This window comes from Lissotriton vulgaris, unplaced genomic scaffold (genome assembly GCF_964263255.1).
Source record: "Lissotriton vulgaris unplaced genomic scaffold, aLisVul1.2 SCAFFOLD_689, whole genome shotgun sequence".
Lineage (NCBI taxonomy): Eukaryota > Metazoa > Chordata > Amphibia > Caudata > Salamandridae > Lissotriton > Lissotriton vulgaris.
This window is the reverse complement of record NW_028240911.1, coordinates 521,425-593,513: the sequence shown is the minus strand read 5'-3', so window position 1 is coordinate 593,513 and position 72,089 is coordinate 521,425. Positions and strand designations below refer to the sequence as shown.

Here is a 72,089-nt window from a genome sequence, read left to right as displayed (position 1 = left end):
GACTTAAAGTCCACAAAACAGAGGTAGATTGGTTGCTTTTTCTACTTGTGTTTGTCAATGATTACCAAAAGTGCTAGAATATTGGTCGCCGTACTGGCTCCTTGAACAAACCTTGATTGATTTGGAGGGATACTTTGTTTTTTTCCTGTCCAAATTGATAGTTCTGTCAGCAGAAGTCCTGCAAAGAGTTTTGCCTCCATCTCCCCCTTTCAAGATGGGTGTCATTGAAGATCCTTTCCACAAGTCTAGGGTAGCTTCTAGCTGGAGTGCACTATTTATAACTACTGACAAGCATTCTGCCCAAATACAGGTCTTGTGGAATTCCGTTTGTGTCTGGTGCCTCATCTTGCATGCTTAATTTGATAGACTTGCATACTTGCTTCTCTGAGATGCTGAGCACGCTGTCACCTGGGTTTGTCGACTCTGTTGGCATTTTGCTATCCATTACTTGGGTAGGAAGCAGTATGGCCTCCTGGGGCTGGTTAAGGTGTTTTGATGTAAAATCATCCCAGCCTTTTTCTGTCAGAGTGAAAGTTGTAATTGCCATTGGGGCCCTATTGAAGTTCTTGATCATTCTCCAGAAATACCTTGAGGTTTTCTTTTTAGTGAGGTACAGTGCTTTTGCCCAGAGAGTTTGTTAAGTTGTTGTTTTCTCTTCCCATATTAGCCTCCAGTAACATTTGTTCATAGTTTTCAGTTTTGCTTGAAGCTCGAGGTTTTCTGGCTGAATTCTTGCTAGTCTTTAACCCCTTCGATGCTTGTGATGGAACCATTCCGTCATGCTTCACGGTTGAGCTGTGCAGATGACGGAATGGTTCCGTCACGACCACACATAGGAATGGAATGTCCAGCACCGGGGGGAAATCGGCGCCGCACGAAAGGTGTTAAGTCCTATTTTGGTTCCTCTTCAAGGTACGGCATGAGACTGATATTTTAATCCTTTTTAGGTTTTGTAAAAGGTCTTTGTATTGACGAGTATTGCCATTTATTTCTTATGAGTAAAAGTTCAGTATTTTTTCTGTACAGAGGACCCATTGCACCATTGGTGTAAGGGAGTTAACCGAGATTCAGTGTTTTGAAAGGGTAGAAGCAATGGCTCCAATCGACCAATGCAGCTTCCTATAATTTGATGTTTTTAGTTTACCCAGAAAACCTTTGCCATAGGTGATAAGTGCCTTTGCATTAATCTCGATAATGTGTTGCCCGAGTTCACTTTCATTTGTTTTATTGATCTGAAAAGAAGAGATTAGGTGAAATAGGGGTAAGATTGTACTGTAGTTCCTATTTTCCCAATAGGCCCTGCGCATTGGAATAACATAAACAGTAGTATCGACGTAGAAGTGCGGATCTTCCAGGCCTCCACTGACTATGCTAAACTTAATTGGGTTTGTTACCAACTAGCTCAGAGGTCACTGGAAACTTTCTTCTCTGAATAGGAAGTGATCAGCTTCCCTGGTACAGACAAGAAGGGATTCAGTTTTCAAACAACCGTGCTACATGACAACTTTGCTCCTCAGATAAGAGTCAATCTCTATTGTCGTGTGAAACAATAGACAGTTATTTTACTCAGTCAGTGGTTGTGCAGTTTACTTTCACAATATGTAGAGAATAGAGAGACGGGCGTTTTCAATAAAGGGTAACATTTATTGAACAGTCTTTCTTCTCGTACAAGAGAAATGAATTGCCACAATTGCAAGACTTGCTATTATAAAAAGTACGTACAGTAAGATGAGTATTACGAAATAATACTGTAAAAGCATTGTTATGGTTTCTTAGCCCTACAATGGTTTAAAATGAATAAAACATATATACATTCATATATACATTCGGCTAAAATACTCAACTGGTGCTTCTAACTACGCCTACCCCAGTGTACCTGACCTAAGCCTAATACTTAGGAGGGGAGTAAGTAGCTTTAAGTTAAGTTGGTTTTGCCAAGGTTTGCTTCAAGAATTCTCTCTAAGGGTTTAGTCAACACCACACCTCTGGAATAGAATGATGGAGGTCTGGTATCTCCTTCAGGGGGTCGATATCCCAGTCACCCGCAAGGGTAGCCTGGAAACGCCGGAGCTGGATTTCTCTGCAGGAGAAAAGACAGCGTTTCTCTCAGCGCCTCGAGGAGGAGGAGGAGGGGCAGCGTCTGCGGGCAGCTTGCATCTGCTGGGCTCTTTGCAGGGGGATGGCTGTTCAGCTCCTAAGTTCACCACACCATTGTTTGCTCGTTAGCAGGGATAGCAGTAGCAATAGCAGCTATGGTATCATCAGCATAACAGCAGCTTCGTCAGCAGCGATGGCATTGAGGCAGCTAGCGTTTGCTTAAGGCAACGTTGGTAATATTTATACCTGAAAGGTGCCTTGTTTGACGTAAGTTTTTGGACATAAGACGTCAATAAAGATGTCACTAGGAAGTAATCGTCTATCAGTGCTCATTAGAGTTCTATTACTAATCAAAACATAGCAAGTGGGGTTTTCCCAGGTTGCTGATTTTTATCTTGTTGAAGAACTCGGAGTGTTAATCTAGGAATCTTAGATAGTAACTTCTGCTATGTCATTGCACTAATTGGTTGCAAAGGAAGTGGCAGAGAAAACGATTCTGAAATGTGGCTCTGTTCGTGTGAGGCCAGAGACGAGTTTCTGAATATTGCATTTGATCGGTTATGCCAATATAGGGAATAAATGGATTTATAGCCGTATAGGGGCATAAGGTCACAGTATCGATCAGGGTCCTAGATTAGAACGCTACACCCGCTCCACGAATTCATGTCCATCAAATTACTAAAACTAGAGCAATAAGATGCATGTGTAACATTGCCCACCCCAAAATACATATATGCATTTGAAATAGGCGTATTTGTAATACATGAAAATTTAGGTACTGTACGTTTTTGAAGCATAGAAATCATTCAAAAATTATAGCATATGTAATAAATGAACGATTTTGCAAAAAGAATTACACATGAAAATATCTCTGAATACAGAAGAAGTGCGAGATAATTTCATCACATATAAATGCATTGCAGTAAAATGTGCTAGAGGCTGGTGTAAAGTTATTATGTCTCTAGATGTATTTAGAAATAGAAGTAGAAGCTTCTGTTCTCTATGAATAGTTCCACCTTAAGCAAAGAATTTTTGTGCCAAAAAAGTTGAATATTAAAAAGTGTTCAATTCAAAAGAATTATTGCTTGAACGGGGAAAATAGAGTTCCAACGCATTTAGCAGTTTTTGTTGTTCAAAACTGAAGGCCGAATTCAGAGTTCATGGGAACGCTGTGTGTCGGAATGATTCTCTAAAGTTATTGTTTCTGTTCGGGTGAGAACATCATATCAGACAGGCTCTCAAAGAATTGGTCTACAAAATCAGGTGACAGTTCGACCAAATTCGATAGTGCTGTAACTTGGCAGGTGTGAGAATGATTGATGTCATCAAAGTCGGGATCAGCAATGCTCACAGAAGGTCGTACCTGGGTGATGTTGCTTCTGTCACTCGCTCCACTGTTACCACATAGTCGTAGCACAGGAGTCTCAACGAATGCCGTCATCAGGATTGGTAGCCGCTGGGGACAACACAATGCGTGAGCCGTTATCGGACTGAGCAAAGTATCGATATCCATTGGTACTGCTGATGGAAGTGAAAGACAGGTGTCCAACACGCACTCATCTCCGCATAGCATACCTCGTAATACAGGTAAGATGCAGTTTTGCCATATCGGTCTGAATGAAAGGAACCAGGTCATGTTTAGATCTCTCAGCCTGGCCAATCCAAGGACTCTAGTTATTCTGTCCCGGTAGCGGATTGCTAGGATTGTTTCTTCCATTCCTATAGGAGTCATGTCTGAGCTGTGGCTTGCCATATCGAAGCAGGAGGGTCAAAAATAAAATCCCTGCTACAAGTCCCAAAAATAGGGGTATGCCGCCAAAAACAGAGTGGACAAAATTTGGAACGATTCCCAGAATTGCTTGAAATGGTGTTAGCAGTCCCATAAAAATCGTCTTAAATATGCCTGGGATGCCTGTGGCACTAGACATGTTAAGGAGTTGGCTCAACATTTCTACGAAATGCATGGGGCAATTTGTTGATAAAAGGTCATGAACCTCCGTAGCTGTCCTTGCAACTAGGAGATCATACGTCTCTTTTGATGACATTATGGACACTGTTGTCTGCAAAAGCACAGACTTCATTTTGCTTAAAGTATCAATTCGTATAGAAGAGAAATGCAGACGAGGCCAGATGGGAGTCTCTATGTCTCCAGGCCCGCTCTGGAACAATGCTTGCATACAGCATTTGACCATGGAAGTTACGCTTACGAGATACGCTTTTCCTGGCAAAAGGCCACAACATCTGTGATCCGTTCTAAGAATGTAACTCCCATTCGCGAGTTGCATAAAGAAAGGCTCTATCTGCGTTGCAGGTGTGACAAGCTGGTGGCATGAAAGGTTGTTAGAATTACCTTCACAGGCTCCGTGTAAATTAATACCCTGACACAAAAGTATACCTCTTAGTGAACGTTTACAGTTTTCACCACTAAGAAATACATTTTTGTCGCTGTCACTATAGCATGAATGTGTGTATGGTAATTTCCATGCTGACTTAAAATAACCTTTACCTAATCGTTCATACTGGCCAGTAGGTATGTATTCAAGGCACTTATTAAATCGGAATGTTGTTATCGGAATAGTGATAATTCCGTGTATTATCCATTCAATGACAGGACTTTCTGACATTGTCAATGGTAATCTCTCAAGTTTTTCGATGCTCAGGATTGTATAGTCTGCTCCTTTCTGTGCCATGCTGATTTGTTTATCAGTAAGGGTAAAAATGGAAAACAATGACGTTGTGTTGATAAAACGCCAAGGCACATAGCCTGAACAAAGATTTTGCAGCGTCCAACCTAATTGTACAATAGAACGTAATTGTGACTGGCCATGCTGTAACATTAGCAAGTCTCTGTCTATTATATCAAAGGCAGAGGATACAATATTGTCCAACGAATATATTCTGGAGGACAGAGTCATTAACCCATTGTCCACTACAGAAAGTGATTTTTCCAAATTAATACGATCAATTTCTTGTATTTTTTCTGCTGTTTCAATTTGTGTGACTTTCCAAGCCTCGTTGTACGCAGCATAGATGCTGGCCGCTATGAAACGCTTTTGACGCTGTTTGCGTGGTCCACAATAAAATCGCGCAAATCTGCACCCTCTTTAAGTAAAGACAAGTGTTGCTTAATTTCAGCCAGTGTGGATGATCCTAGCCACTCGAGGCAGAGTTTCCCTACACTGTATGTTGTTACTATCCCTGGATGTTGTCTCTGGGAGTATCTAGGGTCTTGTCTGGTCATTTTTAACCCCTGTGTTTTATTCAGGAATCTATCTTGACAGTTGTTTGTGTCAGTAGGCCAGATTAACCACTTTTTCCAATCAGGATGTGTTCTGTTAAAATTTATTTATTTATTTATTTTGAGATTTGTAAAGCGCCTGGTGACCCGAAGGCATCCCCGCGCTATAATTCTGTAAATCCTGAACAGACGGGAACCAGTGACTATTTTGGGAAGAGGAGGGTTTTGAGTCTTTTGCGGAACAACGTGTGGCTGGGTTCCAAACGCAGCAGACGAGGGAGGGTGTTCCATGCGGAGGAGGCCTTGACCGAGAAGCGTCGTCCACCGGTGCGCGACTTCTTGAATCTAGGTACTGTGGCCAGATGTTCGTTGTCAGAGCGGAGGTTTCTGTGGGCTTTGTAAGGTGTGATCATATGTTTGAGGGTGGCAGGTCCAACCCCATTAATGAGTTTGTGCGTAATGCACAAGGCCTTAAACTCCACTCGCTGGCGGACCGGTAGCCATTGCAGCGATTTGAGGGCCGGTGTGGTATGGGCTCTAGGGGGAAGTTTGAGAATAAGTCTCGCCGCGGCATTTTGTACGCGCTGCAATTTGGTCAGGGTGGTTTCAGGAGCACCGAGAAATGTGGCGTTGCCGTAGTCCAGGCGTGATAGTATGAGCCCCTGCACCAGCAATTTCCTGGACAGGGGGGGCAGGAGCGGGAGAATCTTCCGAATGGAGCGGAGAAGCCCGAAGCATGTGCCCGCGGTCTTAACTGCCTGTGTCTTTAAGGAAAGGTCCTGCTCCAACCAGAATCCCAGTGTTTTAATTTCAGTCTTGGGCGTGGGGATGTCACCGAAGGTGGCTGGCCAGGCTGAAGGAGGGACAGAAGACCATTTGTTGCCCAGCAGCATGATTTCTGTTTTTGTCCCGTTCAGTTTCAGCGCGGATTCACACATCCAGGTATGTATGTCTTGCAGACAGTTGAGTAAGATTTCAGGGTTCTTATCCAACTGGGACAGGGAGACGACGAGTTGTGTGTCGTCGGCATAATTGACTATTTTTATCCCATATCGGGTGACCACGTCCTCTAACGGGGCCATGTAAACATTGAACAGGGTGGGACTAAGCGAGGACCCCTGGGGTACACCACTCGGGGGCGGGAGGGGGTCTGATCGAGAGTTGCCGTCCCACACCTGAAATGTGCGTCCCGTGAGGAAGGATTCGATCCACGCATGTGCGGCACCCACAACTCCTGCCTTGGCCAGGCGGTGGAGCAGTACACGGTGATCCACCGTGTCGAATGCGGCGCTGAGGTCCAGGAGGATCACTGCCACTGATCCTCCTGAGTCCAGGATACACCTAGCCTCCTCGATGACGGAGAGGAGGGCGGTGTCTGTGCCGTGGCCTGGCCGGAATCCCGTTTGTGACTGCCTTAGTATGTTATGCGACTCAAGAAATTGGGAGAGTCGCACATTGACCAATTTCTCCGCCAGCTTGCTGAAACAGGGGAGGAGCGAAATGGGTCTATAGTTGGCCAGGTCGTCTGGGTTGAGGTTGGGTTTTTTCAACAGGGCTTTGATGACAGCGCCCTTCCAAGAGGTAGGCACTATGCCTTGGGCAAGAGAGGTGTTTATAAGATCCCTAATAATAGGTGAGGTGCTGAGAGATACAGTTTTTAAAAATCTGTAAAATTTTAGATACGTCTATCTCAATATCTGTTGTTGCATTTTCAGGTATTGGCTTCGGAATAGACGGTTTGTTTAGGTCTTTGATCTTAGCTAGGCCAAGACAGGATGTTTGGTGAATTGTGTCATTTAAAAACATCATTTGTTCTGGTATCATGCAGGTTCTGAATAGTGCTTCTAGGCCTTGTACCTACCAATCTTTCGTACCCCAAATGGTTTTTGTTTCAATGTTATTTTTCCAATAATCAAAACCAAATGTCATCATTTTTTCATACAATGCTTCTGAATATATTAATTTAGTGTTTGTCAGCATTGTTTTCATTCCTGTTTTATCTAACAGTTTGTAATAAAACGTTTCTGCATCACTGGTGTTAAACCCTGAGAAGTACTTGAATTTCTCAAAGAATATTTTAGAACTGCTTTTAGGTGGTGTAGCACAATGTTCCCATTGATTATACTTAAAAACATTTCTAGGTTGTGCAGATTTATGCAAATAATGATCGCCATAATGTGTAAAACAGAACAACTGTTCATAACTAGACGAACCTTGTAAATAATCATGTTCTGTGAATCTAGCTGACATTACTAAATCAGACATCATGTCATTAATACTGTTAAAGTCCCAATCATCTGAGAATGTACTAGGTTTTACAAAGTCACTTAAGGAAACCTTCAGTTGATGAGGATACTTCAGGATCTCGACCGGGCCATATATCTCATAGTCAGTTTTCTCCCATACTACCCCACCGGGTATTGGAATGGCTGTGACATTTACTGTTGGCAGTTCTCTTTTCTTCACGTGGGATGATCTGTGTGGTTTGAGGACTAATTTGATGTTCTGACTTGCTGTGTCCATTCAATTGTAATAAACCTTCCTAAAATTAAAACTAAAATTAGGCATAGTAGGAGTATAAATACCCCTGAAATAATCCAATGCTCAATCAATGGTGCATCCAGATATACTTCTTTGATTTGTTGAAAGAGTTCTGTTGCTTTTTCTTTAAAAGTCTTTTTTATTTCTGGCATCACTTCGGGGTTACTTTGATCCTCAGAAAAGTTGTCGAAGTCGATGAAATAACCAGAGGCAGTTCTTTCAATTGTTGGGATTGTTCTTTTAATCTGTCTTTCGGTAGCACTTTCTGATGCCACATTATTGTAGACTGGTGTTTCTTGACGAACTGTTTCCATCTGTGTCTCAAGAGGCATGAGTTCCATGGCATTATTGCATAGTCCTTCTCTGTGCACTGCAGGCTGATCAAATGTGATTAGTCTTTCAGTTTGAACCTCTTGGATTGTTGCAAGTTTGGGTATTCTGTTGTTTCTTGGGAATCCACTGGGCCTGCTGTTGATTATAGGCCACATGCTTGTGGTTTTACCAGGTCGATTGATACAACTCTGTTCTCCTTTTTACCAGCAAGGGGCGGTAGTACAACTGATCTTGTTACGGTGACTGTCAAGACAGGTACTGCTTTTCTGTAAGAAGGCCTAAATTCCTTCTTCACCACTATTTTTTCTCTGACCAGATCCCCAATCTTTGGAATCCAGACAGGCCTTGCTGGGGCTGTTGCTTGTGGTGCCTTGTCAGTGGTAGCTGGCTGTTGCTTTAACTTTATGTTGCTTAAGGATTTTCTTGTTTCATTCAAGTCCTGTAAAGCAGCCAAACGATCTTTGATGTCAAAGTCTGTTTTCTTATCTTGTACCACTGATACTTGACTATCTAAGTCCTGAACTCTCATTCTAGTTCCGAACAATAGTTCGTATGGGCTGAAACCTTTTAGAGAATTTCTTGGCAAGTTATTAAGACTGATTTGGACACTTCTTAGATGTTTGACCGACCCAGCGCCTGAACCTAATACCTTCGCTGTTATAGATCGCTTTATGTCCCGTTTTTTTCTTTCTACCACACTATTCCCTTCGGGGTGTGACGGACAAGAATACCGCAACCCAACTCCCATGCTGGCCATGGCCTCCTTATAAGCTCGAGAGCTAAAAGCAGGACCCTGGTCAGAATGGAACATGGCAATTGCGTATGTGCCGATAAAGACTCGCAGATCTTTTATAACCGTTCTGGCGTCAGCCGAGCGCTGGAGGCCACATTTTTTAAGTGTGTTTAGCCTTAAGGATGTACAATGGGACGCGTTTCTCTTTTTTGATAGCGCTGATAGATTGCCTAATGCTTTCTATTAGGGCTTCTGACACTACACTGGCCGGTTCTTCACTGTGATCTCTGTTGCAGTCTTCACAGTTTTTTGCAAACTCATGAATACCTTCACTCATTTCCGGCCACCAGTACTCTGATTCTAATTCTCTCAGAGAGTCCCTGATTGTTTGGTGTCTCAGACCCAACCCCATATGTGCTTCCTGTGTGGGGAAGCCCCTCCGGTCCCTGTTTGGAATTACCCTATCCCCCACTCCAGGGATTCGAGCAAAAGGAACGGAGTTTGCATCGATTACGTATGCATAATTGAGTGGATAGCTCACGGGTAGCGCTGCACAGTCAACTTTTACGCTCGTTTTTACTGCCAGCATGGTTTCCCCGTCTATGTATTTTTCTGCACGCTTTTTTGTGGCTACGGAAGCCGGTTTAGTTGCTTCCGCTGTGGCTGTGTTAGCCAATGAATTCCCTGCAACGTGAACGCCATCACGTTGAAGACTCTGGGCGTGTATCACGTGAGTCTTTTGTAGTTCTTTCTGAAAAAGAGATACCTGTTTCCAGAGCAATTTATGCTTTATTGGGGCACCTGTGTCATCTTTGTAATCATTTTCAATCCAGCTCTGCAGCTATTATTGTAAGAGTTGACGCAAAAATGAGAATCGCACACGATTAGTGTCGGGAATTCACGTTCTGCCTTTTCGAGCGCCATCTTTAAAGATCTGATTTCAGCACTCTGAGCCGAACAGTTTCTTACTGATTCAGTTTTTGTTATTTTCGATCTGAATTTACCGCACAGCCAACGACCTTTAACAATCGCACAGGCTGCATCGTAGGATTTGCTCTCTACATTGAAATGCTGTACAAATCTACCTGTATAGATTATACAGGCGTATTGTGGGAGAGGCAGAAGTTCGATTGGCAGAGGATATTCTTCTTCATATTCTAAATCATTCAGTTCTTCGAATTGCAGGGCGAAATAGTATTTCACATCTTCCGCTCCTAGAGAATCTACATACTGTATCCATTTCGGATCCAGTGACACTGTAGGCAGGTTTACTGGGCTGAATAGCGCCTTGAAGGCGGATTCCGCTGTGAGGATATTAATCCTTTTACCATGTGCTAATTCTCGTTCATTTTGCTAATGCTGTTTGCACTGCTTTCACAGTTCTTTCTGTGTGACTGAATGTTTTTTCTACTTGTGTGTACAAGTGAGTTTTAATTGAAATTGGTACCTTTTCTCCTTCATTAGAGGTCAGGTACGTGAATCCGCATCATCCAGGGATGACTCGGATTACAAGATCGCGTGTGTTGTCACGTGTATCTAATTTTGTTTTTGCTAACATGTCTGTTTGCAGTGATCTCAAAATTTCTGTGTGTTTTTGAGTCCAATTGATTTGTTTAAAATCAGGTTTAATTAGTTCGTAGAGAGGTTTAACCCTCTCTGCGTAATTTAGAATGTAAGTTCTTCCGAAATTCAGAAAACCTAGAATCGATTGTAAATTCTTCAGCGTTTTTGGAGCTTGGAGTACAGCGCACTTCTCTAAGAAGTTGTCCGCTAGGCTTTTTCCTTCACTTGATAATTTGTATCCCAAAAATAATACTGTCAGATGGGCAATTCGAGACTTTTTAAAGTTGGATTTGTAACCCTCTGCCGCGAACCCAAGTATAATGGTGTTCACTCTTTTCAAGTGAGTATCCAAGTCGTCGTCTGTGAGGTAGATATCATCTACGTAAGATAATGCCTCATCATCATATATTTGTAGTAACTCTGTTACCCTAGCTGAGAATAGTCCTGGGCTGTTCTTGAACCCCTGTGGGAGCCTACAGAAATTTTTCTGAGACCCCATTACGGAGAAAACGGTCAAATACCTGCTTTCTGGTGCAATGTTTTGACAAAAGAAACCATTAGATATGTCTAATGTCGTTTTATATTTTTTTCCTAACTATGTTGTTCATTAGTGCAGCACTATGCGAGTTTTGTACTGCAAATGTTTTGCAACATGCATTAAGGTGTCTGTAATCCAAAACTAGACGATATGAATTGTCTGGCTTGGAGACAGGAAACAAAGGATTGTTCATTTGAGAGGTGCATGTTTCAATCACCCCCTGGTATTCAAGTTGATCTAAGATCTCCCTGACTTGTTTTTTAGCTTTTTGCTTAATGGAATACTGCCGTTGGGCAGTTGGTTCACTTTTTAACTGGATTTTGTGAGGAGGTGAGTCCTCATCCCATCCTACATGATTTTTATATAATGCTGGTGCCTGGGCTACTGCCCATTTCCTTGCATAAGTATATTTTTTGTGAATCGGAATGTGATTCGAGAAGGCAGGCATAATCATTTCTTCGCCACGAGGGCACTCCCTGACAAACTCTGGGGGCCAATCTTTTTCAGCCAACAGAATATCATAGCCTTTTGAGAGTTTATCCCAAAATAGACCCTTTATTTTCCTAGTCTTATCACCCTCTATATGCAATGTTATTTCGTATATCCTATGGGGCTCGCTAAGTCTGGTGTCGGCAGTTTCAACCTGAATGTATTCATTTGTGTCCACTGTCTCCAGATGACTCATCAAGAACTTGCGGGCAATACTGATTTCTGCTGCACTGTCTAACATTGTCTGTGCCCACTCCCCGTTTTTCAACTGTGTCCTCAGTATCCTCGGCATGGTTGATTACTCTAATACTTGCTACCTTCTTTTTTGGAAATTGAGCTTTTTTACTCTGAGCAGGTTCCTTGTCTTTGGACTTGGTGTGCTCTCCTGGGTCTGACCGTCCTCTTCTTTCCGATTTCTGCGAAAAAGATCGAGAGGGACGTGTATCAATACTTTGATATCTATCAGGTTTTTTCAAATTATCCCTATTTCTAAGGTTGTATCTTTTCTCAGAGGGCTCCCTCTGGGGAGACTGGTGTTCTCGAGTTGGAGTTCTTTCCCTCCGTCGAGGAGACCTTCCTCTGGACTGGAAAACTTTTTCCTTGGGAGTGGATTGTTTATTTCCATCCCAGCTCTTTTTAGGAGTGTTTGAATTATTTTTAATAAATAATTTTTCAGGATTTTCGAGCAGTTGGGGCTTTACTGGTTTCCCACCCAAGCTGTCTCTACCTAATTCTTCATAGCATTTTTCTATGATTCTGGCAAGCTCAATTGGCTGATCTGTTATATCTGTTTCCCTCAACTTCTGGCGGATCGCCACAGATGCTGCTTCTCCTTTTATATTGGCTAATAATATAGCCGAGACCTGCTTGAAGTCTTTCAGTAATTTCATACCCAGAGTTAAAGCAGGTTCTGGACCGTATTCATTTTGAATCTGTCTTAGTACATCTGGTATTACCGCCATAGACGGAACACCATGTGTTTTTGTGTAAATGGAAGCAAAGACTGTACCCCAAGTGTCGCAGTCCTCCACGTGTGGTGCGATTCCCATAGGAAGGCAGATGGTCAAGATTCTGTGTTTCTCGATAGGGGTAGTATCCAGAAATACTGCCTCTATTTGAGTGATTTTTTGCGCTAACCAGAAAGGAATTTGGTCCCGTTTTATGGGTGTGTTACCAAGACATGACTGTATGTTCTGTGGTGTAATTTTATTAGTGTTCCCCTGATGAGGGGGCAGCTGTGGTATATTAACAGCTGGTTGGACTGTTGCAGTCCGCATTACATATTGGACTAATTGCTTATGTATTTTAATTAATGTTTTTAGCTGTACTAACAGCTCTTCTTTTGACATGTTTTCAATGTCCGGATGTGGTGTGTAGCTGGCTAGAACCGGCCACGTTGCTCCTGGTCTACCTAGTGGACCAAGCCTGGTAATATGATCATTATGTTTTAGGGCGCCATTAAACCAGAGCAGGTGCTCTTGGAATTTTAGTGGGATTTCAGTCTCCTCGAAGGGAGCGTACTCATGCGGTGGTTTCTCTATTTTGTAATAGTGGAACTCATGTGTTGCAGCGTTTGCCGCTGGAAATTTTATCCATGAATAGAATACCTCTGTCTGCCGATATTCGTGTGCATCTATCACGAAGACGACTGTGCCAACTTGTGTGGTCAGTCCATTTTCTATAAGTTTTAATGTTATAGACTTTCTTAAATGTGCCGGGATGATTATTGCACCCGGTTCAGTAGACCCGCCGGGACCCTGCTGAGTCGCATCTGCTGCGGCCCCAGTGATTCCGTTTTCTCCAGGCATTGTATAAAAGCAAGGTTTGCAGAGCAGGTCTCCAAGGAGACAAAGATTAGGTGCACAATATTTTGGAACACTGTATCCTTCATCGTTGAATAAACCAGAGCTTTACATAGGAATCTCTTCCTACTGAGTTCGGGCGGATTTTAACCTTTCACCCACTCCAGACGTCTATTGGAGTATTTACGGGAGAAAGGGGTCTGTGTGAAAAATGCACGACTGAGTTACTCTAACGTCTTGCGTTAGTTTATCGCCTTACCAAACGTTTGGGCGCCATGTAGTGTAGTTCCTATTTTCCCAATAGGCCCTGCGCATTGGAATAACATAAACAGTAGTATCGACGTAGAAGTGCGGATCTTCCAGGCCTCCACTGACTATGCTAAACTTAATTGGGTTTGTTACCAACTAGCTCAGAGGTCACTGGAAACTTTCTTCTCTGAATAGGAAGTGATCAGCTTCCCTGGTACAGACAAGAAGGGATTCAGTTTTCCAACAACCGTGCAACATGACAACTTTGCTCCTCAGATAAGAGTCAATCTCTAGGGTCGTGTGAAACAATAGACAGTTATTTTACTCAGTCAGTGGTTGTGCAGTTTACTTTCACAATATGTAGAGAATAGAGAGACGGGCGTTTTCAATAAAGGGTAACATTTATTGAACAGTCTTTCTTCTCGTACAAGAGAAATGAATTGCCACAATTGCAAGAATTGTTATTATAAAAAGTACGTACAGTAAGATGAGTATTACGAAATAATACTGTAAAAGCATTGATATGGTTTCTTAGCCATACAATGGTTTAAAATGAATAAAACATATATACATTCATATATACATTCGGCTAAAATACTCAACTGGTGCTTCTAACTACGCCTACCCCAGTGTACCTGACCTAAGCCTAATACTTAGGAGGGGAGTAAGTAAGTAGCTTTAAGTTAAGTTGGTTTTGCCAAGGTTTGCTTCAAGAATTTAGGGTTTAGTCAACACCATACCTCTGGAATAGAATGATGGAGGTCTGGTATCTCCTTCAGGGGGACGATATCCCAGTCACCCGCAAGGGTAGCCTGGAAACGCCGGAGCTGGATTTCTCTGCAGGAAAAAAGACAGCGTCTCTCTCAGCGCGTCGAGGAGGAGGAGGAGGGGCAGCGTCCGCGGGCAGCTTGCATCTGCTGGGCTCTTTGCAGGGGGACGGCTGTTCAGCTCCTAAGTTCACCACACCATCGTTCGCTCGTTAGCAGCGATAGCAGTAGCGATAGCAGCTATGGTATCATCAGCATAACAGCAGCTTCGTCAGCAGCGATGGCATTGAGGCAGCTAGCGTTTGCTTAAGGCAACGTGGTAATATTTATACCTGAAAGGTCCCTTGTTTGACATAAGTTTTTGGACATAAGACGTCAATAAAGATGTCACTAGGAAGTGATCGTCTATCAGTGCTCATTAGAGTTCTATTACTAATCAAAACATAGCAAGCGGGGTTTTCCCAGGTTGCTGAGTTTTATCTTGTTGAAGAACTCGGAGTGTTAATCAAGGAATCTTAGATAGTAACTTCTGCTATGTCATTGCACTAATTGGTTGCAAAGGAAGTGGCAGAGAAAACGATTCTGAAATGTGGCTCTGTTCGTGTGAGGCCAGAGACGAGTTTCTGAATATTGCATTTGATCGGTTATGCCAATATAGGGAATAAATGGATTTATAGCCGTATAGGGGCATAAGGTCACAGTATCGATCAAGGTCCTAGATTAGAACGCTACAAGATTACTGCTGTGAAGTCAAGCTTGAGTGTGAGCCAATTACTTGATATGTCCATACAGGGGGGGTATCTTGATAATGCCTGCTGTTTACTGTCCTTAGGCCAATAGATTCTAGATCTTTTACTAACGCCACTATCCCTTACATCTCTTGGCCTCTTACCGATGGGCTAACAGACTGATTGTGGATGGCACATAGGTGATCCTGTTGTATGTTTTCCTCTAGGGAAAATGGCCAAAGCAGATTCATTTTAAAGTCACCTGATATTATCATTTACAAGGGTGTTGCACCTTGCAGTATCTCTAGTAGGATGTTTGCTAGTTTAATGGACATTGATATTCTAGTGCTTGAGTCTGGATGAATTTAGTGGTTAATTAAAAAAAGAGAGCTCTTGGGGGTTAACAACGATGACGTTACGGCGGCTTATTTTAATCGCCAAATTTACATGTTGACACAAACACCAGTTAGTAGCATTTTCCCAGCAGTACCTGGTCTCAAAAATTACGCTAACATTCTTGTATAATAGGGGCCTCATTTATGAGTTTTTTGCGGAAAGCAGCACAGCAAGGAATCTTGCTGCCCTGCCCTGTGTCAAAATAAAGGGGCAGAAATGTGCTGTGTCTATAAGATACGATGCATTCCTGCCCTTTTCCCCGGCACTGGCGCACAATGGGCTGCCAAGTTCCAACGCAGGCACCCTGGCACTATGGTGCAAAGGTGACTTTGTGTTGAGCTGATTGATATTGTGCAGTAATCAATCAATCAATCAATCAGAGGTTTATATAGTGTGGCTACTCACTCATGAGGGTCTCAAGGCACTGAGGGGGGACTGCTGATCCATCTGGGTGTGGAGTTTTCAGTCGAAGAGCCAGGTCTTGAGGTCCTTCCTGATTTGGGTAAATGATTCAGATTGCCTAAGGTGGATGGGTAGGGTGTTCCAGGTAGTGGAAGCATGGTAGGAGAAGCATCTTCCTCCGGTTTTTGTCTTGTGGATCCATGAGACGGAGGACAGGGCGAGTTGGGCGGAGCAGAATTGTCTAGCAGGTGTGTGGAAAGCGAGGAGGTGGTTCAGATATAGTGGCTTTGTGCTGTGGAGAGCCTCATAGGCATGTGTGAGGAGCCTGGAGGTGATTCTCTTGTTGATTGGGAGCCAGTGGAGTTATCGAAGGTGTTGTGTAATGTGGCTACAGTGGGGGTTTCCTGAGCTGTTTCTGGGTGTCGCCGGCATAGACTGCATTGCCTTAGTCTAATCTGCTGGGGATGAGTGCATGGGAGACAGTATTTCTGGATTCTGTGGGGATCCATCAGAATTTCTGTTGAAGAAAGCAGAGCGTGTGGAAGCAGGATGAGGCTACTGCGTTTATTTGGCAGTTAATTGTGACCGTGGAGTTCAATATGATGCCAAGCTTGGGTGCGCGGTCCGTAGGGGTGGGAGGACATCCAAGTGCGGCAGGCCACCGGAGTCACCTCAGCTGAGGGGTGGATCCCAGTATGAGTACATTTATCTTGTATGAGTTGAGCTTGAGGCACCTATCTTTCCTCCAGGTAGCGATGGCCTGGCTGTGGACTCGATGGCGAAAGAGATGATCAGTTGGTGTCGACTGCGTAGGAGATGATGTTGAGTCTCTGGCTTATGACGATGGCTGCAACAGGGGCCATGTAGTCATTGGAGAGGATTGGGCTTAGGCAGGAGCCCTGGGGAACTCCGCAGCTGATCTCTGTAGGTTCTGAGAGGAACGGGGGTAGTCCAACTAGCTGTGTCTGGCTGGTTAGGAAGGAGTGGATTCAGTCCAGTGCCTTGTTACAGATGCTTGTATGGTGGAGTCTCATGATTAGGGTGCCGTCGGAGATGGTGTCGAAGGCAGCCGAGAGGTCCAGTAGGATGAGGGCTGTGGTTTCACCAAGGTCGAGGAGGGAGTGAATGTCGTTTGTGGTGGTGAGGAGTGCTGTCTCTGTGCTGTTGTTGCTGTGGATATATATATATTTAAAGCAACAAGGGTACCCAAACAAGTCAGCACAGGACCTTGGGAAGCATAATTATTGAAAACAACATTGGTCCTATGCAAAAGGAAATACGAGAGCAATAAATATAGACACAATGGATTCAATATTGGTTAGACTTGTCCAGCCGGACAGAGGTCTCAATGTTTTACTTCAGGAAAAATAGACAAAGGATTTCCTTCGACAGTTCAACTCTGTGGGGCACAAGCCTGTACCCTACTTAAGCACATCCAGATTAGTACATAAGGGAAAAACAGTGAACAAAAACAGGGCTTTTAGGCAAAAGGTTCAAGGTTCTGTAATAGCAAATAGAACAAATAATCAAGAATGCACCTTTACATATACATGCCACATGGTATACTTTATGTATAAGGTACATATAAGGTCGACGGCGTTTCGATCCCACTACCTGATCATGGGGATCATCATCAGGACATTAATTAATGCCTAATTAATTCAAGCCTCTATTGCCTGGGAAAAAAGGGGGGGAAAGGCATAGAAAGGATGAATTGGGGTTAAAAAGTATGTAAATATGCTTACAAGGTGGTCTTTTGTGAAGAGAGGTGGTGATGTGAAAAGACAACATACCAGTGCGAATATGTCTTCATGAAGATGGACCATGAATATGGAGCAGAGACGGCCTCCATTCAAAATCTCACAACTAATTGCGGTGAGATAACGGCGCAACGGTGCCTAAATGATTGTCGACCAAGGGTTTGGAGCAGAAACTAACTTCATTGATTGTGTACTAGCTAATTGTGCCAGAAAAGGAAGGAAGCATGAGGAATCTACGTGGTTAGACAAGGCTTAGATAGATTGGGACCTTACGTTCTAATAGGTGGTCCACTTAAATGATTGCCTCATGAAGAATACCTATAACAGTGAGGACGGTACAATACAGTGGTTAAATGATTGCAATAGTCATGGAGGACTGAAGTAAAGGTGAGCGAAAGTGTAAACATTTCCGGGCAATTTTTAGTGAGAATCGACACAGTGAGGTACTAGGAAAAACTGCTCTGAAGAACGGCGCAATGGAGTGAATTTAGAACGGAATGGGAACGGTGAAGTGTGGTGAACAAGAAGATAGAGGAGCCTATATTATGGGTGTCGTAGTGAGCACAAGCATATCAACAGTGGAAGTGGCGCGGTGAAAGCCAGCGTGCGATGGCTGCAGGTCTTACCTAGGGTTGGCTATGATCAATGGAGCGATAAGGAATAATGGCGGCCTCCCTATGGGTGAAAAGACCAGAATAATAAACGTGGTCGGCGGGCGATAGCTCACGGAAATTGTAGAAACACGGGGCATGAGGCTTACCAGAATCGGGAGCCGGGGGGAGCGTCAAAAGGAAATTTTGATCGCGTTGGGCAAGGGGAAGCCTAGGAGGAAGAGGGAAGGGATAATTCGAATTTGGTTGGCAGCATACTTGTTACGGTGGAATACAAGGGGAAGGATAAGGCGCTTACCGGTTCAGTCGGTTTTTCAGTCTTCCATGGCAATGCGATGGCTTGCTGGTGAGTGCTGGGCTCAAATAAAGGGAGAGGGGGCTTCTGATTGGTGATAGGGAGGGCATGGAAATAAAAGAGAGCTAGCTGTACAGGGACTACGGCGGCCGTATTGGGATGTGGACGTCTATTGGGAAATAGTGAAGAGGTGATAGAGAAAGTGATAGAAGTGACTAGGGGGCGAGGAAATAAACACAGTAAAATAAGTTCCAGGAACATGGTACATTTTAAAAGATTTCGGATAGTAAGTCAATTAAAAACAGCTGTTGATGACTGGAAGGACATCTATTATATAAGGTTAGTCCAATCCTCTTGGAGATTCAATCCGGGGTTCAGACTGTCTGTCTTGAGGGTCCACTTCAGCTCCTCTTTATTTAGTAGCTTAGAGAGGTCTCCGCCTCTTGGTGGTAGGACCACCTGGTTTATCACAGTCCAACGTACATCATTTTCACTGTGTCCTTTATAAATGAAGTGTTCGATCAACGGAGCATTAGCCGTTCTGCACCTCATCCTGCTTCGGTGCTGGGAGATCCGTAGCTTGATTTTCTGTTTAGTTTGTCCCACATAAATCATGTTGCATGAGTAGAATGTAATAGGTGGATGTGAGAGGCTAGGGTGCAATGAGGTCTAAATGGCGTCAGTGAACTGTGGACGGTGGATGGGGGGCCTGTGGACAAGAAAGTGACACCTTCCTGCACATATGCAATCATTCCCCACAACACAGGCACCTTTGCACTATGGTGCATGGACTCTAGCATTGGCACTAGGCAGCTGAAATTAGCACCAGCACAGGGGGAAACACAGGGCTGCATCGTATTGTTGTAAATTTGGTGCATCCATGGTGTCACAAGGATGGCTTAATGACAAATGACGCATCAGTGTTTTTCCCCAGCGATGCACCACTTTTCATAAATGAGAGCCTGAATCTGCATTTCGTCTTTCCCTGGGACTCTAGCTGGTCATCCTGGCTGTTGGGGGAGTTTGGGGTGGGTTATTGACCTGTACTGAACTTGGTCTGGGCTGCTCCATTATGTATTATGATGTTTTTTTTCCCCTTAAATACGTTGCAAGCACAGATGTAGGATTTGGCGTTTGGCAGCAGTAAACATATTGCCGCTAAACAGAGTGAAAACTGCTTAGCGGCAATCCTTGTAAACATACCCCTGAGTGTCTCTGTGCCATTTCCTCAGCCTTACTACTAAAATGCTATTGTCATCTGAGCAGCAGAGGCCCATGCAGGTAAGAGCTGTGGGGCGGTGGGGCCGGGTGGGGGGATTTCGACAGACGACGAGGGAAAATTAATTATTTCTTCCATTTTCCCTCATCATCGTCCGTCGAAATGCCCCCCCACCCGCCCCATCGCTCTTACTTGCACGGGCCGCGGCTGCATCTGAGACCCCCTGTTCACTTTCCATCTTGAGACCAGTTGGTATGAAGGTAGCCAAGCCCCGCCTTGGGTGACAGTATCTCAATATTTTTACAGCTGGGCTGAAATAGCTAACAAATCCATCCAATACAAATGGATCTGTTGCCCATGTTCCTTGAAAAAGAACAATGTGAAAGTCACTTGTAAAAGTATTCAGGTCCAGATGTGTGCTGAAGATTTGTGTTGGAGAGTACAAAATTCATACTTGGTGTCAGCTTTGAAGTAGGAGACATATCTGGAGTTTTCCACCCAAAAGGATTTTGGAATTTAATTCTTCCCTGTTCTGACCCAAACATGTGTGGGGCACAAAAGACTAGTGTGAAACTTTTTGTGAGTGTGCTGCAGCAGAGTGTTTGTTATGTTCAAGTGTGGTAAATGACAGCTTCAGTCCCCTATCGACTTAGTGATGGTCCATCCTGCCAACACCTATTCCATCTTTGTCTCACTGTCTGGGAGAAATACACAAACACCAACTGCCAGCTACACTTAGTCATGTGATCCAGGATACAGGCAGCAGGCATCATATGGTTAGGCCAGAAAATGCCAACGTTCTAAAATTGGTGTTTTCAGAATTGTGAGTTAAAATTAAACTTTACCATCAAAGAGGGTTTTAAATTACAATTATTTAGAGACCACACTCAACAATTCTACCTTCTCCTAAATGAAAGCTATCACTTAATAAATGTAATAAGATAACACAATGTTATATTTTTGGAGGGACAGGCCTTGCTGTAGTAACAACAAATGTAAGAGTTTTTCACTTCCAAGACATGTACAATTTAAAAGTTAGTACCACTTTACAAGGAACTTCCAAGTAAATAAAATGCACCAATTGGGAGGAAGCCAATGTCACCATATTTTAAAGAGAGCATAAGCACTTTAATACTGGTTAGTTGTGGTAAAGGGTGCAGCGTGCTAAGGCCAACAAAAACGAAGTTAGCAAATACAGGAGGATTGAAGGTACAAAGTTGGGAAAAAACTTGCCATAGATGTCAGATCCAAAATGCTCCAACCCTCTGGCCCTTGCTTACCCCCGGGTTATTTCCTAAAAATGCCACAGAGTCAAGTCAAGTCAATAAATTTATATAGCGCGCTACATACCCAAAGGGTCTCAAGGCACTTGGAGAGGGGTGGGGAATTACTTGTGAAATATCCACGTTTTAAGTTGCTTTCTGAATGCTAGGTGGTTCTGAGTAAGGCGAAGGTGAGTGGGAAGTGAGTTCCAGGTTTTAGCTGCCAGGTAGGAGAAGGATCTACCTCCCATGGTGGATTTGTTGATGCGAGGTACAGTGGCAAGGGCTTGGTTGGCGGATCGTAGCTGGCGGGTGGGGGTGTAGAAGGACAGTCTTGTGTTGAGGCATTCGGGTCCGATTTCGTAGAGCGCTTTGTGTGCGTGGGTTAGGAGCCGGAAAGTAATCCTTTTATTGACGGGGAGCCAGTGGAGGTTTTTCAGGTGTCCAGAGATGTGGTCTTTACGCGGGATGTCTAGTATTAGCCTGGCTGAAGCGTTCTGGATGCGTTGGAGTTTTTTCTGGAGTTTTGCGGTGGTACCGGCGTAGAGGGTGTTTCCGTAGTCCAGACGGCTCGTGACCAGAGCGTGGGTGACTGTTTTTCTAGTTTCTGTGGGGATCCAACGAAATGTTTTTTTGAGCATGCGAAGAATGTTGAAGCAAGATGAAAAGACGGCGTTGACTTGTCTGTTCATCGAGAGTGAGGAATCCAGGATGACACCCAGGTTCCGTGCGTGGTCCGTCGGGATGGGTGCTTTTCCAAGGGCCTCTGGCCACCAAGAGTCATCCCAGGCGGAGGGGGAGGTGCCTAGGATGAGGACTTCTGTTTTGTCTGAGTTCAGTTTCAGACGGCTATGCTTCATCCATTCGGCTACTTCTTTCATTCCTTCATGCAGGTTGGTTTTGGCGATGTTAGGGTCTTTGGTGAGTGAGAGGATCAGTTGAGTGTCATCAGCGTAGGAGATGATGTTGAGGTTATGTTGGCGTGCGATGGCTGCGAGGGGGCTCATGTATACGTTGAAGAGGGTGGGGCTGAGTGAAGATCCTTGTGGTACGCCGCAGATGACTTCAGTGGCCTCTGACTTGAATGGTGGAAGGCGGACTCTCTGGGTTCTTCCGGTGAGGAACGAGGTGATCCATTCCAGTGCTCTTCCTTGGATTCCGATGTTTCTGAGGCGTTGTAAAAGGGTGCTATGACAGACCGTGTCGAAGGCTGCGGAGAGGTCGAGGAGGATGAGGGCGACTGTGTCTCTATTGTCCAGTAGAGTTCGAATGTCGTCTGTTGCAGCGATGAGGGCGGTTTCAGTGCTGTGCTTGGCTCTGAAGCCGGACTGTGAGGAGTCGAGGGATTTGTTGGTTTCGAGGAATGTAGCGAGCTGGTTGTTGACTGCTTTCTCGATGACTTTGGACGGGAATGGAAGGAGCGAGATGGGGCGGTAGTTTTTGAGTTCGGTGGGGTCAGCTGTGGGTTTCTTCAGGAGGGCGCTGAGTTCGGCATGTTTCCAGCTTTCAGGGAAGGTTGCAGAGTTGAGGGAGCAGTTCATGACGTCTCGGAGGTGCGGTGCTATAATGGAGTCTGCTTTGTTAAAGATGTGGTGAGGGCATGGGTCTGTGGGGGATCCTGAGTGGATGGAGTTCATCAGACGGGTGGTGTCCTCAGTGGAGATTGGCTTCCAGTCATTGAGGATGTTCAGGGGGGGTGGGGGTCCTGCAGGGGGTTGGGTGGGTTGGTCATCGGGTCGGTTGTCAAAGCTGTTGTGGATGTCGACAATTTTGTTGTGGAAGAATGAGGCTAGGGAGTCGCAGAGGGCTTGAGAGGGGGACAATGTTTCATATCTCGGGCAGCGCTGGGCCAATTTTCTTCTTCTTGGGATCATTTTTCTCCTGGTACGCAGCCCTAGCTAGCAGGGGCAGCTTCTTAAGGCCTTCTTGCCTTTAAATGTTTGCAGTGCTCAGGGTCTGTAAGGACTCCCTGTGCCAGGCCTGTTCTCTGCGTTGCTCTTGATACCTCTCTGACAGCGAGCCAATTGCTAAAAGAACAGTTGATGGTCAGCATACTAGCTTGACTCCAGTAGCATGGCTGGCACGGACCCTCATCTGGGCATATCTGTCCCCCTTAGGGTGACAAATGCAAAAAGAACAATTGATCAACGGAATGCTGAACAATGCCAAACATTCGCCGCCAGTACAGAGATCTGAATCTAAATCTATAGTTGTTTTACTCACCATGCCATTACATCTTGGACCCAGCCAAATGCAAATCAGTCTGTACCCTGATCCCCCTGGGACCAGTCCACCTCGACCTCGACCTCCCAGATCAGGTCCTCCTTGCTTCATAACAAGCATCCTGGGAGTGGTTTCAGAGGGCCTGGCTTGGCAGTTTTGGCTGGACTGCTCCCATTGGATCAGGGTCATGATTGATTTATATATAGCTGGGTCCAAACTGAGGTGGAATGGTGCGCAAAATGATGACGGACTGGGATGTGGCCCGAGTAATTACCAATGGTTGAGATTAATTAAAGCAATCCATCCACCACCTTTTGTATACTTTCATATCTTACAACAAGCCAGCAGAGCACCCATGCCTAACTCCCAAGGACTCAGAGCCTGCTGCCTTCTAGATTGGCACCCAGGGGTGCAGGACACTCTAGTTGCTTTCTCCCAACTGGTCCTTAGGTGGCATAGAGAGGCCAGCACCACTGCTTTTTGAGACCCACCCTAGTCCTGGGGGTCAGATGAAGTCAAAGTTCTTGGTCCATCCTTGTAGGGCATCAGGTGGCTTCTTCCTCCAGGTGTACATCTTCCAACTGTCGTAGCCTCCCACATCAAGAGTCTTCTGACTTTCCTTCCCTTGCACAGGGATTTTTCAGAGGGGGTGGAGAGTTCTAGATGCCAGGCACCTATGGCCAATGCTCGGATTCTCCATCATCTCTCAACCTCTGTTACAACCCTCTAGCACATCATTCTCGGTCTAGAAACATGCCAACTTCAGGTATTCTCTAGTAAGAGCTCCAGTGGTATAACAAAACATAAAATGAGGGGGCCTCCCACACGCCAGACTCATTCAGGAGCTCTCAGGCCAGGAGCTCACTGTAAATGTAAATGTGTTTGTATTTATATAGCGCACTTCTACCCTGAGGTCTCGTAGTGCTATATTCATACCGCTGTGGAACCCTTCCTGGCAAGTGCCCACTCCAGGGCACCCGCAAGGTGAAGCCAGGCATCCCAGCGCTGCTTGGGCTGTTGTGGAGATTAAGCAAGCTATTGCCCAGAGTCACAGAATGGGACCCCTGATTAGAGTAGGCACTGAGGCGAGAATTAACAGGTCCGGGGAGATTGAGTCCAAGAGCCGCCTAGGCAGGAATTGAACCCTGGTCCCAGACCAGACCTCTGCATCAGGGTCTGCCGCTCTAACCATTGAGCCAGGCTTCTCCACTGTCCACACATAATGTTGGAGGTGTTGATTATTGGTATAAAGCGCCTGTATGGCCATGGTCCCTAGTAGTTGTTTTTGACTCACTAATGAGAGTCGCTCAACTTCCCTGGAAAAATCCATGCTGTTGTGTACAAATAAGCATGTGAAAGGGGTCAAATGATTTCCCAAATATATCTAGGAATTGACAGAGAGGTTCAAAAATAGAACCAAAACCTTACAGTATTGGTCTTCTCGGAGGGCTAGTTTAATGTTCATGGATTTTAGGAAGTGTGCAAACCACCGGTGTAATTGGATGCTTCGTGTTTAGAAAAGATGCCGAATTGCAGCCATACTTATGCAGCAGGAGTTTAAAAGGTTGTATCACATTCCGAAGCTCAGCTACACCACGCAGATGCATTTTGTGCACTATCAAGTGCTGGGTGGGCCTTACTTTAAATTCTGTGTTTTTCATTAAACTCTATCTGGCTGTGTACGCCAGCGCACTATGTTTTGTTCATGATATTATGTTTGTTGTTGTAGTCTATTAGGTCAAAAGGCATCATACTGCAGAGCTGAAGCCCATGTTAGATGTTGTGTGGAAAGGTGCACTATTCAGAAATACATGCATGTGATGTGTTTACAACAGTCATGTTCAATTATTGGCACAGAATATTTGGGGTGCAAGTGCACCTTTCCAATAGAATGCACATGCCCTTTCATTTCAGTCATTCTCTGCAGGCATTGTTTTGATTCCTGGAGCCCACTCACCTATGCAATGACTATTTGCTCCATTTAGCCCTGAACACCCGATTTACATTTTGTGGCAAGGGGTCTGTTTTTAACTCTTCCCGTGGTGGAGTAGTGTAATCTGAAATGCTTTACTCTAATGGTTGCCTTACATGTTTTATGGAGTAGTAGAAATCTAAAGTGCATATGACAGACACTTGTGATGAGCACCTACGTGGAGATAAAATTACTAGAATGAGTGTTATTGGTATGTAGGATATGTTTTAAGGAAGGGAGTATGAGCGATTATGTTTTAATAAGGAAGTTTGACCCTGTGAAGGGCTGGTCTAATGGCCACACACACAACAATTAAGTTTACCATCAATTTTTAATATGATTATAATAGAGATTTTATTTTTTCCAAAATCGCAATCACAGGCTTGGCGTTACATCTCAAGGCAGAGTTTCTGCAAACAAAACCTACACGTGTCTATTTTATTTCAAAGAGAAATAGACACAATTCAGTAGGACTTTCTGCTCTGGTTTTTGGATTACTAGCTGGTGACGAAACACCTCTTGTCGAACAGGATCCCCTCTTTCTGGCAGATCCACTCGACGGCGAAGCTGCAGTTCAAAGCGGTGATCGTTTTGTGAGAGTAGAACCCACAGTCGTGTCCAGGTTTGTGGGTATTCACTGGAATGCTGTCAGAGAAAAAGAAACAGATGAACTGGCAAGCAGGATTACCAAATGCTGTAGTTGCTGAGCAGCAAGGTTTAATTTTGCAGAACATGCTTACATTTTCGAACTCTTCCCTATATTGGACTTTCAATCACAACAAATATAATTTCCTTTTAGAAATTCATCCACAATGAAACCTCACAGCTATATCACTAATGCTTGGAACAAAATAAGCTCAATTTGAGAAAGTGGCAAAAGGAAATTTTCATCTGTGTCTGATGGCACAAGAAAGAACATTCCACAGCCTCGGAGTAGAAAGCAAGAAGGGACGGACAGCTTGTTCTGATGCAGAAAAAGGGCAAGCCAAATCCGTTTTACAAACAATAAATTACATATTAGTTTATAGAGTAAAAATGTGGAAATCAGTAAAGACTGGGCAATATTATGAAATATATATACATACTGGAAGTGGGACTAGCCTTGCCCATGGACATGGACAGTTAACAAAAGGAGGAGTATCACCACAAGGACCTTGAAAAAGGTCCTGAATGGGATGTCAGGGAACAAAAGGGATACTATCATTTTTCTAAAAACCCCTCACTCACCAACCTGGTTGGTGACATGATTCATCATCGGTGTTCCACCTTGACGGCCGAATGCCATCAGGGTGTGCTGCGACACCTGAACTACAGTGGAGCTGGTTTTTTGAGTGAATAGTGCAAATAAAGTGGTGTTAAAAATTGTCCTGGTATAACTTGTTTGAAAAAATTTCATTCGCAAGCTACTGGACAATATTAAAAACAGTGAGGAGATACTGATGGGTGATAATGACCGTGAGTATCTATGTGAGTGGTCTACAAGTTTCAACCTTTAAAAGGTAAATCCCAGGTTTTCGTCTTCACATCCAGTCCGAGATTCCTGTGGCCTAACTGCAAAAATCGGCAGTAGTCAACAACTCAAACCTAAAATAGGCGAGAAAAAGCAAGACCTGTGGGAGGAAGAAATGAAAAACAGTCACAAACAAACAGATTACGTGCCTGTAACGTAGTGTCAACTCTCACGTGTCTGCATGCTTCATGCCAATCCCATTCCTAACAGACAATAAATAAATCTAGTGCCTAGAGTGAATACTTGCTTGTATTCTGATGATATGGTGCTGGGTCACATACTAGTAATGCTCCATAGTGCTATATTATAGCCATTTATGTTGGCTCACTCAGACACACTGATCAATAGCGGTGCCTATGGTGGCTGTAAACATATTTTATATCGGTCACTCGCACACCAATTATAGGTTGGGTGACTATCAGAACTCACAAACACTGTCGTGAGCTGAAATTAAATGCATGCATTTAGAATTATAACACACAACAAAACACAAAGTCACGGGGAGAGAGATCTTACTCCTATTGCGTGTCTCAGATGCTTCGAGGGGGCAGAGGGAAAGCTTGTTCAGTGGAGAAACGTACTCTGTCGTATATGAGTACAGTGTAAGACAAAAAAGTCGATCGGGATAAGCACAAGTAACAATGCCAAAGAATAGGCTTGTGCGTGGAGCAGCGCCGTTACTCAAGTAAACTCGCTGGTGTTTTAAAGCGAGTGCGATGTAAAGCGATAAGTATTACTTACAGTTTCGCTAAAGCTCAGAGGTGTATTACCTACGCGCCTCTCTGGTGTCCCCGCTACACTGGTGCGGTGCCGGCAGGCAATATAACAGTCCGCATCTTCCGGAGTGGGCGAGGCTAGAGGTAGCTAGGCATCAGCAAGAGACGCCAGTACGGCGGTCTCACAGGGACAGAAAGCGCTAGGAGTGCTTTCGGGGCGGATTAACTAATTATGAAAAGATAGAATGAGCGATCGATGGAATCGTTCGGACGGTCAGTATACCATCGGTGTGGGCATTAAGAGGCACACAGAGTGGAAGCCTCCATCGCGTGTGATAAAAGGAAAATGTCTGAAAGCTGGTGGGGAAAGTGGAGATTAGCTCAGAAAGATGCTTGCTCTAAAAAAGAAAGGCATGATAAGTTTCAATCGGGAAATGCCTAGGAAAGTAATAGAGGAGTGGAGCAAAGCTCAGAAGGGTACTGGCTTACGGTAGTAGTAAAGGATCCCAGGGAGGGGGGATTGTGTATCATCAGCGACCATCAATGGTGGTGAGGGATGATTATCTGCAGTACTGCTGGTTGGGTAGTTACCTGCAGGTAACCAACCAACCAGCAGAACTCTGCAGGTAACCAACCAATCAGCAGTACCGCAGATAATCATCCAGCACCACCATCGTTGGTCGCTGATACACAATCCCCCCCCCCCTGGGATCCCTTACTACTACTTTGTCGTGTGTGACTCTAGCCCAGTGAACCTGCTGGGTAGAGATCTGTTGTGCAAAATGAACTGCACTATTTTCTGTACCCCAAGTGGTGTAGAAATCCAAACACCAGACGAAGATGGAGTCTATAAAATGATGTTAGCAAAACGAGAAACAGAAAATAAAAAGCTGACCATAGTGGACATACCAAATGAACTGAAACATACCGTAGATCCTGTTGTGTGGGATTTTACAGGGAAAGATGTAGGTTTAATGGCAAATGTTGACCTAATCAAAGTAATGGTGAAAGAAGGTGCAGAATACCCAAACATTCGACAGTACAGAATGAGCCCAGAAATAAAAGCAGGTGTTGAAGAAGAAATAAAACAATTGGCTGAGACAGGCATTATCCGAGAAATAATGAGCAGTCCATGTAATTCACCGATAATTGGCATAAAGAAACCGAGCGGGAAGTATAGGGTTGTACAGGACCTCCACAAAATTAATAAGATTGTTGTCCCATGCTGTCCAGTAGTGCCAAACCCTGCAGTGATTCTATTTCAGATACCGTGGGGAGCTGGATGGTTCACTGTAATTGACTTGTGTCACGCCTTCTTTTCCATCCCATTACATCCAGATAGCAAATATCATTTTCCTTTCAAATTCGACGACCATGTCTACGTTTGGAATCGCGTTCCTCAAGGGTACACAGAAAGCCCCTTGATCTTTAATCTATACCAATATAATAAGGAGAGAGCCCAAACATTTGAGGCGGGTAATCTCAGGAACCACAGCACCAATCACAACACCCAATACAGCGTTGGAAAGGACAGTTGCAGCAGAAGGACATAGGCTATGCAGACGCCCACCATATACATTGAAAAGGTAAAAGAACCGTGCCAGCAAAGTAGTCCCTTGTGGGCGTGTCTGCGTTGTGCTGTGGGCGGGTGCTGGGGGCGTGACAAATGCTGGGAGGTGGATTACCTACGCGCCTCTCTGGTGTCTCCGCTACACTGGTGCGGTACCGGCAGGCCATATAACAGTCTGCATCTTCCGGAGTGGTCGAGGCTAGCAGTAGCTAGGCAACAGCAAGAGAAGCCAGTACGGCGGTCTCACAGGGACAGAAAGCGCTAGGAGTGCTTTCGGGGCGGTTTAAGTAAATATGAAAAGATAGAATGAGCGATCGATGGAATCGTTCGGACGGTCAGTATACCATCGGTGTGGGCATTAAGAGGCACACAGAGTGGAAGCCTCCATCGCGTGTGATAAAAGGAAAATGTCTGAAAGCTGGTGGGGAAAGTGCAGCATAGCTCAGAAAGATGCTTGCTCTAAAAAAGAAAGGCATGATAAGTTTTAATCGGGAAATGCCTAGGAATGTAATAGAGGAGTGGAGCAAAGCTCAGAAGGGTACTGGCTTACGGTAGTAGTAAGGGATCCCAGGGAGGGGGAATTGTGTATCATCAGCGACCAACAATGGTGGTGATGGATGATTATCTGCAGTACTGCTGGTTGGGTAGTTACCTGCAGGTAACCAACCAACCAACAGTACTCTGCAGGTAACCAACCAATCAGCAGTACCGCAGATAATCATCCAGCACCACCATCGTTGGTCGATGATACACAATCCCCCCCCCCTGGGATCCCTTACTACTACTTTGTCATGTGTGACTCTAGCCCAGTGAACCTGCTGGGTAGAGATCTGTTGTGCAAAATGAACTGCACTATTTTCTGTACCCCAAGTGGTGTAGAAATCCAAACACCAGACGAAGATGGAGTCTATAAATTGATGTTAGCAAAACGAGAAACAGAAAATAAAAAGCTGACCATAGAGGACATACCAAATGAACTGAAACATACCGTAGATCCTGTTGTGTGGGATTTTACAGGGAAAGATGTAGGTTTAATGGCAAATGTTGACCCAATCAAAGTAATGGTGAAAGAAGGTGCAGAATACCCAAACATTCGACAGTACAGAATGAGCCCAGAAATAAAAGCAGGTGTTGAAGAAGAAATAAAACAATTGGCTGAGAAAGGCATTATCCGAGAAATAATGAGCAGTCCATGTAATTCACCGATAATTGGCATAAAGAAACCGAGCGGGAAGTATAGGGTTGTACAGGACCTCCGCAAAATTAATAAGATTGTTGTCCCATGCTGTCCAGTAGTGCCAAACCCTGCAGTGATTCTATTTCAGATACCGTGGGGAGCTGGATGGTTCACTGTAATTGACTTGTGTCACACCTTCTTTTCCATCCCATTACATCCAGATAGCAAATATAATTTTCCTTTCAAATTCGACGACCATGTCTACGTTTGGAATCGCGTTCCTCAAGGGTACACAGAAAGCCCCTTGATCTTTAATCTATACCAATATAATAAGGAGAGAGCCCAAACCTTTGAGGTGGGTAATCTCAGGAACGACAGCACCAATCACAACACCCAATACAGCGTTGGAAAGGACAGTTGCAGCAGAAGGACATAGGCTATGCAGACGCCCACCATATACATTGAAAAGATAAAAGAACCGTGCCAGCAAAGTAGTCCCTTGTGGGCGTGTCTGCATTGTGCTGTGGGCGGGTGCTGGGGGCGTGACAAATGCTGGGAGGTGGATTACCTACGCGCCTCTCTGGTGTCTCCGCTACACTGGTGCGGTACCGGCAGGCCATATAACAGTCTGCATCTTCCGGAGTGGTCGAGGCTAGCAGTAGCTAGGCAACAGCAAGAGAAGCCAGTACGGCGGTCTCACAGGGACAGAAAGCGATAGGAGTGCTTTCGGGGCGGATTAAGTAAATATGAAAAGATAGAATGAGCGATCGATGGAATCGTTCGGACGGTCAGTATACCATCGGTGTGGGCATTAAGAGGCACACAGAGTGGAAGCCTCCATCGCGTGTGATAAAAGGAAAATGTCTGAAAGCTGGTGGGGAAAGTGGAGCATAGCTCAGAAAGATGCTTGCTCTAAAAAAGAAAGGCATGATAAGTTTTAATCAGGAAATGCCTAGGAATGTAATAGAGGAGTGGAGCAAAGCTCAGAAGGGTACTGGCTTACGGTAGTAGTAAGGGATCCCAGGGAGGGGGAATTGTGTATCATCAGCGACCAACAATGGTGGTGATGGATGATTATCTGCAGTACTGCTGGTTGGGTAGTTACCTGCAGGTAACCAACCAACCAGCAGTACTCTGCAGGTAACCAACCAATCAGCAGTACCGCAGATAATCATCCAGCACCACCATCGTTGGTCGATGATACACAATCCCCCCCCCCTGGGATCCCTTACTACTACTTTGTCGTGTGTGACTCTAGCCCAGTGAACCTGCTGGGTAGAGATCTGTTGTGCAAAATGAACTGCACTATTTTCTGTACCCCAAGTGATGAAGAAATCCAAACACCAGACGAAGATGGAGTCTATAAATTGATGTTAGCAAAACGAGAAACAGAAAATAAAAAGCTGACCATAGAGGACATACCAAATGAACTGAAACATACCGTAGATCCAGTTGTGTGGGATTTTACAGGGAAAGATGTAGGTTTAATGGCAAATGTTGACCCAATCAAAGTAATGGTGAAAGAAGGTGCAGAATACCCAATCATTCGACAGTACAGAATGAGCCCAGAAATAAAAGCAGGTGTTGAAGAAGAAATAAAACAATTTTCTGAGACAGGCATTATCCGAGAAATAATGAGCAGTCCATGTAATTCACCGATAATTGGCATAAAGAAACCGAGCGGGAAGTATAGGGTTGTACAGGACCTCCGCAAAATTAATAAGATTGTTGTCCCATGCTTTCCAGTAGTGCCAAACCCTGCAGTGATTCTATTTCAGATACCGTGGGGAGCTGGATGGTTCACTGTAATTGACTTGTGTCACACCTTCTTTTCCATCCCATTACATCCAGATAGCAAATATCATTTTCCTTTCAAATTCGACGACCATGTCTACGTTTGGAATCGCGTTCCTCAAGGGTACACAGAAAGCCCCTCGATCTTTAATCTATACCAATATATTAAAGAGAGAGCCCAAACCTTTGAGGCGGGTAATCTCAGGAACCACAGCACCAATCACAACACCCAATACAGCGTTGGAAACGGCTGTTGCAGCATAAGGACATAGGCTATGCAGACGCCCACCATATACATTTAAAAGGTAAAAGAACCGTGCCAGCAAAGTAGTCCCTTGTGGGCATGTCTGCGTTGTGCTGTGGGCGGGTGCTGGGGCGTGACAAATGCTGGGGGCATGTGGTACGTTCCGCCCTTCAAGCCATGTTTCATATCATGTGCTGTAGGCATGTGCTGGGGGCGTGGGCATGTTCGGGGCGCGGGAATATGGAAAATAGAAAACGAGCGTTGTGCCCAATATTTCATTGTTTTTTCTTCCCGTGTTCTGTACATTCCAGCTCTGGTTGTGCTTGCCCCGCGCTCCCAGTGACATGCACCTGCTTTACTGTATGGAGGTCAGGCATGGCGCTATTCCCAAGGGCCTGAAGGAGCGCAAACAAGGGCCATTGTGCAGGAAATGTAATCTCGCCTTAACTTCCGGTGACGCCTGAAGCGCACACTGGAGATTTTCCATTTCTGTTGCTCACAGGCCTCGCGCCACGCATATCCGGACACAAGGCCCGCCTTCACAGAAATAGCAAGAAAGGGATTATCCCTCCCCTGGGAATATGGGATGATATTCCGCAAACCAACATCCCGCATACCATCATTCCACATTTTTTATAACGCAGGACTATTACTCCGCAAAAACATCATTTCTAAAACTTTTACAACACATATGACTTTGTAACGCAAATGCATGTGTGGTAAAGTCATATATATTGTAAAAGTACATTATTAAAACATCAAATATATGTTTGTATATATGTGTATTTATACATATACATATATATACATATATATATATATATATATATATATATATATATATATATATATATATATATATATATATGTATATGTATATATATATACACATTTTTTAATTTAATGAAACATTTATTCTTTTAAATTGCATTGTTTATATTATTTTTATTTATTATTTTATTTTATTATCCTTTACACCTTAAAAACTAATCCCACCCTGCTCCCTTTAAATACCCCTGTACCCCATAATTATAACCCACCCTTACCCCTTAAAATACCCCAACACCCTTAAACACTAACCCTTCTAACCCTTTAAATATACCCTGTACCCGAAAACCCAAACCTATCCCTAAACCCTAAAAATACCCCTCTACCCCAAAACCCCAACCTAGCCCTGAACCCTGTAAATACCCCTGTACCTTAAAACCCAAACCTACCCTGAACCCAAAAATACCCCTGTACCCCAAAACCCAAACCTAGCCCTGAACCCTAAAAATACCCCTGTACCCCAAAACCCAAACCTACCCCTGAACCCTAAAACACCCCTGTACCCCAAAACCCAAACCTAGCCCTGAACCCTTAAAATACCCTGTACCCCAAAACCCAAACCTACACCTGAACCCTAAAAATACCCCTGTACCCCAAAACCCATACCTATCCCTAAACCCTAAAACTACCCCAGTACCCCATAACCGAAAACTAGATTTGGACCCTTAAAATACCCAAACACCCCAAAACATATACCTCAGTACCCCAAAACATATACCCCTATACCCATACTTACCTTATCCAAACGTAAAAAATACATGCTTTTACAATTCCTGCATTTACAACGAATTTAGTTGTAAATGTATGCATGGTAAAAGCATATAAAATGTAATGCCATGCGTTATAATGGCATTGGGGAGTCATTGTACTTTCGTAATGAAAGTGTGCGGAGTGATGGTATGCGGAAAGAAATTTGCAGAATAATGGGTATTTACCCTACCCCGGTAAGTACATTGGTGGCACGGCAACCCACATCTCCAGCAACATACTCATATTTTTTCACCACCCATTTGAAAAATGCACAAGTCTCTCTCATTGATGGCCAGCACCAACATACACTTTTAGACTCACCTGGCGCCACACGTTCTAGAATTGCGAACTTTAGAGCTGGGGCGCTACGTTCGAATCGCGGCATCAGCTCAACATCCTGTTATTCCAGGCAAATCGCTCTGTCTCCCCGTGCCTTCCACAAATGAATGTGTTCTTCTGTAATGTAAATTGTGCTCATGCCATGTTGTCGAGTTTGCGCTTTATAATATTGCAAGGAAAAGTAAAGTAGGGAAACTCAAGTTCACACACTACTGAACGCGCACTCTTAAGTGCATCAGCAGTGCACAGTAAATCGGAGCTTTTCACAGGCCTTTCACATATAAGAAATGCTATCAAAACGAAATCCTACAAAACAATACACTACTGGCCCATACCCGGACAACGTCGGGACGGGCTGCAAGTTAGATATATAGAGATGTCTTGCTCTTTTAAGATTATGATGATATCTAGTCAAAGCATTCCTATAAGATTCTTTGGAAGCTGAGCTCTTTGTATGCCAGAATTGTCTCTCTTGCTGTTTACTAAAGGTTTTTTCTGCTCTCAATTCAGATGTAAACTGCGGGGAATGCACTTTTTCAATGAAAGTGTTAATGACTTTTATTTGTATTCATTCATGTTCAATTAAATACAACTAATATATGACTGTACAATAAATTTTCGCTTAAAATAAATCGATGAATACTACATCCAGAATGGAGTTTATGAGTTCTGATATTGTAACAACCCTACCTCTACATCAGTCCCCTTGGACAATAAGAGGGGATTATATATCTCAGTCCTAGTCTCTGAAAAATTCCAGTGTTAAGCCTATTTAAATGTGGAATCAGAAAATAGATGATGGCATGATCCGACCAAGGAAGCTGTTAAGGGGTATCACACATTAGAAAAAATGAATGTGTAAAAATCAAATCCAAATTATACCCAGCAACATTAGTGGGGCCTATGATTTTTCTGAGTTAAACCAATTGCAGAAAAATCAGTCATAAGCTGTGAGACCTCTAAGTCTTGATGGGTTTCCCATGATAATCAAAATGACATGAGATGCAATAACTTCTATAAATTGATGACTAAATTGTTTTTTTGGACCTAGCAGGCGATAAATTAAGGCCCTATGCCCACACTCATTATAACACTAGGACAAGGGTAGGTAGGCACACACGCAGCCGGTTAGGCCGGACATGATCTGCAAAGGGCACTGCAAAGGCCGCTGGTGGGGCCCAATAATTTAGGACAGCCGGGTGTCAGCTAAATGCACTGGCAGTCACCAAACCGCAATCGAGGGCAGCCTGAGCCCCAGGGGACAACTCTGCTGGCAGCCAATTCAACACACACACCCCTGTGTCAGAGGGGCGCTCGCCGGTCTGGGCCTAGTCCCCTGTATTGCCAAAGGCAGGCCAGTACTGGACCTCTAACGAGGCATCAAGAACCGCAATACTGACTCCCTCACCGCTTATTCAGGTGGCGGAGCGAAGGAAAGCAACGCGGCAAAACAGCCAAACACCCGCTTTAGCCGCTACACCACACAGGCGTCTGTCCTGAGACCAGGGCCTCGGGAGTCGGAACGCGCGCGCGATGTTCGAATGCCCAGAAGAGCTCAAATGTCGCGCAGAGTCTCAGACGACCTCCGCACCCTCTAGCGGCAGTAGGTCCACCGAGACAAGCCAGCAATACGTCGCGTAGGGTTGAGGGGAAAACCGGCTGAAGCGACTCATTGAATCAAGGAGCCAGCGAGATGGATCTAGCTGAGTGGATAGGTGAGACCGCAAGAATATCCTCCAGAGAATTGTTTCACTCTTGGACCACCATCCTCATGTTCCCCTGTTGAAGACAGTCATTAAGATTAGCCAAACATGGCCTAAGTTCTTTGGATTTCTACTAAATATTAACATACTATTTATCACAGTTTCGCATATGATCATGTCGCTAAGAAAATTAGAGATTTTCCAAATATATGACTTATTATTAATCGATAACAAAAAGGTCAGAGCGATCTGCAGTTTGTCAGCATTTGAATTATAGTGCCCATCTCTTCATCACAAAGCCAGCATGTCCTAGAAGAACATTATGCACAAAAACATTTTAAGAGGGGTCCAACTACAACTGTGTATCAAGTAATATCAATTCAATTCAAAATATCTTTATTTCGGTAAAACTTTACCATAAAAGACGTTTGTAATACACATTAAAACAGGTTCATTATAAATAATTTATACAGCAAGTTATAAAATTCATAAAAGCATCTCTAGCAAAAATCCTTGTATACTGAAAGTCAAGTCTGAGCTTTGAGACATTTCCTTCTAATAGACCAGAGAGCGCCCAAGTACTTGGCCAAAGCAAACACAATATGGTCCGACAGATCAGTTTTTAGGACTCTGAAGGCGGCCAGACACCTCGCAAACCCCACATTCCTACATAGGGGAGCAATCCAGTACCTTCGGATCTCTCGATAGGCAGGGCAGAAAAAAAGGATGTGGAGTTCACTTTCATCCGAAATTCTGCATGCTGGACAAATGCTGCTTGCATCGTCACTCCATTTAGATGTAAAAGTTCTAATGGGGAGAGACCCATGTCTCCACTGAAGGTATAGTTTCCTCAATACCGAGGGATACATTTTGTCCAGAGTTGGTTCCATGTTGTAGTTGGCCTTGTGGGACAAAAAGGAAGCTGTCAAAGTCCCGAGATTTTGTTGATTAAGTAGCAAGAAAAGTTTGCTATCACGGTATGACTTGACTAGTTCCTTTTTAGAGAGGATATGGCACGTGTTCAAAGGATCAGACCACATTGTTGTGAGGCCCAAGGCCTCCAATTCTAGTTTGATGGAATTAAGCCATTTAATTTTTCCAGCACCCGGGATAGCAAGGACCTCCTGAAGTCCTTCTCTATAGCTGGCCAATTCTGGAGTTGTCCATAGTCTACGCCAGAAGGCCAGTGGGCGTAGGGCCAGATCCTCATCGAGCGGGCATAGGCCTAAGTCCATCCTGAGGGGGACGAGGGGAGTGCTCGGTGGTAGCCCAACAAGGTTGCGAATGAATTTAGCATTGATGTTTTATCATGGCCCCAAAGTTCAGATCCATAGATAACAGCCCCCTTGGCCTGAGATTTGTATATCTGTATTGGAGGGCCAATGGGCCTACTTGAAGATTTATTGCTTGCCAAGAGTTTCAATATACCCCCCGAATGCTGGGTCAATTTAAGTGCTGCCTTCTCCAGGTGTGTGCTCCAGGTAAGTTTGTCATTTAGCACAATGCCCAGATATTCGAAGGTTTTCACTCTTTCAAGCCTGATTTGTGCAATACTTGGACTAAAATTGAATTTCTGTGGGGGGTTGAGGACCATGAATTTCGTTTTGATGGCGTTGATTTCTAATCCATGGGCCTCACAGAAGTCCACAAAGCCGTCGAGGATGCGCTGGATGCCCGTTGCCGACTTTGATAGTAGCAGTGTGTCGTCGGCAAACATGATGGCTGGCACCCTTTCAGCGGCCAATTTTGGGGCGTCAGAGTTGGGTACACCCGCTAGATGGGAGATTACCCCGTTGACATAGAGGCAGAACAGGGTTGGTGCAAGCACACAACCCTGCCATACCCCCCTGCCAACGGGGAACCTCTCGGACAATGCACCCATCCTACCACATCTGATCTGGGCAAAGTTAGTGCTATGAAGGTGGATTATCATATTCAGTAGACCTTCGGGAACCCCCAATTTAGCAAGGACCTCCCACAGCTTGTTCCTCGGGACCAGGTCGAACGCTGACCTCAGGTCCACGAATACAGTATAGAGGCTGCCACCCTCCAACTGCACCGTTTTCCAGTATATGAGGACAAGACGAAAGACCTGGTCCACGGTGGAGACCTTCTCCCTAAAGCCTGCTTGAAAGGGGCTGAAGATGTTAAAGTCCCTGATCCACTCATGTAAGCGATTTAGCAGTAGCTTAGAAAAGAGTTTTTGGGATACATCGATCAAGCTTATTGGCCTGTAATTGGCCGGGAGGAGGGGGGACCCCTTTTTAAAAATTGGGACTATTTCGGCCCCTGGCCAGGTCGAAGGGATTGGCAAGCCTTTCAGAATGGAATTAAATAGCACCCCGAGATAGGGAGCCCAGATTTTTGGTTCGTGCTTGTAAAGGTCGCCTGGGAGCCTGTCCAGGCCCGGCGCCTTGCCTGCAGGCAGGGACGAGATTGCCATAGTGATTTCCTCTGTACTAAAACCATCCATGGGAATTGCACTATTGTTAATGGAGAGGTACACTTCTGCAGGTTCGCTCGTCCCCTGATCACTGCTATGTGGTTCATATAAATTTTTGAAATGTTCCTCCCATACAGATGGTGCTATATTGGCCTCGACTGCTGCAAGTGGTTCGGCCGAGCCGTGTCTAACAATCTGCCAGAAAGTCCGTGAGTCTCGACAAGCGAGGGCAGCTGTTATTTTAGACCAATTCCCCTCATCCCAGTCTATTTTTGCAGCACGAAGGGCTGATTTGTAAGCTAGTCGTCTCTCCCTGATTATGTTTAAAGTGTCTCGTGCTTTGAGTGATTTCAGTAGTGTAGCTTTTGCTTCCCTACAAGAGGCATTGAACCAGGTGGCTCTTCTCTGCTTGGACTTGTGAGGCCTGGCCACTGGGTTCAGTACCTCTGCAAGGTTAGTGCATAGTTCAAAGTGGATGTTACCGAGATCAGACAATTGTGCCTGCTTGCATGGAGGGGGAGTGGGTGACCCTAAGCTACCTGTAAGATTGATTTCAGGTTCGCTAACTGAGTGGTGCATACAACGCTCTACTTTTTCCAGGGTGGGGACGACTAGTGCATAGAGTCTCTCAATGTTGCTATGGTTCTCCAGCAATTTGGCCCATTTAATTCTGCGCCTATTGCTGGATAACACAAGGTCAGACTGTGGTGCAGAATTGATGTCTACCTTGTCTATTTGCCGGCCAAGGATCTCGAATTTTAGTGAGAGCAAGTTGTGATCACTATCAAGTCTGGGGATAACTCGAAAGTCTTTCACCCTCCTCCAATCCCTGGTGGAACCATTATGTAATCGATCCGTGACTCGTAGCCCGGCCTGTTAAAGGTATTTTTAGGCGGGATGTCGCCTTTGATCCGACCATTGCACGCCCTCAGCGAATGGCTGAGCGTGAGGGACATTATTTGGGTGGCAAGTGGGGACCATGCCCTGGTCGCTGGATCTATCAGGGTGGGGATATTCCACAATTCATCCTCCTCACTAGATATGCCCACCAGGTAGTCAGGGAGTGGTTCATATTGCTGATTAAAATCTCCACCTATAATTAGAGGGGAGCAAAAATTATGTGTGTCAAGGAACTGTGCTAGGTCCTCCACTGGACCCGAGGTTGCTGCAACCCCAATGGTCTTGAATATATATTAATCAATGTGACCTTCGCTCCGCATGGCCATTCAAGGGAGACACACTGGAAGTCACAGGAATTGGTTTCCAGATGTGTGGCCCTACAGCCCAGGTGGGACCCAACCCAGGTCGAGAGTCCTCCTGAGGGTCGGCCCTTTCCTCCACATTTTGCTTCAATGTCAAAGATAGCGAAGCCCTGCCGGGAGAATTTTTCTCTTGCCCATGTCTCTTGTAGGAGACATATGTCATAGCCCTCAATAAGATCAACCCAATCAGGCGTATCTACTTTATTGGCTAGCCCTGCCACATTCCACGAAAGAATGGAGATTACACCCGGGGCCTCTGGTGTGTTACTGGTGTCTGGTATCTGGGAGCAATCATGTGCTAAAGGTTTACAATATGGATTGGGTGGAAGGAGGTCCAATGGGGCATTATTTGTTTTGGGGCTGTGTGACATGGGGGGACTATCTTTGGTCCTCGTGTGGAGATCAGTAGTTAATGGCTTAGGTGGGCGGGTGTCATGCCTACCTGCCCCTACTCTAAATTTGTGAGTCTTTGCATAGACTGATGTTGGTGGAAAAGTTTGGCCACCCGTGTGTGCGTTTGATACAATGTGGGTTGGTAGGTCACTTATTGAATGTGATTGGGAGCTTTTTGGGGTGGGTGATGGAAGTGCGATGGTTGTCAAGTGTGGAAGTCAGTCCACTTCCTCAAGACACCCATATCTATTGGAGATCGGAACCCCGTTCCAGCCACCAAATGTATCTGCCCAAAAGTTACTTTGGCCTCCCCATGTGTGGTTCCTCTCCGGGATCCTACTCCAATTCCCGCCCTGGGATGAGAGGAGACGTGGTGGATAGAAAAAAGTAAGTGGTTATTATTGTTGAGGTTGTGCTATGATTGATCCATGAATAGATGGCGTGTGCAGTGTTTGGATCCTCGAAGGATACAATCACACAGTCGCCACTGGTGGACTTTTGTGTGGTGCCTACCCAGGGTACCCTCCGCACCATAAGGATTTTACTCCTTAAGTGGTTGGGTATTGGTTTATTGACGTCAAACCAGTGGATCACCTTGTTCTTTAAGGAAGCAAAGTTTTCCTGCTGGTTGTATGTCAATTCAGTTACCCCTGTCAGCACCACAACATAGGAACTAACCTCAGGGGGGAGATCTACATATCCCCTTGATCGTATGTAACTGGTACTGGCTCTCTGCGATGTTGGATGGTTAGCATTCTGGCCATTTTGCCTCGGGTTGAGCTGATCTGTCAGGGGAGGTACCCTTTGGCCAGATATGGCTGAAGGAGGTGGCGGAAGAGATTCAGCCCCCAATTGCAGAGTAGTCGTCACTGCCCTGTTTGGAGAATTATAGGTATTTGCCTTGTTTCGGGGTTTAGGAATTGGTTTGGCCTTAGGGGTAGCAATGGGACTGGCAGAAGAAGAAGTTACAGTGGGGGGAGGAGGCAGAGGAGCATTGGTAGTTCCCACGGACTTAGCCTTGATAGGCGCCTGCGAGTTCACAGCAGCTTGGGTCATAGGGACGAAAGGTGCTGTGGGAGGCGGGGTTCCATGTGAACATGTTGATTTAGCATTCTGCATGGTGATAGTGGCCAGATTTAGTATGCTTTTTTCTATTTCCATGAGCTGTGTTTCTATGTGTGTAAATCTCATTTCTAGTGGGGAAAGTAGTTTTTTAAGTGTTTCCCAGACAACAGTGAGAAACTCAACGTCCTTTCCTTTAATAGTGCAGAGTGGAGTTCCTACAGTGTCACTTTCTATAGTGAGATCATTGTTTCCTTGGATGACTACTGTATGCGGGGGGATATTTTCAAGGCACGATTCCAGAGGAAAAGACTTGGTTACTGGCAACGGAGCAAGGGGAGGTGCCTTAGTTGGTAGCTGCGCCTTGGCTATTTTGGCCTTTTTCCTTGAGTATGCCGAGGTGAGGTTACGCTTCCTTTTGTTATGTGGGGCATTTTGTGGTTTAGGTGAGCTGCCACCTTTTGGTAGTGTAGCGTGGGTAATTTTGGCTTTGGGGGATGAACCCACCTCGGTTCCCTTCTTTTGTTCGGCAATTGCACCCGGGTGAGATTGTGGGGAGGGAGTAGATTTTAGTGGAGATCCCCCCTGTGGCAGAGGTATACTATCCACTTGCGGTTGATGAATATCGACATTTGTGACGATCAGAGTGGGAGCAGTGCCAAGCGGGCGCTCTGGTGTTTTGGCCCATGCAATAGGACCAAGGGAGGATTTTTTGGCAGCGGTTAGCTCAACTGACAATCTTCTAGCAGCTTCGAGTTCTAATGAGACCCTGTATTGCATCTTAGTTATTTCATTATCAATAGCAGTGTGGGTCCTGGTGATAAAATCGTCCAAGGTACCATTTTTCAATTTGGATTTGGCCGCTCTGTCTCTAAACTCGCGGGTTGCCATAGTAGGCACAAAATGAAGTGCGTGCAAAAAGAGCGTAGAGAGTGGAGTTGAAAAATCAAATGGGGTGGCCCAGTCCAGTCTCTACCTGCCTCGAACGGCCTAAAACGGCCCGCTCTTTGCCCGGTCTTCGCCCCGGGCTGCGTCCCGCGTGCGTCCCGCGGTGCGGTATGAGCCCCTCGTATTATATGGTAGAAGGTTGGGGGCGTGGCCGCCGGGGGAAGAGGCACCAGCTGTGAAGAGCTAAGGCTGCTGGACCTCGCAGTCCCCCGGTAGGCTTACCGCTCTGTTGAACCCCGCTGTGCTCGACCTGGGAGCGAGATTGGCTTTCCACCGGCTGTGGATGCTCACACCAGGGAGAACGGGGTCGGGCAGGAGATGAGCGGCACCCGCGGAGCGGGTGTCGCGAAAGGTCAGCGTTTTGTGCAGGCAGCAGGAAATCCTCACGGAGAGCGTCAAGGTATGGCCAGGAACACCCACTCTGTGTGCAAAGCTTGGCGCTGATAACGCTGAAGGCTGGGGGCGTGGCCGCCGGGGGAAGGTGCACCAGCTGTGAAGAGCTAAGGCTGCTGGACCTCGCAGTCCCCCGGTAGGCTTACCGCTCTGTTGAACCCCGCTGTGCTCGACCTGGGAGCGAGATTGGCTTTCCACCGGCTGTGGACGCTCACACCAGGGAGAACGGGGTCGGGCAGGAGATGAGCGGCACCCGCGGAGCGGGTGTCGCGAAAGGTCAGCGTTTTGTGCAGGCAGCAGGAAATCCTCACGGAGAGCGTCAAGGTATGGCCAGGAACACCCTGACTAAAACGTGGTTAAACCTTTGCCTGAGCTATAGACTGAAAATATATTTTCCCATATAACTCTTTTATCATTTACATATTCTATACAAACTAACAATGTATCCTGTTTATACTCTATAGCATTACCTATATATATTGGATTCCTCAAGTTGCCTACAAAACAGTGATGCTTTTTGATTTTCCTGAGAATTTCTGATGAAAACTAATTTGTTCAAGACTTTCTATGGTCAGGTTGAACTTATTAATTAGTAAACACATTAAAAAAGCATACCATTTAATTTTGCTGAGAACAAAACATAGAAGGTAGGAAAACAAATGTACATTTCAAATTTAAAAATTGCAATTATTTGTGATAATAGTGTTACTTTGCTCTGTAATTCTGGAACGGGACTAAACAGTTAACGCAAATGTAAAAGGGTTGCATGGATCTAAATAGGTTGGATTGACAATTATGGTGCATAATTCCGATGTTATGTTATGTTATTAAATATTTTTATAACGCGCTCTGTTACCCGCGAGTATCCTGGTGCGGAGCAAAGAATGGAGTGCGGTGAGCAGAGTTGGGGACATATGGGTAATTAAGCGATAATATTAAACAGATGAGTTTTTAGATCTTTGTTAAAGCATGAGATGGTCTGGGCTGCCCGCAGGTGGAGAGGGAGTGCATTCCAGGCTCTGGCAACCATCACCGAGATAAACTGACCTCCCAGCCTGGTGAACTTAAATCTGGGCACAGCCATCCTGCACTGATTAGCCGATCGAAGGCAGCGATTGGGGACATAAAGAGAAAAGCGTTTTCTCAAGTATAATGGCCCAAGCTGATGGATCACTCGAAAGGAAAGGACCAATGCTTTAAATGATATAAGCTGTGCCACCGGAAGCCAGTGGAGGCTACGCAGGTGAGGGCGAATGCTGGATCTCCTGGGCAGATTAAACAGGAGTCTTGCAACCGCGTTCTGAATCACCTAGAGCCATTTGATCAGATAGGAGGGTAAGCCACAGAACAGGGCTTTCGCGTAATCCAGCCTGGAAAGAACGAGGGCCCGCGCCACTGTCTCTTTGGCCTCTCTTGGCAGAAGAGAAAAGAATCTGCGTAAAGCTTTGAGAGTTCCAAAGCAGGCACCAGTAAGTCTTTTAATATGGTCTTCAAACTTCAGATAATTTCCGAACCAGACCCCCAAATTCTTAGCAGGACCGCCCATGGATGTGGGGCAGGGAATGTCAGGAGGCCACAAAAGATTTTTAAAGTTGTCGGGGAAGGAACCATAAAAAAAGGACCTCAGACTTGTCTTCGTTGTACTTAAGTTGGGCAAGCGCTAACCACCGGAAGACAGATGAAAGGCAGTGCTGAACAGCCGATGTCTCCAAATTGTCCCCCAGCCAGGTGAACAAAATGGTTCTGTGATTGACAAGCAGCAGCTTCACTGCGAGGCTAGTTGCAATGCACGATAAGTAGCCTGTAAGAAGATTTTGCCCCATGCTTTGCAAACCTTTATAATGGGATTGATTGTATCTTTCTGGGTGCTGAAAACATCATTGTTTGTTGTTGGTGAGTATGTCATTTTCTCCCACAGACCATTGGCATTGTCTTGTCACTTACAATACTAACACTTCACAGGTTAGATATTAGAGATTGGGTGGTAATTGTGCAGCAATCAAGTGATTTAACTAGGAGTGTTCAAAGTTGCAATGTGCACTGATTTGCAACACATTTTTGTAAACTCTTGAAAGTGCGCATCATGTAAAGGATAAAAAAATTGACAGTTATAGTAACTATTTCAGCAATGTGAAACAGTTCCTACTTGCATATGGGACTTTGGATGAACTCCCCCTTCTCTAGTCACGGACAGTTCTCTGACAGTGACCGAGCCCCATAAGTGCCCTGCCCCTCCTTTTCCCCCAGCAACATCCTAGGTCGCATTGCCCCATTCCTCCAGCGATTGTACTACCAATCATCGATCACCAGAATCTCGTGGTACAAGAATATCTAGGACAGAATATCGAGGGACAATATATCGAAAGGTAAGTGCATGTATGAAAGTATGGCTTTACTGTTCCTAACTCAACATATATGTACCTGTACAGTGAATATATATGTACTGCATAGGTACATAAATGTTGAGTTGGGTATAGAAAATTGAGGCTAACCTGTCAAATGTGTCTTCATTATTATGCACACAAAGCCCTACACAACCAAGGCCCAGGATACCTCAACAGCCGCCTCAACTTCTACGCTCCCACACACCAGCTTCGATCGACCGGCCACGCCCTCGCCGCCGTCCCCCGCATCCGAAGAGAGACCACTGGAGGAAGGTCCTTCTCCTACCTGGCCGCCAAGACTTGGAACTCCCTCCCGACCCACCTCCGCCTGACCCAGGACCACCTTGCCTTCAGGAAGCAGCTCAAGACCTGGCTATTCGAGCAGTAGCGGACCCCCCTCCCCTAGCGCCCTGAGACCCACCGGGTGAGTAGTGCGCTATATAAATGCTTTGATTGATTGATTGATTGATATTCAGGGATCAATATTAAGGGTTCATACCCCTCCAGCAAATGTCACTGTGGATCATTACAGCTCGTCCTTTTACACTTCATAAGCTCCTGTTGTCCAGCCCTCTACCAAACTCAGTACTCCCTGCCTTTTACCCCATCATGGAGCTGTTTTCCAGTTGCAGTATTCTTAGCCTTCCTGGGTGGTGATGTGGGTTGGTAAAACTCCACATAACCAAAGTCAACAAATTTTATAAACTTTGGTGAAACTTTGCCAATGCAAAGTTCCCAAAGTGGCACAACTTCACAGGGGTAAGAAAAACCCTTCCCTGCCCCTAGATTTAAAAGGAAGCACTCTAACATTGTGGATGTCAATTGAAAGTGCTTTTCTACTTGCATGCAGAATACTGGGCCTAGTTCTTCTGATGCCAGGGCCTAGCCTTTATTTATGGTTTTGAGATAACCTTGTAATATCATTTGCTTCTATGGGGTTGATGTAAGTGAAGGACAACTGGTCTGTATACTTTAATCTCTACCAAAGAAAGAAGGGTGCAAATGCTTCAACAAAATATGACTTTCACTCTAATCCCAATGAGGCCAAGAGTTTAAACAAAATAATTTCTCCAAAAAATAGTTGCTGGTCCACTTGAGGGACATTGAGTCCCTGTACTTGTGACAATCTGTCAGTACAAACTCTTAAGCACTTTCCTTTGTTCTGTCCCCATTTTTCTCCACAGAGAAATTGTTTTTTATTACCCCATTTAAGAAATGTAAACGTTATACAAGTATGACCCGCTATGTTACACCTTATAATGCTCAGGGATATCCACACTAGTGTGAGTCTCGCTATTCTTTAGGCTGTGTAATCAAGTTGCAGGAGGCTTGGGATCAGCCAACCGGGTAGTCCCGCCCTTTGGGGGGATTGCATTTGCACTTCTTATTATGTGCTGTTTTTAATAATGATTGTTACATTGAATTTTTGGGGATCAGTAAAGTTATCATGTGACTTTTAATATTTCTCTGGTATCTGCTCCTGTAACATTTATGATTTATGTTATGCACATTGACTCAGACTGGAGGGCATACCTTTTGGATGTCTTATTGTATGCTTTATCGGTTTTTATGGTATGTTTTTAATGTTTTATGGATCTTGTGTATATTTTATGGTTATATATTAACCGAAAAAATATTTATACTACTACTACTACTAGTTGTGGCTTATCAGTGTTATCGGAACATTGCATAAACTACGAAAGTCATAGTTAGAGCTTAGCAGTGGGTACTCTCCTGAGTAGTCCAACCATGATTTCTGCACACATTGTTAAGAGACATTTGTAATTATTGACTGTCTGAATATTCTAAGCCTGCCAGAAATATATGTAACAAAAGTGATGTATCAGATCATCATCCTTGGCTTGCTAACAATCACAATCCAACATTTGATATTGCAAAAAGAACACATAGCATGGCTTGTAAGTCGTTTTCTATTTGTGCTGATAGCGTGCAAAGCCTACAGCACAAACCATCCTTCTCTCATCAGTTCTGTGGACACCTACAGAGCTGCAAGAGGGGGCCAACTCACAGCTTCTCCTGTAGCATATACTCAATGCTGCAATGCCTGTGCTGCTACTCATGCAATGCACAACAGACGCCATGCCAGAAACTCTCCTTCACTCATCACTTCTGTACACATCTACAGGGCTGTGGTAGGAGACCGTCTCACAGCTTCTCCCATAGGGAGTGGAGAAGTGTGGCTCAATGGTTAGAGCGGCAGACCCTGATGCAGAGGTATAGCTCGGGACCAGGGTTCAATACCCCGCCTCGGCGGGTCTTGGGCTCAAAATTCCACGGACCTGATAATTCTCGCCTCAGTGCCTATTCCTATCATAGAGTCCCACTCTGCAACTCTGGGCAATAGCTGGCTTAATCTCCACAACGGCCCCCACAACGCTAAGGATGCCTGGCCTCCACCTTGGGGGTGCCCAGGAGTGGACGCCTCACAGGGAAAGCCGGGATGGGTTCCACAGTGGTATTCGTACAAGTGCCTTGAGACCCTTGTGGGTGAGTAGTGCGCTATACAAGTATCAATTTACAATTTACATTTACAACACTCAATGCTTGTAATCCACCAATGCTCAACAAGGGCCATGTTAGAAACTCTCCTTCACTCATCACTTCTGCACACACTTACAGGGCTGTGGTAGGAGACCGTCTCACAGCTTCTCCAAAGGCTATATTCAGCACTGCACTGCCTGTAATCATCCAATGCTCAACAGACAAAACATTCAGAAACTATCCTTCTCTTGACATTTCAGCTCCCTTCTATTGCCCTTCATGCCATCGCTAATGGCTTTCTCCTTGTTTCCACAGATCCCCTTGACCTTCTGTTGTTTTCCTATCACCCCAACCTCTAGCAGAGTTACATTTCTGCAGCTCCATCATTGTCTCCCCTCCAAATACTAACTACCTGCTTCTTCCTTAGTACCATCCTAGATGGCCCTCCAAGAGACAGAAAATCAACCTGCATGGAAGAAAGCCTATAGATCATGCTTTTCTCTTTTTGAGCCATAAAAGATAGACTGCACCACCTAGTGCAGCCTCAACCACACCTTTCCATATATGCATCTGGTACAATTCTTCCTGCATGAAATACATGAAAGGTGATGGGAGGAATGCTTGTAATTTGTCCAACTACTAGCAATCGTTCTGGCAGCATACTAACCCATCGTTCTTTTTCTTACCAGACCACCTCAATTTGGACCCAGCATGAGGAGCAGGGTCAAGGCTGATTTGCATATGCCTGGGTTCAAACTGAGCTGGCATGGTAAGTAAAAGAATGATGGGTTGGAATGCTACCCCGAGCTATCCCCAGCAGTTAGACACACTGCAAGCATCCCTCCCATCACATTTTGTGTGTTTCATTTCTTTCCATACCAGAGCTAGATCAAGATGTTCCTCTTCCAATTTACATTCATGTGAAATTCTAATCAAAATTCTGAGTACATTTCTGTTCCGTGGTAGAAATAACTCAATCTGATTTGCCACCTACCTTCCATTTCGCAGCGTGGAGCCATTGAGCCATGTCCATTCAGAACTGCTGTCATTGTACTGGAGGCCAATCCAAAAGGAGTGTCTACTCATTTTTTTGTCCTTAATGAACTCCTGAGAAAGAAACACCTGTTAAATTAAGTCTTAGGGTATGCAAATACTGCCTGGTGCACACAGCAAAAGGGCTTATGTACATCACACACACAAACACACACACACACACACACAAACCCAATTAATTGAAAAAGCTCAAGTTAAAGCTGCGGTGGGGTGGTTAGCAGTTTCAGTCTTAGATAGGGCCTGACATTCTTAAAACATCTATGAAAATCAAGAAGTAAACCTAACAGTTAACGTAAAACCCACCCAGCCAAACTAAGCTAACCTTAACTCTCACCAGTGAAAAGTGAAAATTAGATGTAAATGAGAGGCTGGGTGAGTATTCAGATTAGAGTACTGTGAAATTTGATGTGATTGTTTGGAGACGTTACTTAACATGGCAATTGCGCCATTGTTTTTTGCATGGGAGGGTCATGCTACTTAGCAAAAACGTCTGACATTGAGGACATGATTAGTCACTTTGTTGCAATGGTCCTGAGGCCGGTTCATTCATTATGGCAGGCATTTTATATCTCAGAGTATGATAGTACTTATGTATTGTTATGTACAGTTGTCTTCTAAATATTTGTCATAGCAGATATGGAGCCCAACTATGTGTAATCTTTATAAGTCATCTTTGATGTTATAAATTGTGTGATGTGGTACAATTTGACTTTGGTAAGAATGCATGGCAGGGTTTTGAGAATGGTTTAAGGTGGCTAATAAATTTAGAGTTTCACGCCTTTTAGGTTTTCTTCAGCAGCTACTATTGACTTTGTTTTCTCAGGACATATGGATATTTTTATAGATGTATAGATCCTATAATGGTGAGATGAGAATTATTTTGAATTGTGTTTTGTTTTCCAAGAGAAAATTGAAAGAAAATCATACATGCTTATGTGACTTTATGCCAATTTGTGTTTGTGTATATAATATTACCTAACTTCAAATTGCGCAGTACATAATTTATTAGCATGTGTGCACATGCCCTGATGTGGTTTATTTGAAGTTGGGTAAGTCCCGCCTGTCCCCAGTGCACGTTTAGCCTTTACAAACAACCTGCTGGGTAGCTGCCATCTGTCCTGGGCCCATTCACACTATGCTGTTTAAGGTTGAAGGAGGCCTGGCACAGTGGACACGACCTCCCAAAGTTTCAAGTAGCTGGTACAAATCACGGAAACAAAATTGAGTCAACAATTATTCACTCACTGATCATCCATCTGAAGCAAAATATTGATCACCAGACTGATGGCCCATCCTACTGGTGCATTGGGGTATCCATTTTCTAAACCAGCTGCTGAGCACCAAGTAAGCTACAATCATTTTCCTACCTATCCAAATTCATTCAAGTTCAACTACTCAGTCTTCAATTTTAGTCTCATAAGCACTGACAGTCAACCCAAATGTGCATGAGGGGAATCATTGTGGGTGATGTTAAGAGCGCTCAGGAACACAAATGCAATGCTCAATTAGAGCCCATGGATGCAAGTGGACCCATCAGCCGAAAGGCAGAAAGCAGTGACAAAGAGAGAACGCAGGGAGGAACAGCAACCTGGAATGGTGAGATAAAGAGGCAGAGAGTGTCTGGTGGTGGATGAAAGATGTCTGATGTGAAATCAAGACAAGAAGCCTTGGAATTTGGAACCCAGACCATGGAAACTGTGGTCTACAGCCTTCTGAACAAAACATTGAGTCCCAGAACGTATTCTTTTTAAAATTAAGCACTGCATAAGTGCCATTATCTGTGGTATCATGAGGTAATGTCTGTGTGTGGAATGGCTATAGTGTTTTAGACTAATCACAGTTGTATGCTGTTATTAGTTCATGGAATTCATTTTGACCGCATGCAGAGGCGAATGGGATGCTTGTTCATTGGGCATGACAGAGCAATTATTTGTTCACTCACTCTCAAAGGGCTTCATTAGCATAGTTGTTTGACAGGGGCCCAAGCGGCCCAGTCTGTCCTATTCAAGTCCCCATTTCTGAATACTGTTTTCTGGTATTCCAATAGCCAGAAAACGTGTTCTGCTTCTTTTGCCTCACACCTTGCTGGTTCCACTCCACATCTCCACTGGGATGATATCTTGGCCATTCTTTCAGCAGTTTTCTTACAACAGGAGTATGATGGAGCTCAATTAGTTTTTCAGCAGTCTACACACACCAGGCACATGATAGAGCTTAATCGTGTCAATACACATACATCACACACAGTCATCAGCTAGAGCCCATTCAAAGACTCTGATTAACCCTGAAAGGCTTCTACTTCAGCTCATCAACTACTGGTGGTCTGTTTAGTCTTTGATTCTCGGCTCAGTGTGCAGTGGGATTGTGGTGGTGCAAGTTGAGATTGTCCAGCAAAGATGTTCTGCACCCCCAGTATGATGTGTAAATATTAAGCTGTTTCTACAGATGTGTAGTTTGAATCATGTACTCTGAGAACAAACTAACAGTGAAGTTAAGGGGTACAACATTCACCAAAGGTTTATATTAGCCTCTACTAATATGCATGATTCCCACCTGAACATCTGCACTTATGAATGACACACAACTAGTGCTGGCCCCAGCACCTACCTGGCAGAAGGGATTAGAAGCCTACCCTCTCGCCCAATACACTACCAATAGCTATGGTGACTATAGTAGTAAATTGATAAAGTGTAGGAAGATGCACAGCTTGGTTGCTTAAATTCTTTGAACTTTTTCTTTATTTTGTTATGATTGACAATTTGGTGGTGCTCAATGAGGAGGCGTCGAGGGCCCACGACGTCTGAATAACAAGTTTATAAGTGAAACCAGAAGGACTCTGGTGTCATCCCTTATCGGCACACACTGGTATCGTGTCTCCTTATTTGAAGAAAACACTTTCAAACCATATTCGTTGTAAACTTCATTTATTTCATGATTGTCATTTTTGTTTATATAGTTTCTTGTCACATCTCATCATGATTGTAATCATTCATAAATCAGGCAATATCAAAAGCGTATCCAATGCATTTCGGGGATTAAAGTGGCATGCCCTTCATCAGGGAATTGACAAAGCCTGTAGTGAAACCTTGTCGGGGTAACCTGAGGGTTGTGTGACTCGCGTCTTGTCCGGTGCTCGTCTTTCGAAGTAGTAAACCTCATGTCTGGCACACATATGGCCATGTCACCTACAATTCTTTGCTTGAGAATGGTTCAGGGGTGTAATGCCACTCCTGGAGCCATATAATGATGGACTGTGGTGGCTGAGTTCTAAGCCAAGTGCCCTGCTTGCTATGATGTGGCAGCACCTGCAGCATGTGCTGCCTAGTTCAATTCTGGTGCAAAGTATCCAACAGATATGCACCTGGGGTCAGCATCGGACTGGCTGTTCCATTTTCTTAACAACAGGGTCCAAGCAATCTCTATAGGGACATTCCATTTCGGAACCATACCATTGAACAAAGGGGTCCATCAGGGCTTTTCCCCAAGCCCTACACTTTTCAATATCTACATAACCCCGTTGGCCCAACATATTAAATCTTACAGATTTGGGACATTTTCATATGCAGATGGCACACTGTTGATCATCTCATCCGGGCATGACATATAGAGCATTAAACAAAAAATTCTCACCTGCATGAAAGAGATTGCTACTTGCCTCCAACTTAGCACAGAAAATACAGAAATGTGACTATTTGGCAAAGCTCTGAGTATATGGAATGATGACTGGTGGCCAGCAGAATTGGGCACTGCTCCTCGTCCCTCTAGAATCACAAACAATATAGGCATCATCTTAGATGATGAACTATCAATGCAAGACCAGATCGCCTACATATGTGGCACATTCTTTGGCACCATGCGTTTGCACACAAAAATCTTTAGATGGCTACCACTGAACTCATGAAAGTCTTTCATCCAGGTGCTAATTTCACCCTCCTGGACTATGGAAATGCTTCGTTTTGTGCCTCCAGTGAATTCCTTCTGTTCAAATTACAAGTGGTCCAAAATACAGCAGCATGTATGGTTCACAACCTACCCTCAAGAACCCCCACATGCTCCATACTATGATCTCAACACTGCTTTCAACCCGAAAGAGATCACTATTTAAATTGCTTTGCCTGACATACAAGTCTCTATCAGGGTCAGAGCCAAAATACCTACGCAATAAGCTCACCCCGATATTCTAAGTGGAAACCTCCGATCTAGCCGCCTATCACTCTTATGCTCTCAACATTTTTGCATAGCTGTTGGACTTGGCCCTTTTTGTAGGGTCATCCCTGATCTTTTGCCTTCCTCCTGTGTTTTGTCTGACCTTTTTTTGTTGGTTTTATGACTCTGGGCACTTTACCTCTGCTGAGCAGTACTAAAGTGCATATGCTTTCACTATGGTAAATTGATGTAGGGATTATTGACTCCTTGATTGGCTGGTTTGGTTTACTTGTCAGACCCTAGTACAGTGCACTGAGTGTGCCCAGGGTCAGTAAACCAAATGCTGCTGGTGGCTTGCAGCAGTGGTTGTGCCCCCCACAGGATCAGCCCGTAAAAGTGTGTCTCAGGTCTGCCATTGCAGAGCCTGTGTGCAGTCTGGTACTGCCATGCTGACTGAAAAAGTGCACCCACTTGCCAGTCCCTAAACCTTCCCTTTTCTTCATATCAGACACCCCTATGGTAGGCCCAAGGGCAGGGTGCATTGTAAGTATAAGGTAGTACAAACCCTGATGTGTGTGGCATGTCCTGATAGTGAATTACATCCAGTTTCGTTTTTCACTATTGCAAGGCTAGCTATTCCAAATAGGCCAGAATGGGCAGTTTGATTATTACATTTTATAATCTTAACTGACTCAGGGAACTAGGTAGGAATTTGAGTTTAGTGTGCCTGAACTCAGAATGATGAAATTCATCTTTAGGGAAGTTGGTTTTAACAGTCTGTTTTTGAAAATACCACTTTTAGAAAGTAGGTATTTTCTTGTCTCACTATCCAAGCCTGCCTCTGCTAGGTTGTGTATTCATTATCTGGAATTTGAGTGACAGGGGCTGGGGGATTCCAGGAGACAGGGTGAGTCAGCACAGTGCTGAATAAAGAGATCTGCATCTAGATGGGAGGGAGGAATTGCACCTGGGACCTGAATAGGGCTGTGCCTCCACTCCACAATGCTGGCTCCACCTCCTGTGGTGCATCTGAGGTCTCTGCCCTGCTCTGTGAAAGGTAAGAAGGAGTCGTGTAAACAGAGTGCTTCAGGACTGACCAGAACTGGTTTGGACTAGGCAAAGGCCTCTCTGCCTTCAGAGAACAAAGAGAAACTGTGTATAAAAAGGGGGACCCAGACCTCAGAACTTTATATCACTTTGGAAAACAAGACGAAACCTTTGCTGAGGAGCAGGACCAGAGAGACTGAGGAGAGACTATCCCTAAGCTGAAGTGCTGCTTGGGGGATTGCTCTGCAGTGGTTGCCTGACTGCCAAAGAAAGGAGGGGGAAACTTTGTTTATACTTTCATCAACTTGTAATTTGCAGGGACAACAGCCTTCACCCACCAGCTCCCCAAGAGTTCTTTGGAAGTGCCTGCAGTTGTGCTGGACGTTTTGAGGAAATGTGCATCGCAAGGAGCTGGAAGCGCGACTCACAAGCAAGAAGAGTGATGCTGAACTGCTGCTTGACAACACGTGAGCGCCTCGCAGGTCCTGTTGCGGCCCCCAAGAACCCATGAGTCATTGCAGGGCCCCCCGAACCGCCTTGCATCGCCGGAGAAGAAGATCAACGTCACAGCAGATGGAGCCACTTCACCGGGAAGCCTGTTGCAGGGCCTGTAGCAGCTCGCATCATTGTTGAAGCACCATGCATCACCGGTGAAGAGGATTGACATCGCAGCAGACACCGCTGCATCACGGGGAAGTGTGTCGCAGGGCCTGTAGCGGTCCGCATCATATCGCAACAAGATGACAACATCTTTATTTCTTTGCACCAAATCTTCACCCCATCACAGCGTTGCTCACCACATCGCCACAGAAGCGCAGTAAGAAACCAGCGCATTACCTCCGCTCGCAAAGAAGAACCAATGCATCACCATCCCCTATGCAGCAGTAGGGAAACAACGCATCACCGTTCTTGCGTGTAAGGAACCGACGCATCACCTTCCCTGCAATACCTTCGCTGTATTGTGTTATGCATTTTCAGGTACATTGACTCAAAGTGTCGCATTTTAAGATCTAAAGAACACTAAGCTAATTGTACTATTTTAAGTACTGTATTGTGGATTTTTGTTGTTTGTGGTCTTGTGATAAGTCTATATAAAGAATACTTATTTTTTATATAAAACCTGTGTGTTGTCCATCTGTAGTGTTGTCACTTGATTACTGTATGTGTTCACAAATGCTTTACACACTGCCTCTGAGATAAGCCTGTCTGCTCGTGTCAAGCTACCAAGGGGGTGAGCAGGAGTTATTTCAGGAGTGTACCCCTTACCCTGACTAGACACAAGGGTCCCTATTTGTCACAGGTACCTATCTATGCCAACTAACTAACAACAGCCAAATATGGAGTCTGTGCCTTCTCCTGTGTTGCCCCACTCCACTGGAATAAACTTCCTCTTTCCATTCGAACATGCCCAAGCTTAGTGGAATTCAAGAAACGCCTGAAAAAATAGCTGTTCTAACCACCTCTTTTCCTCACCTACCTGCCCTACAGCGCTGAGATGTCCCTTCGGGGATGTGCCATGCGTTGTACCAAGAATCACATACATAACATAACAATCAGAGGACATCACAGTCTGGCATGTTACCTAAATCTGGCAAACCTCTAGGCCAAGGATGGGCCCTAGAAGAGGTGTTTTAGTACCAAATGTGGTTGACAAACCACGAAGAATGCGCTCCTTTTTAAATGAAACTGCTGGGTTTCTTCACTCACTTATTTATATATTTCATCGATTTTCATTACGTTCCATTGAAATATGACATTACAAATGTAAAGTTCATCAGTTTCACGATTTCTTTTATTAATTCATCTTTTCTTCTTGAAATTTCGACATCATTAGAGAAAGTTCATTGTATTCATGAAAAGTCACTATTTCATGTTATGCCCAATGCATTTCGGGTTAAAGGAAAGTAACCCTTTGTCAGGGGCCTGTTGGAAAATGGTGATAAGAAAACATTCAGGACATAACATGTGTAATCTGCAGCTAAAGAATTCTTACAGGGTAATGTATTAATATCAGCGTTATAGTAAACTAAAGAGACTGCCCTTTGGCATATTTGAAGAAAGGAGACAAAAATGAAAACCAATTTGGACTAATTCATCAAAAACAAAGTGGCTGCGTGTAACAACATCACTCTGGATGTTATGGTAATTTCAAAATTAAATGGCCAATCTAAACAAATTCAATGGTCTGAGGTTGGTGGAAATACGAGGAGTATGCCAGATAACGAGCGTGGAGATGAACTTACGTGTTTCTTCAAACTGTGTATTCGAATTCGTGTTCCAGGCCACGTGGGTGTGATCAAAGCCTATAGGGGGGTGTTTTAATGTGAAGAAATGAACATGTGTTGGCTAAATGGGAGGATCGAAATCGGCAGCTTCGAAACGTAGCTTGGACCGAAATGGTTTTGAAGCCCTGTCACCGGGTTAAACGTGGATTAAAAATGGAATGCGCTTGAAAACCAAATATATATGTAATGGGCTCAATGAGTGAGCAACTAACATGTGGCGGTAGCCATGGTTACGTACATCCAGTTCTATGATTGGACAAAGGTCCGATCACGTATTCATGACGTCGAGAAGTCAGGGAATTGTGGTTCTGTGATTGGACAGTAGTCCGATCACGTGTTGATGACGTAGAAAAATCTAGAAGTAGTGGTGGAAATGATGTATACATCAAGATGTAGTATAGAGATAAGTCTGAGTAATAAGAAATAATGCTGTGAAACAGGGACAAGTTAACTTAAAATTGCAACGAAGATGATGGTGATATAGAGCGAAAACACATACACAAAAATTCCAATGATATTACTCGTTGGTTAATCACATCAAAATGACAATAATGACTACTATGATGTAGATGTAACATGGGTATTAACAAGGCTGGCAAACTCATACATTTGTAGGTTAACAAAAAAAAAAGTCTAAATGAGTTGGTTGACAATATGTTCAATGTTGATTGCTATAGGGGGAGAAAAGGGGTCCTAGTGCCTAGTCTGTGTCACCGTCGATCTGATTATAGAAAACATGTTAGTTCAATTCTGTCATTCATTCCGATCGGCTGAAGAGACTGTAGTTTTTTAATCCAAAAGAATTCAGCCTGTAGTCGTTGTTTTACTGGATCCATGTTGCAGTGTTGTGGGAGTATCTCAAGTATCGTAAATCTTAATTGAGAGATTTGGTGATGAGCTTCTAGCCAATGTGTGGCTATGGTGGATTTACTGTTCATGTTTCGTATGTTGCTCTTATGTTCTGTCATTCTAATTTTTACTTTCCGTTCAGTTTGACCTACATATGTTTTTCTGCATGGGCATTTGATCGCGTAAATTACGTTTTTGGAGTCACATATCCCTGTATATTGTAGGTTGATCTTAAAACCTTTGGTGGGATGCAGAAAAGTGTTTCCTGTTATCACGTTATTGCAATGGGTGCACAAAGATAATATTGTTTTGACCCTGGAAGAGGTGTGCCAGCATGCAATTTGTTTCTTTCTCAGTGTATCTTCTGCTCTTATTGTTCTGGGAAACAATTGGTCAGACATACTGTGAATCAGTTGGTAGAAGTCATCGGAAACTGTGCAGAGACTCTTACTGAATCTGGTCTGTTTTTGTGAATTGAGGTATGTACTAATAGGTCAGGTCTCAAAATCCGATTTGTAGTGAAATTCAATTTGACTTCCTTCATCAATTATAATATGTTTGTTAATAATTGGAACCCACCATGAATTGTAGCCATCACAGAGTAGATTGCCTGCTGAGGTAGACAGAATACACACAAGGTCTGTGGTTGCTTTTAAACAAAGCATTTTAAAAAAAATGCAACCTGTTTTTCTTAAAAGAAAACAGGATGCGTTTAAAAACAAAAAAAGTTTAAGTAGGATTTTTTAAGAGTAGGCAGAGGTCCAATTTCAAAATTTCCTTTAAATGATAATCATGTAGAAACCAATAAAACAATAGAATAGAAAACAAATACAATGAATTAATTAAGTACAAATTTAATATTAGAAATGCATAAAATCTAGCTCCCCTGCTTGACCTACAGATGTGACCAGGCTAGCTCCTTTCACCTTATGCGTCAGATCCCCAGGTGTTTGCTGGAATGTGTATTAACTCAAATCCCTCTGACACACCAAAGGCCTGTATTATGGTTGCTTTCATCCAGTTGTATCTGATGCTGGAATAGTGACTGAAGTTATCCATCAATTGGATCACTCCTGGGCCTGATCCAGCTGGGTTACCTAAGTATATTAAAAGATTGTCGGCCAGAGAGATTGTTTGTCCTCCAGGTTCTCTGAACATCCAAAGCTAATAATCTTCCCAGGCTAATATTATGGAGCCCCCTCATCCTTAATCAATTGAGTGGATGGCTTGCTTGCCAGGAAATATAATCAATGTTTGTGGTACATGCTTATTAGTTCTGTTTTCATGCAACCTACAGGGATTATCACAGATAATTCATTTGTGAATTAGAAAATTTAAAAGGCAACCAAATTTACCATGATCTCATTGCACCCTTCCTCTCTCACTAGTAATAGCATATTTAAATGCCTGTGCTTATACATGATATTTTAACATTTTACTTACATCGTCAATGACTGCGAGATGGGATTGGTGGGAGAGGCAGTATTCCTCACTGGCGGTCCAGGATTTAAATTCCTCGGACATGAAATAACATCTTCCTCTGAAACTCAGCCAGTTGTAAGGGCATATCACACACATGGATTCTAATGGGAGGAATACAAAGCATTATTACACCTCAACGCCCTTGTTAACCAGTGTATAAAAGATTATTGTATGCCTTTTAAGCTCAGATGATATGGAAGAGTAGAAATGACATTGCACAGGACAGGGTGAGACACTCATTCAGCTTCCACAGTTTAATGGCCTATAATCACAGAGGTGGGAAATGAACCACAGGCGTCTATGTACCAGAGTCTCAAGGAGAATAGTTCTGGGGACCCTCAACCACACAATCACAGTTAGCGGTGTATATTATCCCTGCTCATGGGGTTCGGTGGATTGTTTCATCATCGGGTCTATCTCTTGAATTATGGAGATATGCTTGTAGTTTTTAATACCTCACACCATTATAGACATCTATTAGTAATGTCAATCAAACCATCCAGATAGACATTTATGAGTGTCACACCGGTTGTGTAAGGAATGATCTATATAGGTGAAAGATGCATTGCATTATGTTTTTACTTTCTTTTCTTGGTTTTCTTCTAGTTATAGACTATGTTTGAGCCTGTAACCCCGTCTCGTCTGGAGCAAAGTGTGCTCTGTGATGAAGACTGCTGAGTGTACATACTTGGTCACATTTACGAGTGAAGCACCCTATTATCTATGCCTTCAACTAAACAGCCCTGATGAAGGTCATTGAACCCATTAGGGCATTGATTGACTGAAATATGTTAACCCAATCATAAGTTGTATTGTGGACTAGTTACCTATCTACATAAACATCAGCCCATTTTTAATATTAACCTTATCCAGCTATTTCATATTAACATCTCCCTCACTGGACGTGAGATAATTTTAAGTGTCATACCACTGTCAACACCTAGATAGTCTCCCTCCTGGTGGAGGTTGGCAAATTACTTGGAGAACAGAACACTCATGTGATGGAGCAGATGATTACACAATCCACTGTAACACAGAGCATATATTAAATACACAGCTAGCTGTGAATGTGTGGTTAAAGGTCCCCAGAACTATTCTACTTGAGACTTTGGTACATGGACACCTGTGGTTCATTAATTCAACCTTTGATTAGTGATCACTCTACAGGCACTGGTAGAGTACATATCGCTCTCACATCTCCACACGATGCCACCTTAAAATCAACCCATTCATTGTATGTTATCCATTTACCCACAGTATATTAGACCAATGACAAATAAAATACCACAACACAGTATGCATGGTAGAGACATAAAAGTACCAACTGAAATAGGATAGCACAACATTCCAAGAGGAGAACACAATACTGATAGATACCCCAAACAAACATGATTAAATGAACTGTGGCTCATCCAAAATCCTTTGTGTTGTTAACCCTTTGCAGTACTAAGTAAGAGTGAGTGAGAGTGAGTGCTGTATAAAACATCTGAATAAAATACAATAAAAGTGAGAGATTGCTGCACTTCCTCTAAGCACATGTAAACCTACTCATTGTGTTATTGCATCATATTTAAAGAGTGGATCGTGATGTTGTATTCTCCAAACATCAACAAGGAGCTGTATAAGGCATTTCAGAGAAATGGCAGATAGAGGGTTCTCTCAAGTGAAAGGGCATCTTATTTGAAAACCAGAATTCCACTAAGGTGTAACATGTTTGGCTAATCTTGAACCATGTTTTGTCATCTGATGTATCTAATGGGTGAGGTTTCACTTTAGAGTGCTCTTGTGGAACAGGCTGTTCACCAGGAATGAGGGGAATCCTACCACTTTTCTTTTTGGTAATGCTTCTGGCACACTAAATATTGACTTTAGCAGCCTTACGTTTATTCAAGTGAAAGCAGCTTGCAAAATTGACTAAGTGATGTATCATTTTATACAAATGAAACTTAATTGCATTCACATTTTATACAAACAAAACCTAATTGTAGTCACTGATAAATACAATGGTATGTCATCAGAAATGGACTAAAGAAAAAACCCACAGGTTCTAGTCATAATGATCTCATAGATCTTATAGATGTTGAAAAAGTTGTGGTCTAATGTAATGTCCACCAATTTTGTCCTGGTTTTGTAGTAGTCCCAGCAGAGCCTGAACCAATCAATGAATATGCATGAGAGAGGAAGAACTTATTGTCCATGATGTACAATACTACAGAGAAGTCTGGTAAAACATTCAAGGTTTCTTAGTCCCTGAACCATACCTTGAGCAAATCCTCCCAGAGCTTAAACTTATGAGTCTGTGTGCCCTGTTTTGATGTCATCTCAGACAGTATGAGATGTAGAAGCATACATTAGCAACATTGTGTTATTTAGGAAATAATGTTTATTTTTGCTGCACTAAAAAGGAGTGAAAGTTGGAGACGGATGTTCTGAAGTTCATAGTAGTCAGAAGTTTTTGGATGAGTCAGATGGAGAAGGGATGATAAGGAGCAAAGGGTTGGTTTTTTTTGTAAGAAAATGTAAATAATAAATAACTATAAATGTGTGTGTATATATACGTGTGTGTATATCTATCTATCTATCTATCTATCTATCTATCTATCTATCTATCTATCTATCTATCTATCTATCTATCTATCTATCTATCTATCTATCTATCTATCTATCTATCTATCTATCTATCTATCCTATCTATCTATCTATCTATCTATCTATCTATCTATCTATCTATCTATCTATCTATCTATCTATCTATCTATCTATCTATCTATCTATCTATCTATTTAGACTTGATTTTATGGATGATTGGTTTTATGGTATTTAATGGCACACTTGTACTGGCTTTTTATTGTTTGGATATGAACTGAAAAGATCTGCCACTTACATTATACTAGCCGATAACTTGTAATTATATGCTTTTTTGCTGCTTTCTTCTTGGCCAATATTTCGTCCAATCTATATGATATGCATTAAAGTCTATTGTACTTATCTTAATTACGTTATTTAATGAAATTCAGAATTTTAGGCATAATTTGTCTTCTGTGTCCTTCTCCCGTCCCAACGAATCAATCCTGTGACACTATACCCGGCTGTGTTAGTTTTGGACATAATAAGGATTGTCCCAGATCTTGATTGATCAACATAGGGCTGAAAAATTAGTGATATTGTTTTTATAACAAATCACTAACTGTAACTGTATCGATTTGCACTGTTTTTACATGCACTTTTGGAAAGGGGCGACCACTCGGTCCCCCCGAACGTATGGCAGAGTACCTCGATCCCCCCGGGAAGCCATTTTGGGCGGGAGGCGCGTCTCGGCTGGTATGCCCGAAGCGGCGTAGCCGGGGCGCGCTCTTTCCCGCCCTAGAGTGGGCTGGCCTAGACACTGACACGGCTGGCCACGCCCTCGGGGCAGGCAGGGGCGGGTTTACGCCCGCCCTGAAGACGGATAAAAAGGGACGCAAGACCAGAAGACATCCTCTTGTTCCTGTGCTCTGAAGCTGCACCCCCTCGCTGCACGTGAGCTCGAGACGGAACGAAGAGCCAATTTTGAGCGTTGTAATCTTTCTTTTGTCTTACAGATACTCTGTCGGAGAAATGCCCAAGAAAGGCGGGAAGAGAATGACGACTGAACAGATGGTTCGGGTTCTCATGAAGGAGATGACTGAGCTGAAGAAACGGGTGGCGGAGAGAGACGGGGAAGGGGGGCCGGAGCGTCCGTCGGCTGGAGCAGCTCCAGGAGGAAGAGCCAAGAGGCCAAGGAGGGGACCAGCTGGGGGAGGGGCCCCGGTTCCCTGTACCCCGCTCGAAGCGCCAACCCCAGTACCGGCGGAGGGGAATCCAATTCCTGTAGTGGTCACCCCGGTGTCCAAGGAGGATATGCCGCCCGAGCTGGCAGCACAACTTGCAGCGTGGTTGGGCGACAGTAGTGAGGGCGCCACGGCTGCCGAGGCCCAGGCGCTGATGAAGCAATTGCGCGAGAAACGGGATGCAGCCAAGGTGTCCGCGCCGGCTGCAGTAGTCGACAAGCCACAAGGGACGGTTGCGACCGCAGATGCAGCGTCCGGTGCAGGTAAGCGGCCATTGCCGATTGCGAGGGATGAGTCAGCACCCTCTCGTAGAGAAAGGTTGGGTCAACATGTGCCTTTGGCTATTAAGGAGAAGATTTGGGCGGGGGAATATGTGAACATCTTCTCGTTGCTTGTTGATCATTATGAGGTGGAGCATGTTAAGGGTCAGAAAGATCTTATGCATCCGAGTGTTTGGCGGGCAAAAATGGCCGCCTTTAAAGTAAATGAGACTATCGGCAATTGGGGCAATGCATGGGGAATTTTTACGTCGATCTTGGGCGAACGTAGGCCCGAGTTGCTTTCCGAGTTGCCGACCTATCAGTCACGAATCATGGGGTACTCGACATCACACCAGGGTAACCATTGGTTCTGCTACGATAATCTTTTTAGAAAGGCAAAAGAGCATAATAAAAGCTTAACCTGGGATTGTTATGATTCTTTGACATGGGATAAAATGAAGGAGACAGGTATGTTGAAAATGCCATTGGTAGGAAGTAATGTTGGCGAATCCTCCCGCCAATATGGGGGGACGCCCTTTCGGTCAGGTACGAGTACCAACGATTACTCGAGACCTGCCGGCAATACAGGAAAAAGGGGGTTTTGCTTCAATTTCAACAGAGGTAAATGTACCAGGCCCCAGGGGTCGTGTAAATTTAAACATGAATGTAGTGGGTGCGGGTCGTCCCATCCTGAGTCCACGTGCAGAGCCAAAACGGGTGATAACGGGGGGAGAGGAGGCGCCAAACAGGTCTAACGTAGTCCGAGGGGCGCCTTTACCTACCCCGATTGATACCTTGGCGATGATTCCCTGGCTCAGTGAATACCCGGATCGTACTTCTGCTGGGGTGCTGCGGAACGGTTTTTCGTATGGTTTCCGCATCCCGGTAGGGGACTTTCAGGGTGTCGAGAAGTGTAAAAATCAACTTTCCGTCCTGCAGCATACGACCGTGGTTCAGGGTAAGATCCGGAAAGAGGTTACTCGAGGTCGGGTCGCCGGCCCGTTTAGTGTACCCCCGGTACAGAATTTTGTTTGTTCTCCTTTAGGGGTGGTCCCCAAGAAGGACCCAGGTGAGTTCCGACTGATTCATAATTTGTCAGCTCCACGTGGTCTTTCTGTAAACGACGCAATAGATCCGGAAGTGTGTTCGGTGCGGTACGCATCCTTCGATGAGGCCGTAGCCATTTTGAATCGCCTGGGGCCCGGGGCGCTGATGGCGAAGTCAGATATCGAGTCAGCGTTCCGGTTGCTCCCGGTACACCCAGATGACCAGCGTCTCCTAGGTTTCATGTTTCAGGGTTATTATTACATGGATAGGTGTATGCCGATGGGGTGCTCTATATCTTGTGCCTATTTCGAGAAATTCAGTAGTTTTCTACAATGGGTCTTCACAAAGAAGACGGGTTTCCAACATGTGATGCATTACCTTGATGATTTTCTGTTCCTTGGGGCAGCCGGGGATCTTGAATGTGGCCGGGCCTTGGCCGAATTTTGTGTATTAATGAAGCAGTTTGGTGTGCCATTGGCACCAGGTAAGACGGTGGGTCCTGCGACTTGCCTCGAGTTTCTGGGGATCGAGTTAGACTCCAGAGAGGGTTGTTTTCGTTTGCCAAATGACAAAGTGTGGAAGTTCAGGGCAGCCCTGCAAGTGTGTCTAAATGGATCTAAAGTTACCCTGCATCAATTACAGCAGTTGGTGGGACAGTTGAATTTTGCCCTGAGAGTTATACCGATGGCCCGCCCCTTTTCTCGTTCAATTGCCCAAGCTATGGTCGGCCTAAAGGAGGGCCATCATCGCACGAGATTATCGGCTGAGGTCCGCCAGGACGTGCGTATTTGGTTAGCATTTCTGGCGGACTTTAATGGTCGAGTCATCTGGAACAAACCAGCCGTGTCCTCTGAAGAGCTGGGGCTATGGACAGATTCAGCAGGTAGTATAGGTTTTGGTGCCATCTTCGGCACAAAATGGTCGGCACAAAGGTGGCCGACATGGTGGCATGACAATGGTCTGACAAGTAATATTGCTTTCCTGGAACTTTTTCCCATTTTGGTGGCCCTGAGAACCTGGCCAGAAGGGTTCAAAGATCACTCTGTGATATTTTGGTCTGACAATATGACCGTGGTCGAGTGCATCAATAGTCAGGCAGCGCGATGTAAACTGATTTTAAGATTGCTCAAAGAAATTGTTTTACTGTGTATGCAACTGAATGTGCTATTCAGAGCAAAACATGTCCCAGGGGTAATGAATCAGGCGGCTGATGCACTGTCTCGTTTTCATATGCAGGCTTTCTCGGGTTTCCTTCCCTCAGCGGACCCAGAGCCGGCACCCTTTCCCGAAGCTCTCTGGTCTCTCGGTGCCCCGAACTTCGTCACCTCGTGGGAGAGAGTCTAGCACCAAGGACGAGGAAGGCATATGAAGGGGCGTTTCGGTCCTATTTAGCCTTTTTGGGGACTGATAGAGAGGGGCTTTGGGGCCATGAGGACTGGGTAGTGAATTTTCTGATGTCCTTACGTAGGGCTGGGAAATCGGTGGCTACGGCCCAGAGGCATCGTGCTGCTATTTCCTTTGTTGCCAGGGCCCATAGTATCCAGGACCCGACCGCGTCTTTCGTTGTACAGAAAGCGCTGCGTGGGTGGCAACGCCTTGAGGGTCGCAGAATAGATGAGAGGCGCCCGATAGGTTTGGATAGGTTGGCCCAGTTGTTGGCTACACTCACTGTCACATGTTCATCGCAGTTCGAGGCGGTGATGTTTCGAGCCGCTTTTATGTTAGCATTTCACGGGGCGATGCGGGTAAGCGAACTGGTGGCAAAGAACAAACAGGATGTGGTGGGGGGTTTGTGCCGAGAACACGTTCAGATCAGAGGAGAGGCAATGACTGTTTCCTTTGTCAGGTCCAAGACCGACCAAGACGGGATGGGTGACTGCATAATCATACGCAGGATTCCCGGGTCCTCCATGTGTCCGGTAAAGTGTTTAGAAGATTACCTAGCACGAAGGGTGGCATTATGGGGGGGGACCTTGTTGAGACACGCGGACGCCACCCCACTGACGAAATTTCAGTTTCAGCGGGTGCTTGCGATGTCAATTGCCGCTGCGGGCTTGAACCCGGGCGAGTTTGGGACCCATTCCTTTCGGATAGGGGCTGCTACGGAAGCTACAGCCAGGGGTCTTAATGTTGAACAAGTGAAACGAGTGGGGCGTTGGTCCTCCAATTGTTATAAGAGGTATGTGCGGTTGCACATGTTGTAAAGCTGTAATGATGTACTCACGCCTCTTGTTTTTGTTTGGTTTTCAGTTGCGCAAGCCTACGAGGCGGGGCGGACTATGCAGTCGACCCAACACCGGGCCAGCGGTCAGACATCACCGGCTGTGGAAAAGGAGGTGTGGGTCGTGGGCCACTCATACGTGAGGCGTGCCGCGGACGTATTCAAAGCAGGTGACATGATTCACGTAGCTGGGGAATACGGGTACAGGGTGTCCTTCTACGGAAGAGGCGGTCTCTGTATTGACCAGTTTCAAGCATATTTTGAGGGTTTGTTGGGGCGGACGAGGTCACCGCCGTCTATAGTCATAGTACATTTAGGGGGCAATGATTTGGTCACCACCGGTAGACGACTTCTCCTGGAGGCAATGCTTTCCACTGTAAGTTGGTTGGCGAGGAGAGTTCCGGGGTGCACAATTGCGTGGTCCCATATGATCCCACGAAAGGTGTGGCGGGGGGCTATTTCTATTCCTGCTTTGAATCATTCTGTTAGAAAGCTTAATAACAAAGTGAGTAGGTTGTTCCGTTCCGGGACATTGCATTCTATTCCGCATGGCTGTATTAATGATGACAGTATGTATTTGGGGGATGGTGTGCATTTGTCTCGGGTGGGGAATGAGTTACTCATAGGAGACTTCTTAGCATGGTTAAAAACGTTAAAGCATGACCTTTAGGTAGGAGCTTTTTGGGGGGTCCGGATAGCCGGTCAACTATCCGGCCTGTGGCGGTAAGGTCATGATCGGTGAGCACTAATTGGAAGATCCCTATGAGTGGGCGTCACCCAACACGGATGGGAGCGCTCGGGAGAGGTGGCCTTTGGCCCCTCAACGGGGAGGCGGTCCCTTCTAAGGATGGGCCGCCGGAAGGAAAGGAAAGGCGGTCAAGGCCCCTTCCTGTGTAGGAGGGGTTACAGCCCCCTCCTGGGGAATTTCCCGGGGCCAGTGACGTCTGCGACGGCAGATGTGGTAAGTTGTGTGGGGTTTGGGGGGAGGTCTACGCTACCTTCTAGATACTCACACGAGTCCTCGAACGACCTTTAAGTGGCGTCGAGTTTATTGGGGCCCCCGTCAAGTCAAGGGAAATTGGTAGTTGCACTTGAGGTACGCCTCAGTGCTGTCGCCCCTCCCAAGTGGGGGGGGGGTATTTCTGGTTAGGGATCTTGACACCGGTTACGACCTTGCCGTTGGCCCTTAAACGTTAGGATGTTCAATTTCAAGATTTCAAGAAAATGTTTTGTAGGTTGTTAGTTCGGCTAGGAGAACCTCTGTATTAGAGAATCTGTTAAGGTTAGCCAAACATCGCAATGTGGTAATGAAATTGTACATTAATATGAAACTGTTTAATGTTTTAATTTTTTGTTTTAATAAATACGGCCGGGGAGGGTCACTCCCTCCCTCTTCCAAAAACTTCAAGAACTGTTTCCGGTTTCCCTCCTTTGGGGATTGTGTTGAGAGGGGGTGGCGGGTATCTCAGCCATATGGAAAGGGGCGACCACTCGGTCCCCCCGAACGTATGGCAGAGTACCTCGATCCCCCCGGGAAGCCATTTTGGGCGGGAGGCGCGTCTCGGCTGGTATGCCCGAAGCGGCGTAGCCGGGGCGCGCTCTTTCCCGCCCTAGAGTGGGCTGGCCTAGACACTGACGCGGCTGGCCACGCCCTCGGGGCAGGCAGGGGCGGGTTTACGCCCGCCCTGAAGACGGATAAAAAGGGACGCAAGACCAGAAGACATCCTCTTGTTCCTGTGCTCTGAAGCTGCACCCCCTCGCTGCAAGTGAGCTCGAGACGGAACGAAGAGCCAATTTTGACCCACCCACCAGCCCCTGAAGACAGCCAGTTGTTTGTAATAAAATGGATCAATAATTCTATTTCGTTTACAGGTTGTGGTATTATCGTGTTGATATTGAGTGTGTAATAAAGTTGGTCGATTTTATGTATGTTTTGTGATTAAAGATATTCGGTTATTAGTGTCCATTTATAAGCATGCTTATTTTGGTCATAGTGGCCAATGTATTGTTGGTTTAGTTAGCATTGTCGTATTTATTTTGGTCGGGCGGTAAGGTCATGATCGGTGAGCACTAATTGGAAGATCCCTATGAGTGGGCGTCACCCAACACGGATGGGAGCGCTCGGGAGAGGTGGCCTTTGGCCCCTCAACGGGGAGGCGGTCCCTTCTAAGGATGGGCCGCCGGAAGGAAAGGAAAGGCGGTCAAGGCCCCTTCCTGTGTAGGAGGGGTTACAGCCCCCTCCTGGGGAATTTCCCGGGGCCAGTGACGTCTGCGACGGCAGATGTGGTAAGTTGTGTGGGGTTTGGGGGGAGGTCTACGCTACCTTCTAGATACTCACACGAGTCCTCGAACGACCTTTAAGTGGCGTCGAGTTTATTGGGGCCCCCGTCAAGTCAAGGGAAATTGGTAGTTGCACTTGAGGTACGCCTCAGTGCTGTCGCCCCTCCCAAGTGGGGGGGGGTATTTCTGGTTAGGGATCTTGACACCGGTTATGACTTTGCCGTTGGCCCTTAAACGTTAGGATGTACAATTTCAAGATTTCAAGAAAATGTTTTGTAGGTTGTTAGTTCGGCTAGGAGAACCTCTGTATTAGGGAATCTGTTAAGGTTAGCCAAACATCGCAATGTGGTAATGAAATTGTACATTAATATGAAACTGTTTAATGTTTTAATTTTTTGTTTTAATAAATACGGCCGGGGAGGGTCACTCCCTCCCTCTTCCAAAAACTTCAAGAACTGTTTCCGGTTTCCCTCCTTTGGGGATTGTGTTGAGAGGGGGTGGCGGGTATCTCAGCCATATTGCACTTGCACTTTGGAAGGTCACAACCTTTATATGGTAGAGACATTATATGAATTTTTGACATTTGTGAACCTTGGGCATATATACCAAACATCATCAGTGATTATGATTTTGATAATTACCATGAGTCAAATCTATGTTATAATCAAATGTTCATTGTACAGTAATTTATGATGTTTTCTTCTTCTCTTTTTTTGATTTGATCCCATACAATACCATTGGTCTTTCATTTAGTAAAATAATGATCATCTGGTGAACAAAATGATATGCACAATAGACAAAATCTTGGGTTCTAATGCATTTGTTTTTGCACAGATATTATTTCCATCACATTTTGAAAATATGCATGTGGCCCCTACCAGTGTTTATTTCAATATGTATATGGTTGTGAAAGTCTTTCTTCCATTACATTGTTTGAACCATGTGACCTTCTTTGCACAGGATTGGTGGTTTGCGTCTTCAAATTGTATACATAAAAAAAATGTTGGGTCACTGAGCACTTTATTTCCAGTGAGCAAGGCGACTGCGTCCGCCGAAACGCGTCTGGATACACATGGCAGTTCTTTGAAAATTAATTAAATAAACAAGTACCTGCTTCTAAGAGGAAACAAGCAAGTCTCAGTTTCTCTGTTTTTCTCGAGCAAGGAAGCAAATGGAGTATATATTACCTACTGGCGGTTGCCAGTAGGTAGTTATAGTTAGGACCTATTTTCCATAGGAAATCTGCAACATTCTATTCCTAATATCTTTGGTGCTGATTGACTAATCTTTGCAAAATATTCAAAACTGGTGGGGTACTCTGGTCCACTGCTATCCTTAAAGTTTCACAGTGATTCGTCAAGCGGGGCCGAGAAAAAAGGGGGTCCCAAAACATGAGAGAGCAGGGAAACCTGCTCTCTCTTTCCTAATGTAAACCAAATTGCTTTTCCACACAGGAGCTGCATCTTAGCAGCTCCCCATGTGGAAAAGCAATGCTGGCTCCCGAGGGACGCAGGGAGCCGGCGGGACCGTGGGGGGATTGGCCCCAACGGAGAGGGCCAGTCCCGGGGAATGGGGTCCTCGGAGCTACAAGTGGCCCTAAAGTGATGTCATTTGAGATGTCATCAGTGATGTCATGGGTGATATCTCTGAGCTAACTATAACGGGAGAATTTCAATGGTTTTGTACGAGTGAAATGTCCAGCTAACTATAACACCCCTTAAACCTATGTTTTTTTCAGTGAATTTCTAAGGTTTTTTAAATGCTAATTTCTAATTATAACATATCTGAAACCTATGTTTTTTCAGTGAATATATATATATATATATATATATATATATATATATATATATATATATATATATATATATATATATACATATATATATATATATATAAATATATGTATTTATATATATTTTAAAAAAACATATGTTTCAGGGGTGTTATAGTTAGCTGGCCATTTCACTCGTAAAAAACCTTAGAAATTCCTCCGTTATAGTTAGTTCTGCTAACTATAACTTGCGCGCCCGCAATGCACTGCTGATGATGTCACATATTGCATCATTCATGACATGGTCAGTGACATCACTGATGACATCTCAAATGATATCACTGATGACATCATCCACGTAACAATCTGATATACCTCATCATACACAAGTATAACCTTTCATCACTCACTGTAAAATACAGAGTACCATATTTGAATCCATTGACACACCAATACAAGTATCTAAAAACCCACTCAGCGATTCCTAGATCTACACACACATCTAATCAATTACCTAAAGATTCACTCATGCATGTTGTCAATTATCAATAGGACACTAACAAATATACTTATACACTTATATTGACATTACACACCAGCACACATCCTACTCAGTTATTCAGTCATCCTACTCACTTTTGCAAACAATGTATCCTATTTACATTTAATCAGCTACAAACTTATACAAATAGCTCTTCATTTATTTATATATATAGTAACTCATACTTACTGTGATATGACATCACTATTACAAGTATACAATTATCTATACAGCCACTCATGCAATCAATGAGTTTTATGTATACTTATTTATATACAACAACTGTCACATACACTGTCTTTTAATTTTTCAACTTTGTTGGACATGTACCATTAAGAAATGTTTTTTTTCATCACCACCCCATAAAGATATTCACTCACCCAAACAACTATTGTAACACTTAGACTTAACCTCAGATACGTACCGATTTAACTATTCACATATCTTTGGGCAGTCATCGATCCCCCACCGAACCTCACAGACATTCACTCTCCATTACAAATAATCAGTTAACTAATCAATAACTAATATAGACTTTCAGGTAGCTAGTAACCAACTGGTGCAGCAGTTTACAAAACAACTGACCAAGTAATACAGATATTCATACAGTTTAGTCACTATCTAATATATTTAGTGAGACACTATAAATTACTCAAGTAAACAATCAATTACACTGCTACCAAATCCTCTATCCAGATATTTATATATCCACTGATTCTTTAATACAGATTGCTATCTATACAATACATATTTAAATATCGAACCAAACCACATTCACTGGATGATGTCATCAGTGATGTCTTTTGAGATGTCATCAGTGTTGTCATCAGTGATGTCACTGACCATGTCATGAATGATGTAATATGTGACATCATGTAAATGTAAATGTTTTTGTACTTGTATAGCGCACAGCTACCCGCAGTGGGTTTCCCGGCGCTTGTACGAATACCGCAAGGGAACCCTTCCTGTCTTTCCCTGTGAAGTGTCCACCCCTGGGCACCCCCATGGTGCAGACCAGGCATCCCTTGCGTTGTGGGGGCCATTGTGGAGACTAAGCAAGCTATTGCCCAGAGTTGCAGCGTGGGACCCATGATCAGAATAGGCACTGAGGCGAGAATATCCGGTCAGGGGAATTAATGAGCCCGAGACCCGCCGGGGCAGGAATCGAACCCTGGTCCCTGGCCAGAGCTCTGCATCGAGGTCTGCTTGCTCTAACCATTGAGCCACACTTCTCCACATCATCAGTGGATTAGGGGCGCGAGAGTTACAGTTAGTACAACTAACTATAACGGAGGAATTTCAATGGTTTTAAATGAGTGAAATGTCTAGCTAACTATAACACCCCTGAAACCTATGTTTTTTCAGTAAATTTCTAAGGTTTTTTAAATGATAATTCCTAACTATAACCTGCCTGAAACCTATGTTTTTTTTCAGTGATTTTGAAAGATTTTTTCAATGACAATTTTTTAAATGTATTAATTGTTATATTTATTTCTTTGATACTGATTTACTACATTTTTTAAATCTATTTATTTTTAGATATCTTATTAGTTAGATTACATTACACATTTTTAATATATATATATATATTTTAAATGTAATATATATATATATTTTTATATTTTTTGAAATATTTTTATAATTTTTTCTTTTTTCACATTTTTTTGAGGAGTCACGCATGTAAAACGCACCTTTCTCAACTACTGCACGGAACGTAGCCACCATTTTAGAATCGCTCTGCAGGATCCGCGTAGGGTGTGTAATGGGTGCGTATTTTCATGCGTGATCGCTATGCGACCCGTACACGACTTCAAGCACATACGCAACATATAGGTATCACGCCACACCACATGCGCGCGTTTCCACATGACGTCATCTAAGTGTTCAAAGCGCTGGCCGCCCGACTTCTGCAAAAAAATTCGATATACAAAAATATATATATATATATATATATATATATATGTATATATATATATATATATATATATATATATATATATATATGTATTTAATATATATATTAAGGAAAAAAATAATATTCTTTTAGTTTTTATAAAGTTCT

General features: G+C 44.3%; 1 protein-coding gene across 1 annotated transcript; it reads right to left on the bottom strand.

Moving 5' to 3' along the window:
* Positions 1-25,715: 25,715 nt before the first annotated feature.
* On the bottom strand, positions 25,716-58,194 carry LOC147672487 (killer cell lectin-like receptor subfamily F member 1). The gene is made up of 3 exons (XM_086947999.1): positions 58,060-58,194; positions 48,231-48,343; positions 25,716-25,863 (listed from the first exon to the last, which is right to left on the bottom strand). The coding sequence occupies exons 1-3, from the start codon at positions 58,192-58,194 to the stop codon at positions 25,716-25,718; spliced, it is 396 nt and encodes a 131-aa protein (XP_086804125.1).
* Between the last annotated feature and the right edge of the window lie 13,895 nt (positions 58,195-72,089).

Coding starts and splice junctions, on each gene's coding strand:
- LOC147672487 (XM_086947999.1), bottom strand. CDS start 58,194: ATGTGTGTGATATGCCCTTACAACTGGCTGAGTTTCAGAGGAAGATGT. Junction 48,344..58,059: donor ATCTCGCAGTCATTGACGAT/GTAAGTAAAATG, acceptor TTTCTTTCTCAG/GAGTTCATTAAGGACAAAAA. Junction 25,864..48,230: donor TCCACGCTGCGAAATGGAAG/GTAGGTGGCAAA, acceptor TTTCTCTGACAG/CATTCCAGTGAATACCCACA.